Below are 72089 nucleotides of genomic sequence, written 5' to 3'. Positions count from 1 at the left end.
TGACTGTGAAACGGGTTGAAACAAAAATCTGTAGCAACAGGCGGCACCCCAGGACTGAACCTGAGAACCACTGCACAGCTTACAATTAGTTCTAAATCAAAACTCTGTTTCCCTTTAGCAAGCAATATTAGAGGAGGTGGTTCTAAGCAACAATATTGTTTTTTAATTATAGAAATTCGCCAGGCTAATACTATGAAACATTTTAAGAAACTGCTAAAGACTCATCATTTTAATTTGGCTTTTTCCTAGCTACTTTTCAATTGTATTGCTATTAGACTATATGGGCACATAATTATCATCTTCTTCAGGGATCTGCAATTTGTACTAATACTTCACTATTCTCTGCTGTTTTTTCAGTTCTTCCTGATCAAGGCACCATACAGCTCCTTGAAATGTTGGAATGAAAGTGGGTGTCTCAGCTGTTTTTAAGGCCAACTTCATCAAATCCTATCATGTAAAGTATGAAAACTAATAGGTTTGGTTTAGGAAAACTTAGGTTATGCGGAATTCCCTGGTACGGGCAGGGGGTCAGGGCTGAGTGGACTTTTGACCTTGGGACCCCTGAAGATTCTGGTTTTTCTCCAGCCTATCTGGATTTTTTTTTTTTTTTTTTTGTTTTTTCTGTCCCCTCAGCCATCTGAGTTTACCTTGTTTTGTTGTTATTTATTTCTTTAATACTGTATTATGGCTTAATCATGACTGTTTTGTCTTCTTGTACATTTCTTTTTGTCAGTTTGTAAAGCTCTTTGAGCTACATTGTTGTATGAAAATGTCCTATATAAATAAATGTTGTTGTTGTTTTTGTTTAATTAGATAAAAATGTGACTTTTAGGCTTGAACTCCCCTGCTGTGGAACAAATGGTGAACACTTTTATAGTCCTTATTTTTAGAGAGCAGCTGAGATCCCTTGTTGTGTCACCAGCTGTGTGTAAACAGAAGAGTACAAACTCACATTTCAGCCATTTAGGGTCATTGTCAAGGTCTGCCTCATGACAATTCAGACCATGGGACCATGGGCTACACATGGGAGTTTTATGGGTTCCTACTGCCTATTACACCATCTTCCAAATTTAAACATACATAATACAAGAAAATGTAGAGATGAGAAAAGTACCTGTCCTGAAGAAACACAATATTAAATGAACTAATACAAAGTTATCACTTCTCATATTCACTTCCCTGGTGTTGGTTTAATAGATAGATAGATAGATAGATGGAGTGGAGTACCTCTACATTCATTCCTTGAATAGTGATCGGACATAGAGGCTCTCTGGTGAGGCGAAAGTCAATAAGCAGTTCCTTGGTTTTGCTGGTGTAAAGATGCAGATAATTTTCTTTGCACCAATAGACAAACTTCTCCACCTGATTCCTATAATCTGTCTTATCCCCTTTATCAATACACCACATAAGTGCAGAATCATCTGAGAATTTGTGCAAGTGATGTGATGTTATATTTAAGTCTGTAATGTACAGAGTAAAGAGAAAAGCAGACGGGACTGTTCTTTGTGCTGCTCCAGTGTTGCTCACAACTGTATCAGAGACAGTCCTTGAGTCTCACAAACTGCAGTTTGTCCAACAGATAGTCCATTATCCAGGACACCATAGTCTCACCAACCTGCTTATCTCTGAATTTACCCCTTAACGGGGATGACTGGATAGTACTGAAGGCACTGGAGAGATCAAAAACATAATCCTAGGAGTGGGGGTTGATTTGTTTCAAACCTTTTTTTTTGTAAAACTTTAGTTATTTGTATGGAATGCTATTTGAATGTAATAAAATCAATAAAATTAAAAAAGCATAATCCTCACAGTGCTGCCAGTTTTCTCGAGTTTAGAATAAGCCTTTACTTTACTTTAGGCTCTCCACCTTCAAGATACTGGTGATTCGCTTGGTCATTCAGCCAAACACCAAAGTGGGACAGGCGTAAGTCCCCTTGCAGTGGTTGGAATACTCTAATTTACTACATTAATTACTCACCCCCTCTTCCTTTTTGCTTCTTCTTCCTCATTTTTCATTGGTTCCATTGATACAGGAGTTCATTTACACCCCTAGGTTCTCCTGAATGGTGGTCAAAGTTAAGAAACATAATGTCTCTTCTTGAGTATCCACTTACCACTCTAACTTTACAACTGGAAAAAATCATTTTCCACACAACACCTGTGTTCAGATCTGATCGGACTGTACTAAAAGGAGACCAGCTTGACCATTTTGTGGTCATTTATAGCTAATGGCCGTAAATAGGGATGGAATAAGAAGGACCTCATTCACACTCTCCTTCCTACTCACACAAAGCATACACCATTTCATGGTCAAAAGAGACATGACTACAAAAACAAAACAATTAGGGGACATACATTAACATTTCAATACCAAAGGGTAGGGTAGTTACCAGCAATCATGAAGCAAAGAGGGCATCTTAATGAAACATTTCAAGAGTTAAATGAGGTGTGGATATAGGTAATCAAGAAACAATGGAAGCTCCTACTTCGGTATTTCACAGATAAGAGGAATGTGGCTGTCAGTGGTTATAAGTGTCTTTCTCGAGTTTATCACACTCTAAACACTCATTGCTGTTTAGCCTGGTAATAATGGAGGGTTAGAAATCCCTGCCACATGACCCTCAGCAAATGTTCATTCACATTGGTGGCTTCTCCTTTATGGAACTTGTTCTGGAGCTCTCTGATGATAACATTCAGGCTCACCTCTTCCCTCTTTCACTTCTAAACTCCTCCCTGAATGTTTCTACTGTACTGATGCTCAGTCTGCTGTATGATCTATTAATTAATCAATTTCACTTTAAAATTAACTCCTTTGTGCCTGACTTTTTTTGTTTAATATGTTGATTTGAGGACATTACAAGTGCAGGCACTCTGCCATGTGTCAAAAAGTCCTTGGAGTTGATAATTTATTTATCTTGAAATTTTCCTTGCTAAAATGTGTTGCTTAATGATGTATCTTTGTGTCGTTTGTTTTGTAAATTGCACGGATTGTTACTGAGAATGACTTTATATAAAATGAAAGTTGAATGGGATATAACCAAGATAAAATTTCAGATACAGTAGTATGTTTTGCTTCATTAGATAAGTAAAGTCACTTTAATATAAAAACACTTGGGACCCCAAGGTTTCTTTTCAATGAGTATTGCTCCTTCAGTAACTGCTCACAGGACACATGTGCACAGGAAATCCTCACTGACTACTAGCATTGAACAGAGCAGACTTATTAAACATTAATTTAGTGTTTGATAAATACAAATGAAACAAAATGCATCTTCCACTACTGTAGCTTCTTGCAACAGCCAACAAACAGGACTCACATGAGAAGCTTTTCAGAACGCCTCTGTATCCAATCTAGCACAAGATCTTCTCAAAGTGTGGTCTTTTGTTTCATCCTGATGGTTAAAACTGAAATTAGAGTCAATGGAGGAACAATGTTGCTCATCTGATTACAGAAGCAAAAGACAAAATAACAAAGACACTAAGTTTGTATAACTACCACAGAGGACTGAGAAAGCCTCGGGGAGTTTCAGCACATCTTGCAAAGGAGGCAACTAAAATGTTAGACAGGTTTTGTGCACTTCAGTGTGGGAAATATCTGAAATTGAATGTGAAGTGTCTCACTGGTGGTAATGCCTGCAGCTAGGGCCCCAGAATCCATGTTGTATGTCAATGATGCTTACATAACAATATGATAACATGTGCAGTGAAAACCACAATGTCCTTTAATATCACAGCCTGGCACAGATTGCTTTTTCATTGTGGAAGAGAGTAAAATATGTAACACCATTAATAAGAAAAAGAACACTCTTTGAGATAATTATTGAGTGAATTATGAATAAAGAGCAGGAATGGATAGGATGACGATCTCTATGACAAATGGTCTTGATATAGTGAGTAAATTTAGGTTTTTCAACAGAGGTGTCTCCCAAGATTCTGCAGTCAAGTTATTAGAGTAAAATGGCAGCACTTGTACTTTTCAAATATATGCCATACAGATCTGATGAGTTAGATGTGTTTGTGTGGTACTTCAGTTTGCCAATCATATCTAAAACCAAGTGTGCTTCAGGTTAGTGGACGACTGTAAACTGACTCACTTATAGTACTTGAGTATGGAATGCATTGGTCTGATGAACTGTGCAGGGCTGGCTGGCACATTGTGACCAAAGCAGCCAAAACTGTCTGTGGCTCCCCATAACCATGAACCTGATAAGCAAGTAAGAATGTGGGATGAAAAATGGATATAAAAACAGCGGTTAGAGCATTTTACCTTCTTTCCTCAGATTATTCAGATCATAAATAAACTTACATAGTGTTACTCCTAACTGTTTTTGGAACATATAACTGGTAGCTGTGCAGTTTGCCAATTTGTAAATTCTTCATACTTGCTCATCTTGTATTATTTGATATCTAAATTATTTTGTTTAGTTTTTCTATTTATTTGAGTTAATTATTAAAGTTTGTAATTGTTTTGTTCAAGAATTTGATGTATTTCTATACTTGTTTGCACAGTGTCATTGTAATGGTGGGTTGAAATTGTGTTGTCTTGAGTTAGTAATGTCTTGTATCTCATGTTTTGCACCTAAACAAAGTCAATTCTGGTATGTTTCACATGCTAGCAATAAACTTATTCTAATTCTATTGGTTTCTTCCTTCTCCAGAACAGTCAATTATTATATTATTAGAAAAGAGTAGCGTGTGCACTTTCTAATTATTCCTAACTAGCCTGCTACGCCGCATAATCACGCTGCTTTTTTAATGATTTTTAAGCACAGGGGAGAAAATGAACATTTGAAAAATCGGTACTTTAATAAACCACCAAGAAAAGTAACATTGCAACAATGCACGCTATGAACCAACATACAATCATCGTTCAGTACGTACTGCCTGCTCATGTGCCCGCCCCCAACTCCTCACCTGAGTCGTTTTCGCCTGTGTACAGTCCACATGCACCTGTGAGTCACGTTGACTGTTCATTTTCCAAACACCGCCTCATTCGCTTTTGTCTCTGCTACAGTCCACATGCACCTCTGAGCCACGTTGTCTTTTCATTGTTCTTTGCGGTTCTGGCTGCTTATCTATATATAAACCACCAAGTCAACGGACCATGGTAGTAGCGAGGGGGGGTGTGTACAAAGGGCAGGGACGTAATCAGTGCGAGCGTATGACCCACACTTACTGGGAATTCCTCATTCGTGGGGAACAATTGCAAGCCTCAGTCTCCAGCACAAATGGGGTTCAACGGCTTACCCATGTATCTCGGCGCCGGGTAGACACACGTTGATCCATTCAGTGTAGTACGCGTGCAGTACCGGACATCCAAGGGCATCACAGACCTGTTAATGCTCAATCTCACGTGGCTGAAAGTCACTTGTCCCTCTAAGAAGTTGGACACTGACTGCTCTTGGGTCGCGTAACTATTTAGCAGGCAGGAGTCTCATTCGTTTTCTGAATTAACCAGACAAATCGCTCAACCAACTAAGAACGGCCATGCACCACCACCCACAGAATCGAGAAAGAGCTATCAATCTGTCAATCCTCTCCATGTCCGGGCCGAGTGAGGTTTCCCATGTTGAGTCAAATTACGTGAAAGGCTCCACACCTGGTGGTGCCCTTCCGTCAATTCCTTTAAGTTTCAGCTTTGCACCCTTACTCCCCCCGGAACCCAAAGACTTTGGTTACCCGGTTGGCTGCCCAGCGGGTCTTGGGAATAATGCCACCAGATCGCCTGTCGCCATCATTTATGGTCGGAACTATGACAGTATGTGACCATCTTCGAACCTCCGACTTTCGTTCTTGATTAATGAAAACATTCTTGGCAAATGCTTTCGCTCTCGCTCGAATTGTTGTCGGGCGTGTGCCATGGTCGGCTGCTTAGTGAATTGTTGGTGGGTGGGACTCTGTGAGTTGTCATCGTATCCCATGGTCTTAGCGTTGGTGGGCGGGTCTCTGTGAGTTGGAGGGCATGGCTATGCCGTGCGTATCCCATGGTTGTCTTGCTTGTTCTGTCGGCTATGCCGTGCGTATCCCATGGTTGTCTTGCTTGTTCTGTCGGCTTAGTGAATTATTATTCCTAATCCTGATCAGACAGTTCAGATACTATGGAAAGGTAGCAGCAGACCAGGTGCACTTCTCAGATATGCCTTCATCAGGCCAACCTGTTTGACAGTACAAGGAATTGCCATAATCAGAGTTTTTATTTTTTCCTCATCCAAAGGAATTAATGTAGCAGCAGTAATAGTGTTCTGTATATCTCAAATCCACCTTAACCAGGCAAGTTAACTTTGGTCCTTCAGGAAAACAGCCAGAGCCATGCACCCACTCCTTGGGAAGAGTGATCTACTTCATATTTTAAAGGAAGGCCGAGGGAAACACTGTCTTGTTATTCCTTGGCTAGAAGAGAGAACTCAGAAGCAAAGATGAATAAGCTCTTTAATTTAGTGCACATCAATTAGCTTGTTTTCAGAAGATGACGTACATTTACAGGCATTCCGCAACTTACTGTACAGGAGTGAATGAGTCCCTTTTATTATTCATGAGACACCAATTCATGCATTTTAAAGCAGAGCTAGAGAGCATATTGTGTATTCACAAGAGCTTGTGAACAATATTTTCAGATACATTTGCCAAGTGAACTTAATTTACACATTCATCATAGATATTTAAGGCATGATATGCATGATAATCCTATTTGAAACTTGTTGTTGCACACACTAAGGTTAAACAATTAAGTTTGCGGATTTTTTATATTTATTATAAAAATTACTACATGTATTGGACTAGTATCATCTTAATTTTGTCATCCATTTTCTGAATTTGCATACTCGACTACGTGAGTCTGTCCAAGTATAATGATGCTGAAATGGAATGAGAATGCTATGAAGAAGAGACACCCTCGCAGTCAGAAGCTCGGTTAGTCAGTTGAGCCAACTAAACTCTCTTTTGGTTCCACTGGCTAAAATGGTTGTTTACCATACTTCTTGTGTGATGGGGCACTAGTTTGCGCCCTAAGTAGTATAGGTACCTTGTGTAGGAAGTGGAGGACTCACTTACATAGTGGGCTGTTTTAGTGCCATCAATCAACCTAATCTGCACAATTTGCAGATATGGAGGAAAACCCAAATAAACACAGGGAAAACATATATAGACAGTGATCAGTCTGGCATCTGCACTCAGGAGTTTGGGGGAATCCTAAAGTTGCCCCCATTATAATGCTCCTAAATAATTAGAGCATATTAATCCATTGTTAAACCTAACTTGCTCCTGGATTGGCATTGCTAAAGCCTAATCCTGCAGCAATGGGTGGACGATAGGAGGAATCCTGGACAGGAACACACATACCCACCAGATTCACTCATACAGGCCAAATTTAGATTTAGCCAACACACTTTTATAATGGTTACAATTGTTTGTATACAGTACTGCAAGCTAATGTTGACTTAGGGCTCTATGATAGTGGGCATTGACAACTGTTTATACTACAGGGTCACGGGGGTCTGCTGGAGCCAATCCCAGCCAACACAGGGCACAAGGCAGGAACAAACCCAGGGCAGGGTGCCAGCCCACCACAGGGCACATACACACACACACACACACCAAGCACAATTTAGGATTCCCAATGCACCTAACCTGTATGTCTTTGGACTGTGGGAGGAAACCAGACCACCCAGGGAGAACATGCAAACTCTACGCAGGGAGGACCCGGGAAGCAAACCCAGGTCTCCTTACTGCGAGGCAGCAGCACTACCACTGCACCACCGTGCCGTCTAACAAAATTCATGTTTCTCAGTATTTCAGGCCATATTCCAGTGGAATTGATGCAAAGCTGACAAATGAAGACCCTTTTTAGCTATCAGGATGAGGCATTTTGTTCAGTGTTGAGTCATGACTTGTGAGAAGCTCTAACTAAATACAATAGCAATAAGTTATCACTTATTAACTTTATTTAAAATTTTAAATGGTCAAAAAATCCACAAATTTATATCATTTTATACTTTTTAATTATTCTTTGTAGTGCAGAATCTTAGGGAGCTAGTGCCTTTCTTGGCAGTAAGAGGCACAAAAGCAGGTAGATGCCAGCTCATCACAGGGCTCACTGACACACATTCTCTTGTATCAAAATTGCATATAATTGGGGCATAGAGAAGCAACTATGCAACACATCCTCAAAGGTACACAGTTAGCACTTGGAGGATTTCTGATTTTACCTTCAATTAAATTTATTTTTAAAGGACATTTTGCATTAGTGTGACACAAAGGTGAAGTAAGCAATGCTGCCACCTCACAGAGGCTGGGTCCTGTCTTATGTCCAGTGTTGCTAGTATAAGCTCCTGCCCCACAACCATGCATTGGATTACTGTAAGTGGGTTTGAAAATATTATGCTGTTTCATGTTACATTTATCATTGATGAATTCAAAGTGATGTACACTCTTGCAAATGAATTATAGTTAAATCAACACAAGGTAACATGCAATATGTACACACAAATAAACAAACATGCTATACACATAGTATACCTATTTGAATATATTTTCAAATTCGCTCTTAAGGATTCTGACATTAATTAATTATACATAAGTGGTATTGTATAAATATATAAAGCTATAGTCAACTGGTAGTCGAGGAGAAGAAAACAAAATACAAAGATCCCAAAGAAAACAATCCTCTGTGAGCCTAGGAAAGGGAAAGTCGACTTCTATCTGAGTGAGGTCAGCTGACTGATCATTTTACAAGAACAAAAGAAATTTGACAAACAAAACCAAAGGAGAACTTTCTGTCCATCAAGCCTATTTGTTTAGTTAATAGCTAAGCTGTCCTAATATCTCATCCAGATTCTTCTTAAAGGTTGTCAAGGTCTATGCTTCAACTACATGTCTGTAGTTTGTTCCCGAGTCCCACAACTCTTTGCATAAAGAAGTCCTTCCTGGCTTCAGTCCTAAAATATATAAGGCCCTATAAGTGCAGCCCATGATACACATTCTGATGTCAAGTAGGGGGCGATTCATGCTAAAGTCTCCCACTCACACAGAGTTAAATCTTGAGACAACTTGATCAGGGTTATCAATTAAGTTATTATACTACAGTTCCTATCAAAGTTATTGTCTCCACCCCATAATGCTTTTTATTTACATTGGAACTTTCTGATGCCACGTGTTTTCAAGTCAGTTACCACAGGAATTAGACCATACTACCTACTTATACAGATGGTCATGTCTTAAAGTAATATGTGCTGTACTGTAGTCTGCTGGGATGGCAATGTGGTGCAGCAGTTAGAGTTACACTCATTCCTTCCAGGATAGTCTCTAACACCGTGAAACACTACATTAGAAAAACAAGCATATAAAGTAGATTTAAAAATACATGTACAGCATATATTGGAGACAAAGTGATTCAGAGGGTAGCTGTCCCATTTCACAGCTGTTGGACCTCATGTTAAGTAAACACCTGATGTGCCATCTGTGGAATTTGTGGATCCTTCACCTTCATCTTGATTTCCTTTGACCATCCAAAGAAATGCACTGCAGTTAACTTGTGTCTCTAAAGTGTGTATGTTTGCAATACTTATTGTCACCTATTGTCAGTTACTTTGTGTCTACTTTATTGCTGCCAGGATAGCCTCCAGCTCCTTCTTGACCCTGTAATTGAAAACATGGTGGCAGGAAATAGATGGATGGACGGATGGATGGATGGATAGATAAACCTGATGCATCATACTGCTCCTGAAGCAGAAACATAAACACAACTTTAATTCCAGGTTTTAAAACTGCTTATTTATTATAGGCATTTTCCAATATACTGTAAATCTTTTTGAGAGGATTTGTATGATCAGATTTACCTAATAAGGATATCTGGGATAGATTTATATTGGGTTTCAATTCAGTATTTTTGGATCTATGGATCTGATACCATCATGCAGGTAAAAAGGGAATAAGACCTATATACATACAAATTCAATAAAAGTTTATTTCTTCATATGGTTTGCCATGCTATTTAATATGTATTGTTCACATATGTGTTTTTACTAAGAATGTATATGATTATAGAGGGCTTCCCTTCAATTTGTTATCATTTTTGGATAAATAACTTTAATAATTATATGTCATACCATACTTTCAGTAGGGATATTTATATTTTCCATTGCACTTTATGGAATCCCCTGTTTGGTATAAGCAACACACCTTTAGGAAGTATAATTTTTGATACTGTTTCTATACATTTTATTTTCCTTATTTAAAAGATTATAACTACTGACTTCTTTCTCTAAAATTGCATTACAGTAAATTATTTAGCAATGAACGCTGAAACATATTTTCACTTCAATTCTACTTTACATTTGAAGAATCTCGGATGGTTAAAAGAAGTGCATGTGTTTTGTATATGTGTTCCTTGAGTCTTAACATTTTTCAAAAGATCTGTAAACATTTTCTTGTGATCTTATCAATCCTTAAATGAACCACATGTAAATATCTTTCAAATGTTTGTTTCATCCTGAAATTGACTGGCGTCTTGTTCTGGGTTGATTTCTCATTTTGCACTGCCTTACCTTGAAAGGCTTCACTTTCAGACCCTGAATTTGATTAAGCAGGTTTGAAGATGACTGAATATATGGATTTTACATGTTAAAAGTAACTATCTTCTTCAACACTCTTCACAATGTGAGACTGCATTGGAGTTCTAAGCTAAATCATCAAATGCATAAAAAGTAATTAAATGCCCAGTCTTCAAATATTTAGTAGATAATACATTATATATATATATATATATATATATATATATATATATATATATATATATATATATATATATATATATATATATATATATATAGAATTAGTGAAGTGGAGAGCCTGGTCAGTATCAGTGTGAAGTTTTCATTTTGTCTGTGGGCCTTCCTCCCACTTCTTTAAGATGTACCGGTTCGGGCCGATTAGTGAATCAAGTTCAAGTTCCAAATTGTCCCTCTATTCTCATGAGTGGGCTCTGCAATGAATGGGCAGTCTGTCAAGTGCTGTTTCCTGCCTTGTGTCCAGTGAGGCCAAGATAGGCTTCAGCTCCAGTGACTGAATTGAATTAGCTGGGACTGAGAACATTATGTTTAATACTGTAGGTAAACAATAGGATTCAAGAATTTTATGTTATGCTGATGTGGGATGAACTGTTTTACGTATATATTTTAGTCCGTTTAATGGGGATGATTTTTTAAAAACGTACTTCGATAGGACTGGGCCGAGAATTCCTGAATAATTTTCTAGGAAAAATTTTGGGGACATTTGCTTTGTATTATGAAAAAGTGCATCATATGGTATGCATTTTAGTTTCTACGCATATGAACCCCGGCCCCCCCAACCAACCCCCTTTTTTGGACAGGTCACATCGGGGCGTGGAAGACGATGTGAGCACATGGGTTTGGGCCGAATTAAGTTCTGATTTGTTTCCTTATACTTACTGATAGGATGGCCGTTTTGATGTGTACTTCTGAAAGTTAACGACATGGTGTGATTTTAAAGTCTGATCGTATAAACTCAAACCAGATCCATCTCGCAGCTGGATACAAGCCTGCATTCTCAAACCAGGTTTTGGAGCAAAGCACAACTGGGAGGGAGCGGGGCTGACATGCAGCGTCGTCGATGCCAATGATGGGGGGGATACATTAAAATATGGATACAGGTAAATATGAATTTCTACTTTTTAAACCTATCCAAATTCATTGTTTTTTTGTAATTTATGTAATTTAAACAAAGTGGCTTTACAAACGATCATGTGGCGTGTTATTGCACGATCAGTTTCTTCCCCCGCTCCTTTGGAAAAGTGGTACAGTCGGCCCCATTCCACATGCGGAGAAAGGAGTACTCGAGCAGAGTGGAGTAGAACGAAACAGTGCGGGTGTGTCATTGGGATTTTTCTCTGGCGAATGTAAGGATTTAGGATTTCTTCTGGAAGGTAGGTTCAATAAAATCTGCGGTACAAGAGTTGCTTTAATTTCGTTTGTTGTATCTTGTGAGGTTCACTAGGTTTTGGGTTTTTCTAAACTTGGTATGAGTGTTAGAGTGGCGAGCCACTGCGGAGAAAAGGGGGTTACTTAAGTTTTAAGTTTGGATTGACGGAGTAGTTATTTTCAAGTTTTCGAACAGGCAACTGAATTGCGACTAAATTTTGTAATATCAGCCTCAAAATATTACAAATGACATCCGAATATGAAGCGCGAGCGCCGGGTCCTGGAATGGAATGTGGCATATTTTTGGTGGAGATCCTACGTCCTCGTTTCTGTGTTTTGCTGATAATGACGTTTGACAAGTTGCGGGCGACGTGGATCTACTCAGTGGCTAAAACCAAAGAAAAAGTCAAGTTTGAAATAGATCTGGCTTTAGCTTTTATCGAGATGAATTTCTCTTGCGATCTCTGCATTCTTTCCTCCACTTAAATACCGTCAAACTGGAAGGCAGTCTGGCCTAGTGGTTAAAGTTTTGGACTGTGTAGATCAAGGTCGCATATTCAAGCCCTATTATAAATTTAAATTGTGACGTATAGTGCAGCACTTACTTAAGTGACTTTGTGTTCATTCTTTAAGAACGCTATATGCGATAATGTACTTATCTGAACCGGCGTTTGCCTCGATTTCTTCCTTTGAGAGCAATGAGGCTGTTTGGAATAGTGTATGGAGACATTTCTGGAGCAGCACAGTTTGACAGTCGTGTTCTTTTTTCTGTATCCGTATGCAGAAAATATATACCTTAACACTTTTAACTTTCAGAATTTTAATCGTGTAACGTATCGGTCAGATTTAACTAAGCCTCACATAAAAAAATGAAAGTTTCTCGATAAGTACTCTTGAATAATGTTCAAAATGAAAAAGTACATTATCATATATATATATATGTGTGTGAAAAAAATATATATATGTAGTGTCTGTATAATTTCATGTAGCGCTTTGCAGTTCTCTCAGAGATGTACTAATCAGGTGAAAACACCGCACACCGATGTTTATAGCTGAACCACCCTGGGGAAATGTAAGACTTTTTTTAGGGGAGGAAAGACAACACTGTGCCTTTGTGCACAGTGGAAGGCGCTATGAAAATGGCCTACCGAACCCTAACGCAAAACAACGGCAAAGGAATTAAATATTAAGGTAAAGGCTGGATCCAAAGTGTCATTTCCCTCTCTTGGGCATATATGGTTTGAATAATTAGACATTTTCCTCACGCAATTTTTCTGTATAACGCTTTCAGGTGCATTATCCACGTGTCTTCAAGTATAAATTTATGGTAGAAATCAAACCGCTATTAATGTGGGGCATAGATGTGTGCCCAGCACCCGCCTTCTGACATTTTTAGGCCACTTTACGCCAGCTGCTGAAAAGAGGCGATAGTCGGGACGTTGCCTCTTTGGTATTTGGCAACGAGGGGCGGTTCGAAATAGTTGTGTATACAGACTGGCTCTCATTTCTGGAGCTGCACAATTTCCGCTCATGGGGAAGACTTTTTAAGTATCAGATTGTCGCTCCGGAAAAGCAGAACTGACCTCTTGGTATGAGGAGCCTACGCTCCGCTGCTGAAAGAATGCCATCAACTTGTAAAGAATAGTAAAGCCTGAAAATTCTTAATGATGCGAGACTGTGATGGAGTGGGCAAGAGGGGAATATCCCCCGTCCTCGCAGATCATCCTCTAAATGGAATGGGCATCCTAAATGGAATTGGATGAAACAAGCTGCAGTGTGCGCTAACTGACGTTCAAGGAGCAGATTCAAGTGCATCTGAGAATAACTATACAGTATTACTCTCTCTTACAAAAGGCACAATATAAAATATGGACTGAGTGAAATTCACTTTATTGAGAGATACAAGGATCCTATTTCAAAAACGCAATTCCAAGCGATGTTTGTGTGTTTTTCGTGCTTTGAAGGAGTCCAGAGGTGTCCAATATCTAAAAATGTTAAAATGCCACCTTGAGTGATATGTGGCTGTCAACTTGCAAAGAACATTAAAACCAAAAACACATCCAGTATAGACACACAAAATATCTTAAATAAATTAATCAATTCAATTTTAGTTTTGCTCTTAATCTTTTTTTTCCTCCCATAGTTTGAGAAAGAGACTTGACCAGAATGTAAAACTGAGGTGCATTTCTGGGACAAGCCAAATGAGGTGGATTTTTAGCTTCCAGTATGCTAGATATTATGGTAAATTAAATTGGCCCCTTACAGCATATCACAATTTGTGAATTTAGGATAAAAGTCAGTTAACAAATCCATTGTCAGTTTGGGGACCTGGAGCCTCCCCTATCGTAAACCAAAGTTGGAGGCTATGCCAGAGTGAACTTATACTGGATGACATTTGGGCAATTCAGAAGCAACCATTGGCCAGACTCGTCATCTTTGGCGCAGTGGTAGTGCTGCTGCTTTGCAGTAAGGAGACTGTGGAAAATTGTGGGTTCGCTTCCCGGTTCCTCCCTGTGTGGATAGCGCTTTGAGTACTGAGAAAAGCGCTATATAAATGTAATGAATTATTATTATTATTATTATTATTATTAACTTTCATGCAAGGAGCAAACACATGCAAATGGAGAAACTCCACTTTGTGAAATAGTGGCTTGAAAATGAAGTGAGGTCCTGGTGCTTACCTATACAGCTTACCATCCATATAACAAAGCACGGCATTCTGAAATCCAGGAGCACCAGGCTTGTAGGGCTTGTATGGGGCGCAAGGCCATCACAAGGCCCCCTCACATACACTCGCACCTCAATTTGGAATTGGCGGTCAACTTCATTAGCAGGGCTTTGGAAGAAATACTGGTGTGTATAAAGAAAAACCCACAGAGTCGGAGAGGGAAGGTGCAGATTCCATTCATACAACAATCGAGTGTTGGATTTGAACCCAGGATGCTATATCCATGAGGTGTCTGTGTTGTCCACTGCTCCACCATCTTTACATCTTTTCAGGAATTATTTATGGAGAAAATTAAAATTGAGAAGTTTCGAAGTTATTTAGGTCACATAAAAATGTTATTTTGCTTAATATTTACATTGTGAAATGCAGGATTGAATGATTTTTTAGGTGTTTAAAGTGTGTAAATAATCATGTACATGTGTATCAAGATGGCAGTTGCCCACTTGCCTTGCACAGGAGGGTACTATAAAATTGACAGGCCTTGTATGGATTGGCTACAAAAATTTTACATGTGCTTCATTGTCCATGTTGTGCATTTATGTTTGGGAAACTCGCATCCTCCTGGGTTTCACGAAAAGCAGCCTCGCTGTTTGGTACTCTGTTATTAGCATTGGGCTTCTGTAACTGGTAACTAGGTGAAGTACTTTTTATATTTATCTGTCTTTAAGTGTGCATGTTGGCACTTGCAGATTGACATTTATCAATGGTCTATCTCAATTTCAGTGCTTTCACTACAGTTCATGTAAATTTGTTTTGATGCAGTGGTTGACAAAAGTTCCATCACTCTGCTTCACCTAGTCATTCAGCTAAAGTCCATTTGAAATACACTAGAGTGAGGTTGCAGAGCTGCTCCATTTAAGTTCACCAGCCTGAGAGATGCTGTTGATCCATCAATGTCTGTCTCAATGCTGCCCCCTAGCGCTTATGTAAGATCCCTCTCACAAGTTGTCAGCAGTTTGCTGGATGTGACAATTTTCTAAAAGTATTGTTTTTTAACAATTTAGATTTTTGAAGAGCTCACCTAATAGTACAGTGTAAAATGTCAAACAACTCATAGTTTTCATCCTCTTTTGTTCTGCACTTTGGAGCTCAAAGGTGAAAATAAGGTTGACACTCTGAAAGTACAAATGTCTGCACATGTTTTTAACATGTGTGTTTGTGTGTATGCAGTTGCTGCACATGTGTTAGTTTTTTGCCTGTTTACATGTGCACAATTTTGGGGATGTAACATTTGTATACTCTGTGTCAATGCAAATGTGTTCTGGTTAGTGTGTCAGCAGCATGTGAATATTATTCATAGATGAGAGATGAGGATGAACTGTATTCTGTTGAATGTATTGGCTAACGTGTGTGACTTCTTGTGTCTGTAAATGTGTGTGTCTTTCATGATGGTACAATGCCTGTTTGTATGCTTATGCCTGCAAAACTATGTGTATTCTTGATTATTTGCCTGTGTTAGTGTGTATATGCATTTGCATCCGTGTATACTGTATGCATTAATAGATCTTTGTGAATGTTAATATTAGTATTCCTGTGTTCTACTTCATCCACCTTCACATTGGTTCACGTATACTAATTTCCTCTCATATTTTTCATATATCATCTTTATCCTTGACATGATATTCGCTTTTTATTACGTGCCTGCATTATTACTCACTCACTTTATAAAATGAAGTGTGCTTGATTTTTATGTTCATTGCTTCTCCACCATTCAATATTCATTTTGTCTTCTGTTTAGAGCTTATTTAGAGTACAAAACACAAACAGTTTAGACAAAATGCAGTCATACAAATAATATAATAATGTAGATAGTGTTCCAGAAAAATAAAATGAAACTGAAAATGCAACATTCTTCCCCCACCCTAGTCATATAGCTATATGATAAGAAAGCCACATTTATTGTGGTTCATGATATATATCAAGAAAAATGTTTGGCAAAGACTTGGCATATTTATTGTACAAGAGCTTTCATTAATTCTTGCCAAATTTTAGAATATTTTTGCAAGGAACATTTCAAGAATAATTTAATTCTTTCCTGTTTAAGGTAATATGAGCCCCCACTTTTGCTAGTGAGATTTGGTACATAGGTTAGGATTCTTCCAGTTGAGCAAGATGGGTCTTCTTGCAAGCAGTATATTATAGGATACCACAATAGGTTTTAATTGCATAATGTTGACCTTTAAGATTTTTAGTAGGTACGCATTGGCCTGCTTTGTTTGCCTCTTCCAGTCACCCAACCATTTCTGAACTCGCTTAATCCAAGTTCAAGGTTGCAGTAGCTAGAGAGTATTCAACAGCACAAAGCAGGCAAACATCCATGATTGAGGTTCAGGCCTTCCACTCATACATTGCCTATCAACCTAATTGGAATGTCATACCTGGTGGAAAAGTCACACAGACATGGGGAAAACCTGCAATGCCCATACACATACCAGATGGGCTCACGCCAGGACTCCAGAGTTGAGAGGCAACTGTACAAACTGCTGCACCAGTACTTTAATCTTCTAGCCATTCATTTTGTCTTAACTTTCTCAAATTATTTTTTTTTGTCTGTAGGAGTTGAGGTGTGCTTTGATCTCATTTTTTTAAGCAGGACATGTCTGATTTTTTTTTTTCTTTGATGTGCCCTCTGTCTCTTGAAATAGAAAATGGATGAGGGCAGTGTCTCTTCCATATAGCGCATACTTTACTACCTTGCCACATACAAGCGTCTCGTGTAACACATCAGGAGTGTCAGGTTTAAGCCATGTTCATGTTTCCTGGGTTTTTTGGTCATCCCATCTGAGGTGCACTTTGCGTCACCCAACCCCCACACAGCTTCTGTGTGCACAGGAAATCCTTTGAGCATCAATGGAATGGCAGGAGGGAGGAATGTGGGTTACTGCTGTTGTAGTCTGGCAGGCGGGAAGTTTCCAACATGTCTGGGCATTGTCTGCAGGTGTGTGAGGCACCAGGAAAATGCAGGTTTTTTTTTTTTTTTTTGCTCCTGCCATCCAAATATAGAAATGCATTTTTATGGAATTTTGGTCAGTGGAGTTGCATGGGAATAGTCTACAGACATGCAGGTTAGATGGTTTGGCGGTGCTGTGTGTGTTTGCCCTCTGGTGGTCCGGTGCGCTGTCCTGGGATTGTTCCTCCCTTGCACTATATGCATGCTGTGATAGGCTTCAGCTCTCCTGTGACCCTGATCAGGATACAGTGGGCTTAAAAAATGGATGGATAGATGTTTTTAAATTCTGTCTGGTTTAGAAGGCCACCTTATTCTTTTAGCTAACAAATTTCTGTTCTGCCACATTATTATCTGTTCTTGTGCAATAAATTGTCTTCCCTTCACATGAGAATAACCTTATTTGTTCTCAGAATGTGCAATATTAACTTAAGGTGCAACACTCTGCACTTACTTTATACTTGCTCTTAGTGTAACATGTCCCTTGTCTGTTGTTAAGTTGTAACATAAGTAATTTCCTTCGGGATTAATAAAGTTTTCTGATTTTGCTGTCAGGCCAGAGCAGCAGATGGACTACATGAATGCAACCTCATCACCTCAGTTGCTGCTTTCCACTCATATCACCCAGTACTCCTTCCTTGATACATATCAAATGATCAAAAAACTTTGTGGTCATTTACAAATAGTGTTTGAATGTCCTTACAGGTCTTAGAGTGAAACAGTGGCAGTCCTGAAAATCAAGACGCCTGTATTACTCATTAAATTAAACAAATTAATCTATCCATTCTCTAAAGCCAGTTATGCTGCAAGGGTAGACTTCGGTACCCCTCAAGCATAAATTGGATTAAGTGGTTTTGTTATGTTATGGTAGATGGTCACGAGAAGCCAGAGTCTGTCCTGGCAGCATCAGATTCAAGGCAGGACACTAGTCCACTATCAGGTACGCCCTGTGCACAACATTATTGGTTTAATGTCTGTCTCTATATATCATATACAATTAGGGGTCTTTAAGAAACTTTAGACCTCCAAAATGGAATTTCAAAAGTTGACATGCATGTTTTGAAAACAAGGCCACTTATGCCAATTGAAACACTGTTTATCCATCCATATTTCTTTTATGTATCCTCTAGGGATTCAATATTTGGGCTGATGTGTTAAGTTTGCTGCCTGCTTAAATCTTTAGCAATGGCTATAAGGATAGGCAGCCAACCACTCCACTGCTGGAGATATGATCTGGTGTCCTCTAGGGTAGTTTGCATTAGTCAGCTAATGTTGCTGCCTGTTTTGCAAAGTAAAGCACACACTGAAGGAGCTGAACTGAGGGACACAAAAGCTGTGTCCTTGTGTACGATAAGTATTCCAGCCATCACTTAGACACACCACGTTTACTTTCTATCATCTTGGCAATGTGGAAAAGAGCAATCCGCCCCTGAATCATGAGTCTTGCTTTGCTTGTCTACAATTTGTAATGCCAGCTGACTATACTGTCAACTAGTGTCTGGCTCTCTGTAGCCATGTACTAGAAAAAGCAGGCTCTGAAAGTAAATGAATGTTTAGGTCTTAGGAGATCATCACGCCAATGCATAAAACCAGGCTGGAGCAGTACTGTGGCACCATGGATGGACACTGCTGCCTCACAGCTTTATAGACCTTGGTTCGATTTTCAGCACAACTCATATCTGTTTGTATTTTGCACTTTTGTTTGTGAGATTTTTCTTTAGGGATTCAAGTTTTCTGTAGTGTCACAATACGATGAAGGCTGGCTGGTCGCAATCTCTAAATTGTCCCACTATGAGTCTGTGTTTATGATTTGCCCTTTTGTTATCCCCAGCATCTCTACTCCTCCATGTTTGGTCAAGCTTTAATGCTGGCAAATGGCCAGATCTCTTAAGTGTGCCAGGGGTGGTGAAGTACCGGGTTTACAAGGTGGGGGTCTATGAGTGTCCAGAGTGAGTCCTTGACGTGTCCCCAATTCTGTCATGTTAGGCACCATGTATTGAGTTAAATAGGTCAGCAAAATGAATGAAAGAGTAGATTGTGATGTAGAGTGTTTAAAAAAAATAAATAAAATAAAACAATACCCCCCCAGCCCCCCCACCCAAAGTCCTTATCACTTAGTGACCTCTAGGATCAGACGTAAAGTGAGTGAAGGTTCAGGAAAGAGTTAATAGGTAATGGACTCTTTTTACAATGCGGGGGTTATTGAATTGGTATTCATGTACATTGGGTGGGGGCCCTCTCTCTTACAGTTCATTGAAGTGTGTATGTAGAGTAGTGGGATGGAGGGGTAGTGTTTGGTGTTACGTTTGATCTGTCGCCTGCAGCCACACTCGCAGTAAGTGGTACGGTTTTTTTCTTTCTTTTAAAACATCATTAACCCTTGACCCTCTGGGGATAGAAGCAGGTGGAGGAGGAAGAGGAGGGCAATGGTGGAATATCAAAGAATGCAGATTTGAATGCTGGCACCTAGTCATGGCACTGGAGTGCCGCTCAAGCAGATAACATCCTGGATTAGTTGACACTCTAAACCAATCTCTCCCTTCGGGTCACAACCCCAGTTGTGAAGCTGGAAAGACTGGTTCTGTGAGCCTGCCTCTACTAGTTTAGGGTGAGACCTGAGGAAAGAGTAGGAAAGATATATGCCATTTTTGACATAAAGTTGGCACTGTTCTAAGTGGACCTTTTTACTAGTGAAATTTCCCCGGCATGTTTAGACACACGTCTGTGTTCTTATTTTGACTTTCATTGCCTCGCCAACATTTACTAACTTTGTGGTGTAGGGGCATGGCAGGCCACTCATCTCCTAACTGCCACTCTCACGATGTCTCACAGATAAATGAGATAATTTACTCATTAAGTGTGTCTCCTCAAGAAAGTGGTCCTATCAATGCTACCAGATGTCTGAATTCACTAAAAATGTATGTCCAAGACCCAGGAGATGCTGGCAATCCTCACCTCTCCAGGCGAAGCTGTGTTTAAATATGTACAGTATGTATGCATTCTGACTTGCTTCAAGGCACACAGGTGGTTCTGGTCATGACATTGTAGTGCTCATATCAGGGAAACTGTCTGGCAAGTAAATACAGTTTCGGCTTTATTTAATTAGTTTCTTTAAAAGAGAGTTGATATCTGCAAATGCTGACAGGGGTGTACTGCCTGTGCACTGTTATATCTCCCCACCAGCTGGTATTGAGGGTATTGATAGCTTGTGGTTGCCAGCACTTTGTACTTAAACAACACATTTGTGTGTATTTTATATTTTTATTTTTCTATTATAAACACTGCTCTGCCATATGAGATTGTTTTTAGTGCTTGTGATAGACTGGGATCAAATCCATTGACATTTCCTGCCAAAGTGCCCACTTTAGTCAGGAACAGACTCTGGCCCCTCCAGCGTAACTGGATTTTTCAGGTATGAAAGAGTATTCATTTAAAAAAAAAAAAAAACACAAAGAAACGTGATTCGTTTTGCCATTTAGCAAGCGTGTTTCTGCTTGTTCAAACTACTACAGAAGGATGTGTATGTTGTGTTTGTAAGTGGTGTGCAGAGAGAATAAGTCATCCAAGTCTCCTGACTCATGAGGGCCTTCGCACCCTGATTTGTCAGCAATGTCTATGTGAGGAGTCTTCGTACATAATGGGGGAGTGGGCTGTGATGCAATGATTATATTGGCTCGTGTGCCTTGTCACTGATTCATCTCCCGATAAATTAAAATAGTATGAAACTATGAATATTTTGGGTGGTGGTGTCGAAAGGTGTTTGGATGGGAAGCCTTATTTTTGGGATGTTGTGCCAAGTATTGTGAAGAAACTCTTATTGACTGAGTTATTTTGAATTTCACCCATTTTCAAGTAATATAGATAACCGCATCACAGGGTGCCCCTTTTAATTGTATAATATTCAGAGTGGATTGTGATTAGCTTACCCTGTACACTTATATGTAGGATGAAGAAAGGTAATTAAAGAGTGATCATTGGAACAGTCTAGATGAGAACAGGTCATTAAGCTTAACAAAGCTCACCAATCCTGTTCACTTACTTCTTCCAGAATAACATCAGGTTCTGAAAGTCCCTAAAGTCCTACTGTCTACCACACTGCTTGGTAGCTTATTCCATTTGTCTGTGGTTCTCTGTGTAAAGAAAAACATCCTGAGGTTTGTGCAAAATGTACCCTTAACAAGCTTCCAACTGTTTCTCTTTGTTCTTGTTGAGCTCATTTTAAATTAACAGTCTCGATCCACTGGACTAATTCCCTTCATAATTTTAAACACTTTAATCATGTCTCATCTTAATCTCCTTTTGCCCAAACCGAAAAGGCTCAGCTCTTTTAATCTTTCCTCATAACTCATCCCCTGTAGCACTGGAATCAGCCTAGTCGCTCTTCTCTGGACCTTTTCTAGTGCTGCTGTGTGTTTTTGTAGCCTGGAAACCAAAACTGCACACAGTATTCCATGTGAGGCCTCACCAGTACATTATAAAGTGTGAGCATTATTCCAACTATGATTAGTTTATCAGGTTGTGGGGAGTGTGTTGTGGTTTTTACTGAGCTTAAACTTATTTAGAGTTGTTGCCAGTTCAAAACCAGGAAAAACACAGACAAGACTCAAAAGTAGAATCTTGCATGGGGTCAGGTACCTATGAGGTAAAACAGGTAAATTTTTACAACTTATTTTCTTGCAGGCTTGGTCCAAAAAATCTAATGTGCATAGGTTGCATGCAAACACAATATATTAATATAACAACGTATTGCTTTCTGTAAAATGCCTTTCCTCTGTTTTCTCTCTGATTCAGCAGTAGCTGAGTTTTAGTCAGTGCTGGAAGATTTGTGCCGCTTTTATCAGTGCCTACCGAGTGCAGAGGGAAAGTATCCTCTGCTTTATCCTGTAATAGGAAGGGCACTTCCATATTTGGCCAGTTATTAGACTATATTTATAAAAACACATCACCCTGCTGTCAAAGAGGCAAAGAAATATGAAAAAGTTGAAAATCCATCTTCAGTTATGTTGAATCTGTGAGGACATTTATGGTTGGGGGGAAAAAAAAAGAGCTATCACAAAAAAGTGCTTGTTAATGAAAGCCATAAAATAGATACACAGTTAACAAAGTCTGGCTCAGCATCTGAATCATCATTTTTAACTTTGTTAATTTGTAATTAACTTTAATATATTTTTGTATTACTTTTACTATACCATTGTGGCTGGTATCACTCAGGTGTACTCCTTCAACAGAGAGAGCATTTATATGCACACACATAGCCGGATCAAGGTGAATAAGCCAGTTAAGGCAGAAACTTGTTACTTAAAAATACGCGTTTACATGGGCAAGTAATCTTCTGCAGTTCTCCTTTGTCAAAACGCACCAACGTCATTAAACTGGGCAAAAAAAGAGTTAAACATCATTGTTGGCCACCATGAATCTGAAAATAAGCATGACGTCTGTGGTAATTTTCTTGTGTTTTATAAATATGTTTAGTCAAATTGAAACTTTATTTATAGGCTTCTTTTACGAGATTGCTCACAGCACACTCTTTTCTGCCAGGCTGTGGGACTGAGCTTACGATACAGTACACATGCTTCTTCCCTTTTAACCAGTGCTGCTGGAAGAATAATAACGCAGGTATATTTACTTTAATAAGACAAGTATTTTGTTAGGTTACACATCACTTTTAACGTTTTGCCCTACTGCTCTCGAGATTGTGTTGCTGAGTTTAACACTGTATGTTCAACTTTTTAACATAAATTTAGCCATTTCTGAAATACTGAGATTATTTCAGACAGGAGAAGGAATAATGTGACATTTGCTTCAAGAAATTTATTTTGTGGACAGTCACGCTTGTACCCATAGCTGCTTTAAACGTGTGCAAAGCAAACACATGCACAGTCTAACGGAGTATATCAAACATTCTGCAGACTACAAAATCCTTAACAGTAACCTAGTTAAAGGTTTACATGGCCATATAATCGGGTTATTTGCGAAGAAATCTACCTCTGTTAACTAGTTTTCTCATAGGCCAATAATCTGGTTTATCTAACCAGAATAAGGGTTTACATAGCATTTTAGACTTCAGGTTTCTATGAATAACCAGTTATTGAAGTGCATACAGTGGTGTGAAAAACTATTTGCCCCCTTCCTGATTTCTTATTCTTTTGCATGTTTGTCACACAAAATGTTTCTGATCATCAAACACATTTAACCATTAGTCAAATATAACACAAGTAAACACAAAATGCAGTTTGTAAATGGTGGTTTTTATTATTTAGGGAGAAAAAAAAATCCAAACCTACATGGCCCTGTGTGAAAAAGTAATTGCCCCCTGAACCTAATAACTGGTTGGGCCACCCTTAGCAGCAATAACTGCAATCAAGCGTTTGCGATAACTTGCAATGAGTCTTTTACAGCGCTCTGGAGGAATTTTGGCCCACTCATCTTTGCAAAATTGTTGTAATTCAGCTTTATTTGAGGGTTTTCTAGCATGAACCGCCTTTTTAAGGTCATGCCATAGCATCTCAATTGGATTCAGGTCAGGACTTTGACTAGGCCACTCCAAAGTCTTCATTTTGTTTTTCTTCAGCCATTCAGAGGTGGATTTGCTGGTGTGTTTTGGGTCATTGTCCTGTTGCAGCACCCAAGATCGCTTCAGCTTGAGTTGACGAACAGATGGCCCGACATTCTCCTTCAGGATTTTTTGGTAGACAGTAGAATTCATGGTTCCATCTATCACAGCAAGCCTTCCAGGTCCTGAAGCAGCTAAACAACCCCAGACCATCACACTACCACCACCATATTTTACTGTTGGTATGATGTTCTTTTTCTGAAATGCTGTGTTCCTTTTACGCCAGATGTAACGGGACATTTGCCTTCCAAAAAGTTCAACTTTTGTCTCATCAGTCCACAAGGTATTTTCCCAAAAGTCTTGGCAATCATTGAGATGTTTCTTAGCAAAATTGAGATGAGCCCTAATGTTCTTTTTGCTTAACAGTGGTTTGCGTCTTGGACATCTGCCATGCAGGCCGTTTTTGCCCAGTCTCTTTCTTATGGTGGAGTTGTGAACACTGACCTTAATTGAGGCAAGTGAGGCCTGCAGTTCTTTAGACGTTGTCCTGGGGTCTTTTGTGACCTCTCGGATGAGTCGTCTCTGCGCTCTTGGGGTAATTTTGGTCGGCCGGCCACTCCTGGGAAGGTTCACCACTGTTCCATGTTTTTGCCATTTGTGGATAATGGCTCTCACTGTGGTTCGCTGGAGTCCCAAAGCTTTAGAAATGGCTTTATAACCTTTACCAGACTGATAGATCTCAATTACTTCTGTTCTCATTTGTTCCTGAATTTCTTTGGATCTTGGCATGATGTCTAGCTTTTGAGGTGCTTTTGGTCTACTTCTCTGTGTCAGGCAGCTCCTATTTAAGTGATTTCTTGATTGAAACAGGTGTGGCAGTAATCAGGCCTGGGGGTGGCTACGGAAATTGAACTCAGGTGTGATACACCACAGTTAGGTTATTTTTTAACAAGGGGGCAATTACTTTTTCACACAGGGCCATGTAGGTTTGGATTTTTTTTCTCCCTAAATAATAAAAACCATCATTTAAAAACTGCATTTTGTGTTTACTTGTGTTATATTTGACTAATGGTTAAATGTGTTTGATGATCAGAAACATTTTGTGTGACAAACATGCAAAAGAATAAGAAATCAGGAAGGGGGCAAATAGTTTTTCACACCACTGTATAAACAGTTTGAGGATGTCTTATAACCACTGAAAAACTGCATTCATGTCACCTGGCAAAAGCCATGTAGAATCTTACACTTAAAACTGTTAATAACTTTTGCATCCTAATGATAATGTGAAAAAAGCTATGATCATAATGTTTAGTGGATCATGGCAGGAAGGCATGTGCATGCGCAGAGGGAAAAGAATAAAAATTAGCTGAGAAAAGGAATGAGGCAAAAGTGCAGAGGGACAGCTGCGTTTTGTCCTAGTGGAAAGTTGGATTTATTTATTAATAGCCGATAGGATATTTCTAAAATAATTTTGATGCCCAGACTGCCAGTGCATGCCAGAAACAGGTAATGGCCCTCAATCTTGACCTTAAAGGAGCAGCAGGCAGTTTTTTGTTTTTTTCACCCTATGAACCCAATTACTTTCAACCATTTTGTGTGTGAATGCGAAGCAGATGTTTGGTTGGAATTCTATCGACGGCAGTACTCTTCTGTTTTATTCTAGCCTCAGTTGCACTATCTCTTTGTCTTCCTAACACTTTCCATGTGATAGGAGGCTGTCTCTCTCATCACAGATGCTAGATATGGTCATCAGAGGAACACGTTTTTTCCAGCAAGCTGCGCCACAGCCACAATTTAGTGATCAGTTCCATATTATTGAAGTTAATTTCTGGTGGGGTTAAGCAACTCATTAATTTGCACTTGAGTTGTACCTTTAGCTTTGGGTGTTTTTGTTTTTGACCCCATGAGGCTTGAGGTTACTTTGTATGGTTTTATATGCAGCTGAAATTGTGACATTAATTAAATACAGACATCTGATAAATAACCAAAACAAATCAAGGGGGATTTAAAGGTGTACAAATCTTAATGTAATAAAAAGTTGTGACCATCATGCCCTGTAACAGTCACTGTACTGTATACAGTGAATAAAGCCATACTAAAGGTGTCAGTTGTATGTTCAGAGTAATGTTTTTGCAGAGAATTTCATTAGGGAGCCTTTCATGTACTTGCATGTAATGATTTAAGAGGCAATAGGAGAAATACTGCCAGGTATCTAAGAAAGTACAGAAACTTAGCATGACGTGGTTTGGACATGTGATAAGGAGAGACGATAAATGTGTGGGCCAAAGAGTGACAAGAATGGAGTATAGGGGAAGAGAAAGCGAGGGAGGTAAAAGCAGAGGTAGACAGATAAAATAAAAGATCTGAAGGAAAAGGGCTTGACTAGTGAGGAATTGCAGGACGGACCTATTTGGAAAAGGTTGATCATGCACATCAACCCCACACAGAAGTGGGAAAGAATGAAGAGGAAAAAGTAGAAATACTGCTAGAACCGCATTAGCTAATAGGTAAAAACACTGACCAATTCTTTTGTGAACCCTCCGAGTCCAGTTCAAATGTGCGCGGCTCAGTGCCTTTCCTGGCAGAAACCGCGTGGCATTTATTTGAACAACATTTGCATTCAAATTCAGGGGCCTTATACCATGAAAATAAAACTAACTTTAAATGTAGCTACTGTTGAGTATATTTATGCTTTCATTTTTACAGTTTTCAAAACACACATGGATTGTCTTGCCATGTTCATATCCTGATAAAAATATGCAAAAAAATAATAATAATCAAAAGCATTTGTATAATAAATTTAACCCAAATAATGCTTGCTGCTCTTAACTTTGGGTTGCTCATCCTGTTTTTGCAAAAGTTGGCATGTTCGAAACATTTTAAATCAACTACATGAGTAAAGTGTGTAGCAGCCGTGATCTGTGATCCACAAGTCTATAAGTCTGTAATTTGAATGATTAGACAATTTTAGTTTACTTGACCTTCACTTTAATAGGCGAGATGTGCATCATAGTCTCCAGACAAGTTTGCCTGACTTTCTAACAAAATTCTGAGATTGTAAACCTCTGCTGTCTGTTTATTTATTAGTATTTTTTGATTCCTGCCCCAAAAGATGCTTTTTGGGGATGACATAGATCTGGCATGTTTATACAAATGTATTACAGTAATAATGAACTGTAACTGGAATTAAAACATTAAAGATGTATACAAAAATTGTGATAATTAAATACAGGTGGTGGTGTGAAGAGGGCTCTGTAGTACACCTAGTTTTGAATCACAGCCTGGGCATCATCTGTGTGGAATTTGCACATTCTCTTCATGTTAAAACTTGGACATCCTTTGGTGGTAACGTAAGGGTGATAACGTAAGGAAAAATAGCCGAGAAGTGCAAAGGTATAGGAATATTGCAAACCTACTTTAATAAAGAAAGAAAGAATGTTTAAAAATGTAGTAGTTAACATTTATTGTCATATTAACACAATACAATGAGATTCTTACTTGTAGGTTTCCCCTGGCCTAGTGATACCAGTATGGATCAAACAGAAGTGAAATACTTCTGAACAAATATGTAAGAATACATGCTGGGTATGTCATGCATTTGTCAGTATGAATGGCTGTGTAGTAAGCTTATGTCAAGGAGACGACAGCTATCCCTGAATGTCGTGATGCAAGTGGTAATGGTCTGGACATATGAGATCTGTTGTACAGTAATAGTGTATCTTTCTAAAGAAAAATTTTCACCCCCAAGTTTTTTGTCTTTTTGTCCCTGTTAAATCTGAAAATGTTACCACATTTACAAGTAAAATAATATTTTTCATTAAAGAACATTCACTTCTCTAGAATGACTTTCATTTCAAATTCACTAAAGTACCCCCAACCCCCGGTTGAGTCTATAATTTGTACATAGCCCTCTAGCAGCAATTACAGCAGTCAGACCATTCTGCGATGCCAATTCACTTCAGTTCTGCTAAGTTAAATGGAGAAGGTTGAAAGGCAGCACTGGTTAGGTTCATTGGGATTCAAGTCTGAGTGCTGGTTGGGCCATTCATGCCACTTAAAATTTTTATTTCTGTGTGATTTTTGCAGTTGTCCTGCTGGGAAATTAATCTTCGCCTAAAAATGCAGACTTTTTTTTTTGGCTGAATAAAACGGGCCTTCCTTAAGGATCTGTCAGTCTTTTGCTCCATCCGTGATGCCTTTAATGGGTGTATCCGGTTTGTGCCAAACATAGCACTTTGTTTTCAGGCCAGAGAGCTCCACTATAGTCTCATCAGACTATAACATTTTGTTCCAAAAGGTTTCAGATTTTGTCACATGGCTTACTGCAACTCCATGTTGGCCTTTTTTCAGAAGGGGCTTCCTTCTAGCTACTCTCTCAAAGAGGCCTAATCTGTGAAATGTTGAAGAGACTGTTGATGTCTGAACACCTTCTCCCATTTCAGCCAAAGAAGTCGGTACCACCGTCTGTATTATAGCTGGCCTCATGGTTGCTTGTTCAATTTGGTGGATGTCTTGATCTTGGTAGTGTCACGGTTAAGCCCTGTTTTATTTTCCCATTTTTTTACTGTGGACTACAAAGTGTTCCAAGAAAGGTCTCAAACCTTGGCAGTCTTTGTATAGCCTTCTCCTGCTTTTTTCCCTGCTTAACAGCATCACCTTAAAGTTCCATGGGAGTTCCATGGCCTTTATGACAGCAGGACTGATCTGATCTCCAGTTTTAATTATGAGACCTCACAAAGTCAGTGGTATTTATTGTGCAATCATGCAGCTAAACACAGGTGTTACATATTTACTGTGGTCAAGTAAAAAATTGAATGCTTCACATAATTTAGGATGTTACAACAAAAGGAGTAAATACTTCAAGTGATTTTATAATTTTCTATACAACTGTGAAGACATCTAATAAACTTATTTAATTTTAACATGATCAACCAATACTCCCACTTTAAGTAATTAACATTTTTATTCTGACTTTGTAACACAGCAGAATGAGAAATAATCATTGGACAGTGAATACTTTCTGAAGGCACTGAATAGAAGGAAGCTTTGTACCAGAATATTCAGTGCCAAATTCACTGCCGTCTGTAGTGCTTTGTAGTCCTGAGATGAGCAGGTGTCATACCAGGATGTGAGGCCGCTTGAGAGGATGGACTCCACTGTGTACCTGTAGAAGTTGAGGTACATACAGTAGATTGGGACTTGCATGCTTTCTTCAGATATTAGAGTAAATGAAAATATTGCTGAGCCTTCTTGATAATAACCCAAGATGTGTTGTTGCTACTTTAAGTGATCAGTGATGGTGACTCAAACATTTGATACTATTGACTCTGGGCTCCCTCTTTCCTAGAGACTATGACCAGCAGTTCAGTTTGGTGTCGTTTAGGGAGATGGTACGACTGTGGCAGAAGGCCATTGTTTTTCTTGTACACCATTTATCATTATTGGTTATCAGACCTATCAGCAAATTTAATCACGTCTCTGGCCATACAGGCATAAGTGAATAAGGACTAATGAGGGAAAAGTGATGCTGCCTTTCCACACGTGCTTGGTTATGCCGATTCATTAACAGTGAATGTAAACATGTAGTTGTCACTGTTTGTCTGTTCAGCTTGGAGGACACTTATATATGAATGTCAGTCCGAAATATATGGTGGTCGGAGTTAAAAAAAAAAATAACAGAACAAATCAGATAAGATGTACTGTCCTATCCTTTTTGGATATAGCAGCATGACAGTAAGTAGATGCACAGGACTATCACATCTACCACTTTAAAGTACCTGATCTCCAGTATACTACAGCAGTATCAGGTAAACCTAATTGTTGATGTCTAAAGGCTGTACAGGTTAAGAACAGGTTTACATTTTTCATCCCGTTGCTGCCATGAATAGATTCTAATCTGTCTACTTTCATAACCATTACCAACCACCTTTTTTTTTTTTTTTTATGATGTCAGTCTTTAAAGTGAGTACTTAGGTATGGTATTTCCTTAGAAATTCATTAAATATTTTGGCTTGAAATAAAGGCCCCTGGCAAACTGCATTTCTTTCCAATGATAAAAGTAAAAACATTAGGCATGAAGTATGACTCCACCCAGTGGACAAGGATCTTAATCCTTCACATTGTGTCTAATAAAGTCATATCCCTGATTTTGTAATGAAACTAAGCATCAGTGGTTTAGTTCATGGATGACTCATCAAGGAAAATAAATTTCATTTTTGAAACAAATCCATCTTAATTACTGGCTTTTGGTATTAAATTAGCTGTTACGTTTTTGAACTACTTTTCAGATTTATGATAGCTGTATGATGGTGCACTAGGTTCAGATAGTGGTCTGTTGCGATTTTCCCAAGGTATTCTGGGTTTCCTTCTACACCTGGAAACTTTTTATTGAGTATGAGTGGTTGTGGCTGTGTGTAAGAGTGTGCAATGGCAGTCTATATTTATTAGTCCTTGTGCCCAGTGCTATAACCAACAGTTCTCCTCCACCCTTTACTGGATAAGCAGATTAGGAGATAGATGGATGGTTAGATTTATTAAGCTTCAAAGTGCAGTCACCCTATCTAGGTGGTACATTTTACATTTGTTATATTTGCTTTAGTTTCATATATAGGGTAATTTTTCCAAAAGAATAAACATTTCAAAGAGTGTGTGTTTTTCAGTTTCATTGCTATAATATTTCTTATTTCAGTATATATATTCTTCATACATAGGCACCAAAGCCACAAACTAGAGAAGTAAAACTGCTTTTATTATATATTTATGTGGCTTTACATTTTAATGACAAAAGCAGATATCCTAGAGAGACATTTGTTTAACACTTCTGTAGCTCACTTATTTTGACTCTAAAGAAAGATTTTTATGGTTTGGTGAGGGCATGAAGGGAGAGTTTGAGCATCAGAAAATCAAATGAACCACACCAGCCAAAAAAAAAAAATGAAACAAGATCTGTCAAGACTTACTGTGGTGTTTTGATGGTAGACTTTACAGTTGGACGGTCCTATTGGTCTTGAATGCTTTGACAAACTCTGCTTCAGTCTAAACTCTGTACAAGGAAGAGCAATAATTTTACATTTCGACCAAACACCTAAGACAACAGTTTTAAATTTCACATCAGCCTGGGTTTTTGTCTGTTTGTTTACCCCAACCTCTGAAAAGGAGTCTGGGGTCAACTCTGGATGGTTGTGCATCGCAGGGTTCACACATGCCTACACCCACATTGATGCACGCTACCATGCCATTTAACCTGATTTGTACATTCAGAATTAGTTACAGCTCACACAAGATTGTCCTTTTAACTCGGGCACATTTATTGATTATAACGGTTTAATGGCTCAAAGGAAAAGGCCTACTAGTCATTGAGCATTGAGTGCTTCAGTGTAATATCATCTCATGGTTCAGTAAAATTGTTCCTTTGATACCCCTAAGATTATTTCACTTGCACAACTTGCCATGATTATGAACCTTAGAAACACCATAGGACTGACATACTTAGTAGGTGCCCAAGCGTTTCCTGGGGTGGATTTTGTTAGATTGTTGGCTGTTGACCTAGTTATTGATTTATATTGTTTTTATGTCTTTTAAGGAGGTGTGAAGGTATGTATGGAAGTTTTGTTTGCAGTGTAAATTCTAAATTTCCCCCTGGGATTAATAAAGTTTATCTAATCTAATATATACACACAGCTACAGTACACAACTTTCTCTAGACGTATTTAGACAAGTGCTTCTCTGTAATGCAATGGGTTTTTACATCTAAATTGTCTTGTGTGTTGTTGGCTGTAAAAGTACAAGTTAGAAAAATAAGGCAAAATCTAGCAGTGCATTTTGTTGTCTTGATTTGTACTTTTAATCATCCAGGGAGTTGAGGAGGAGTTACTAATCGTTTTTGTGATACATAGCATGTGGTGCAGTCTTGTTGGCCTGGGCGTGTTTCTCCTTTAATGAGACCGTGACTAATGTCTGGCTAGATACGTCATCTTGAAGTCACTTTTCCAGTTGCAGTTTCTCATTTATTTTTGACCACTCTATGAACAAACAAGGCAGACAGACTTCCATAATGGGGTCTGTCACACTGAACAATTTTCTTGTAAACTGTTGCTGGTTCAAGCACTTTGTTCGCTTGAGAAGCCCTCGAATAAACTGCTAACGTTCAAAGGTTGGTTGCTGTGAATTACCAGTAAGTTGTCTGACTTCTTTATGAAAGGATAAGTGTCTGGTCTGTTCAGTTTAGTTTTTAGGGATTGTAAGTGTCTTGCCAGATCTGCTTGGGTTCATTATTTAAATTTGCAAGTAATCAATTTTGTGTAGAAGGCTTCAAGAACATTGTAAATTGATTTAAGGAGCTATTTAACAAACTCATTTGTGTAATGGTGACCTTGCACCTGGATCTTTTGGGTGATTGCCTGCTTTATGGATATAATGCCAGTCATTGGAACTGTCAGTGACTATGTGTTGATGAAAGTAATTTCTGAAGTCTTCAGGAATTGTCACGGCACAAAAATGGCAGAGTAAGACTGAGACAAGTATAGGACTTTTTCTGTTGCATGGGATTAAGTGAGATAGGGAGAGTGTAGAAAATCCATTCAAGAGTAGTAATTGGGGTTGAAATGTTTAAAATCTGAGCTGGTCTGCCTGTAGACAGAAGTAACGTGAATCCACAATGATTTTTTTTCTTTCTATTCTGTTTTTGTCTGAGGATAGAGCGGTAAATGAAAATTTCAGAAGTAAAATAGATTTAGTTTGATGTGTACTATATTTCTTTCTAGTTGTCTTTCCTCTTACTTTCCAAAGATGTTATGGGTAGAAGTAGTGCTAGGCTGAAAGTCCTTTAACTGAGAGCGTATCATACATGGGCTTTGTGGGTTACAGCCTTGATATAGAGTTTAAATTTAAATTCATTCAAAATTGGCTTAATTTGGATGACAGCAACATTTTTGTGTTTCCAAAGCATTTATAATAGGATAGATAAATAACACTGCCGTAAATATACATTTTAAAAAGAAAGAAAACAAGCAACAAGGTTACTGTTGTTTATAGTTTTGATAAACTTTTGACTGCAAGTTCTGTAATGGACCAGCAACCACATTCTTCCCAAGTCCCAAACACTTAATTGGCAACTCTAAATTGACCCTTTAGGATGGAGTGTGCCTTACGATGTGCTGGCACCTCATCCATGCCTGGTTCTTGTCTTGCTGCCAACACTTCTAACTTGGAATAAGTAGGCTTTTGAATGGATATACTTTTTTATGTTATTTTTATTCTTATTTCAGTTACCTGATTATTTTATTTTCATTTTAGAATTCTGCTTTTCTGTGTTAGTTACATTGAAGAATTATCAATTTGTATTTTTAAATTTGATAAAGTATTTATCCTTGGCTGTCTTGCTGTGCTGTAGATAGCATTAACCATCAGGCTGATATGAGTCCTTTTCAAACTTAGGTTTTGGTCTGATTGGTAAGGGCTGGACCCCAGTGCAGTCTTGTCCATCATTACATATGAGATGTAGCTAGACGAAATGCAACACATTGTAAACTTGTGCGCAGTGAGTGTCAGGCTAAGTACATGGTTGGCAAATTCAAGGACCAGTTCATGTTATACAGTAATCCCTCCTCCATCGCGGGGGTTGCGTTCCAGAGCCACCCACGAAATAAGAAAATCCGCGAAGTAGAAACCATATGTTTATATGGTTATTTTTATATTGTCATGCTTGGGTCACAGATTTGCGCAGAAACACAGGAGGTTGTAGAGAGACAGGAACGTTATTCAAACACTGCAAACAAACATTTGTCTCTTTTTCAAAAGTTTAAACTGTGCTCCATGACAAGACAGAGATGACAGTTCTGTCTCACAATTAAAAGAATGCAAACATATCTTCCTCTTCAAAGGAGTGTGCGTCAGGAGCAGATCATGTCACAGAGAGAGAGAGAAAAGCAAACAAATCAATAGGGCTGTTTGGCTTTTAAGTATGCGGAGCACCGCGGCACAAAGCTGTTGAAGGCGGCAGCTCACACCCCCTCCGTCAGGAGCAGGGAGAGAGAGAGAGAGAGAGTTTGTTTTTCGATCAAAAATCAATACGTGCCCTTCGAGCTTTTAAGTATGCGAAGCACCGTGTAGCATGTCATTTCAGGAAGCAGCTGCACAAAAGATAGCAACGTGAAGATAATCTTTCAGCATTTTTAGACGAGCGTCCGTATCGTCTAGGTGTGCGAACAGCCCCCCTGCTCAATCCCCCTACGTCAGGATCAGAGAAAGTCAGCTCAAGACAGAGAGAAAAGTAAGCTGGGTAGCCTCTCAGCCATCTGCCAATAGCGTCCCTTGTATGAAATCAACTGGGCAAACCAACTGAGGAAGCATGTACCAGAAATGAAAAGACCCATTGTCTGCAGAAATCCGCGAACCAGCAAAAAATCTGCGATATATATTTAAATATGCTTACATATAAAATCCGCGATGGAGTGAAGCCGCGAAAGGCGAAGCGCGATATAGCGAGGGATTACTGTAGTCTAAATTTCATATACATAGTGAAGCATATCAGCATCTTCACAATGGTAAATTAGTCTAGGTTCTTCTCCAAAAGCAGCTATATTACATTAGGAGTGGAGCAAGACTGTGCCCTACCCATCCATCCTTCCATCCATCCTTCCATTTTCTGCAGCTTATCCAGGTCTGGGATGCATTCAGACGTTCCTTTTCCCCGGTCTCTCCTCAGAATTTTCCAGGGGGCTACCAAGGGGTTCCCGGACCATCCGAGAGGTATAATTTCATCAGCATATCATAGCTCTGCCCTGAGGTCTCCTTCTGGTTGGACATGCTTGAAACATCTCCACAGGGAGGTGTCCAGGAAACATCCTAATCAGACACCTGAACCATCACAACTGGTTCCTTTCAATGTGGAGGAGCCGTGGCTCTGCTTTGAGCTCCTCATGAATGTCTGAACCCTTCACCCTGTCTCTAAGTCTGAGCCCAGATACCCTGAGAAGGTAGTCATTTCTGCCATTTGTATTGCAGTCTAGTTATTTTTTTGGTCACTACCCACCGATCATGACCATGGGTGAGGATAGAAATGTAGATCGATTGGTAAATTGAAAACTTTACCTTTTGGATCAACTCTCTGTTCACCATGACTGACCAGTACAACATCCACGGTCTGATCTGCCTGTTGATCTCCAGCTCCCTTCTTCATTCACTCGTAAACAAGACTCTGAGATACTTAAACGCCTGTACTTGAGGCAGCACCCCATTCCCAGCTCAGAGAGGACACACTACCCTTTTTAGGCTAAGAACCACTAACTCGGACTTAGGGGTGTTGATCCTCATCCTGGCCTCTTCAGACTCAGTTGCAAACCACCCCAATGCGTGTCTGAGGTAATAACCTGATGAAACCAGAAAGACCACATATTCTGCAAAAACCAGAGTTGTGATCCTGAGAACACCTGAATTGGACACCCTTCACCCCTTGGCTGCGCCTAGAAATTCTGCCCATAAAAATTATTAAAAGATTTGGTGGCAAAGGGCAGCCTTGGTGGATTCCCACACCCACTGGAACCAAGCTACAGTCATGGCCGAAATTATCGGCACCCCTGGAATTTTCCCAGATAATGCACCATTTCTCCCAGAAAATTATTGCAATTACAAATGTTTTTGTATATACACGTTTATTTCTTTTATGTGCATTGGAACAACACAAAAAAACAGAAAAAAAGCCAAATCTGACACCATGTCACACAGAACTCCAAAAATGGGCCGGACAAAATTATTGGCACCCTTTCAAAATTGTGGGTAAATCGTTTTATTTCAAGCATATGATGCTCGTTTGAACTCACCTGTGGCAAGGAACAGATGCTGGCAATATAGCAATCACACCTGAAGTCAGTTAAAATGGAGAAAAGTTGACTCAACCTTTCTATTGTGTGTCCGAGTGTGCCACACTAAGCATGGAGAACAGAAAGAAGAGCAGAGAATTGTCTGAGGACTTGAGAACAAAAATTATGGAAAAATATCAACAATCTCAAGGCTACAAGTTCATCTCCAGAGATCTTCATGTTCCTTTGTCCACTGTGCGCAACATAATCAAGACGTTCACAACACATGGCACTGTAGCTAATCTCCCTGGACATGGATGGAAGAGAAAAATTGATAAAAGACTGCAACGAAGGATAGTCCGAATGGTGGATAAACAACCCCAATCAACTTCAAAACATATTCAAGCTGTTCTGCAGACTCAGGGTGCAACAGTGTCGGCTCGACCCATCCGTCGACATCTGAACGAAATGAAACGCTATGGCAGGAGAGCCAGGAGGACCCCACCGCTGACACAGAAACATAAAAAAGCCAGACTGGAGTTTGCCAAAATGTACTCGAGGAAGCGAAAATCCTTCTGGGCGAACGTCTTGTGGACAGATGAGACCAAGGTAGAGCTTTTTTGTAAAGCTCATCATTCTACTGTTTACAGAAAACGGAGTGAGGCCTACGAAGAAAAGAACACAGTACCTACAGTCAAACATGGTGGAGATTCTAAGATGTTTTGGGGATGTTTTGCTGCCTCTGGCACTGGATGCCTTGACTGTGTGCAAGGCATCATGAAATCTGAAGACTACCAAAAGATATTGGGGCGCAATGTAGGGCCCAGTGTCAGAAAGCTGGGTCTGCGTCAGAGGTCATGGGTGTTCCAGCAGGACAATGACCCCAAACATACCTGTAAAAGAACTCAGAAATGGTTGAAGACAAAGCGCTGGAGAGTTCTGAAGTGGCCAGCAATGAGTCCGGATCTAAATCCGATTGAACACTTATGGAGAGATCTCAAAATTGCTGTTCGGAGAAGGCGCCCTTCAAATCTGAGAGACGTTGAGTAGTTTGCAAAAGAAGAGTGGTCGGAAATTCCATTTGAGAGGTGTAACAAGCTTGTTGATGGTTATAGGAAGCGCTTGATTTCAGTTATTTTTTCCAAAGGGCGTGCAACCAAATATTAAGTAGAGGGTGCCAATAATTTTGTCCAGCCCAGTTTTTGAGTTGTGTGTGAAATTATGTCAGATTTGGCGTTTTTTCTCTGTTTTTTGTGTTGTTCCAATGCACATAAAGGAAATAAACGTGTGTATACCAAAACATTTGTAATTGCAACAATTTTCTGGGAGAAATGGTGCATTTTCAAGGAAAATTCCAGGGGTGCCGATAATTTCAGCCATGACTGTATGTCTTACTACTGGCAATGCAAATCTAGCTTTCACTCTGGTTGTACAGGGACACAATAACCTGCAACAGCTGTCCCAGTACCCCATATTCCCGAAGCACTCCCACAGGACACCCCAAGTGACGTGATTGTATGCCTTTTCCACTCCACAAACCAAATGTAGACTGTTGGCTGCGCATACTCCCAAGAACCCTCTAAAACTCGGGAATATTTAACCATGAAGTCAGTTCATGAAGTGATTATTGATGATTTTGATAGTGTCTGTACGTACTTCTTGCAAAGGAGCTGTACTTCTTCAAGCAGCCATCTAATGTGTCTTTTACATCAGCAGAACCTATTTACTAGTGGCTAGGATTAGAAGGTATGGAATATTTACCTCCAACATCACCTTCTGAAATCAAGGAAAATGATTGTTCACTTTTTCAAGATTTATATGTAATTTGTGTATAAAAAAGAGTTAAACCCTGCATTTAATTTGTCTGAAGCAGATATATAGCACAACACAGTCTTTCTACCAAACAAATGGCTAACACATTCCTAATATCAGGGAAATGGAAAAACAAATGTATAGGCCCGCCACTATTGAAATAAAGTTCTGTTTACTGTGTCTTGAAAGATGTAAATTAATTTTATTTCTTTGTAAAAATCTGTTTAAATGTTCCTTTATTTCAGGTGGGAAATAATTTTTTTTTTTGGTAAGGTTTTTTTTTTTTTTTTTAATTTCTCTGCTGTTCTCTCCAGGATAATTGTACGGTAATTTGTTGTATAAGTTCTTCAATTTTTATCTGCTTGATTTTATATTATGCTACTTTCTTGGAAAAAATAAAGTGTTGCTGCAAAGGAAGGAGGACTTGTGTAATAGTGGGAGTGTGCTGTTTTACTCAATACAAGATGCAACGATTGGAACTGCAAAAAAATTTTCAAGGATTTCTTTTCAGATTTAAGAGAATGACAAAAATAGCATTCTCTCACACATCACAGAGCATTCCAGTATGCACATTAAAGTACTATATATGTAAACAGTACCCCAAACAGTTAAATATGATCAATTATTATTATATAAATCATAAAGTAAAAGTGGGTGTGCATGTCTAGTAATCTGTGTATTGTCTATGTTTAATGTTAGCTATGGACATGTCTACTTAATCATCCAGGATATGTTTACCTCTGTCCCTTGTACTTTTTGTTTTGCAATAAAAATGTGTTTATTCTGAACATTTTACTCAAATCTGTGTAAGGGTAGACATGGCCTTTAGTTAACTCCTTTACCTATAAAGTTAAAGGAAAAAAACGCTACTTCTTCGGTGACTTTGTTTAACTTAAGCTCCATCAGACTGACTTGAGAGAGATCCTAACTTTTTTTTCTTATACTTGTGACATCTGCTAATGGAATAAATAATGCTGGGGTTTTAGTAGCTTATTTCTCATTTACACCATCTAACCTTGACTTACCAAAAACAGATTCAAACTGTAATTACTCTAAAATTGGAAAAAAAGAAATGGTGCTCCCCTTTAAACTTGTTGGAAGGTACATTGTTATCTCTGGGGTCAGATGATGTTCTAAAAATCATTGTAAGGACTGAAGCCAGTCACAAAGGGTTACACAATCATGAGTGAGCCAATCGCATTATTCTGTAAATCTGTTGTACTGTGCGTGGGTGGAAACAGACAACATCCTGCCTGTTTTTAGCATTCTTTCCTTCTTGACAAACAAATCATGTGGTGTCAGGTAGTCTCCTGTAGATAATTATCTTGACCCTTGTGAGAGGTTCAGCCCGGACACAACCAAACGCACACCTACTGTTCATAAAAACACACGCTTTTATTATTTCAAGTGCCCCAAAACACCTGTCCGCACACTCGCAGTGCTTCCCGCACCAAACACCCTTACTTGGGCCTTCAGCTGTCCATGGGCCTCCTTTCCTCTCCTCACGGGAGCTTTGACCTGCTTCTGCTCCTGACTCTAGCACCCCGACTGTAGGAAGGCGGCCCCCTTTATAGTCACCCGGACGTGCTCCAGGTGCTCGCTGATGTTCTTCCGGCGGCACTTTTTGGTGTGGCGGAAGTGCCGCACTAGCACCCGGAAGCACTCCGGGCGACCCTGGAAGGTCCATCCCAGGTGTCCACCCCAGCTCCACGACGCTCGGGGTGCCCCCTGCCGGGGGCCACGGGCCTCAATGGGTTTGAGCCTTCTTGCTCCGTCCCCGTGGTCCCCTCATCATCCAGGGCGGTTGCCCTCTCATGGCCCGGGGGATGTATAAACCACCTTCTGGTCCTTCCAGGCGTCCCGGCTGGGTCTAGCCCCCAGCCTCTTGCGACACCCTCTTGTGTGCTGCTGTTGGAAGCATTTGGTGAATTTATATCTGTGAGCTTTGTGATTACTTAGTAGCCCTAACAAAAGAAGCCACCAAAGTGGTTACTAGTTGACTTTTTTAGCTTTATCTCGTAGCATAAAGCAGCAGGCTGAGACAGTGTCTCCATTTACATGTGTGAACTTAGACTTGACATTTAGTCCAGTTAGGGCAAAATTGAGCACATTTACATACCATACCATACCATACCATATTTATTTGTTGAGCGCTTAAAACACAGCATTACAACCGACCAAAGCGCTGTACAGTTAAAACAAACGGGACTAAAAACAAAATATTAAAGCAAACATTAAGAGAGAATTTGAACTAAAAACTAAAAACAGGTCAGAGGATCCAATAAAATAGAGAAAATAGCGAAAAACAAGTAGAAAATGAAACAAGTTAAGAATTAAAAGCCAATGTGAAGAAGTGCGTTTTTAAGCGTAATTTGAATGTGGCAACTGAAGTGGCTTGCCTAACCACTAAGGGTAGGGAGTTCCAGAGCCTGGGTGCACCGATGGAGAAAGCCCTTTCACCACGAGCTTTGAAACGTGCCTTGGGAACGGTTAGAAGGAGCTGATCTGCGGATCTAAGAGCGCGAGGGGGATTGTATACACAGATAAAAAGACTGAGCCAGAAAAATGCTTAGCTTTAGTTAGAGCCATACAGGTTTCCAGCAGAGCTTTAATTCTGTCACTCTGCAAGATGGTATGAAGTCAGACTATTTCCTATACCCTGTCAGCTTTCTGTGTTTCAAGGAGGAGGCCGCATTGTGCTGCAGTCCACTGGCTTTCTTCCTCTGGTGTATTAAAACACAAGCAAGAGTCCTGTTTTTAAATTACTGAATACAAAGCACATTCCTTCCTAGCCCAACCCGCCTGGAGCAAATTAGTAACAACATATATGCCAAATAGGCTGCAAGAATAAGAAGAGTCAGGAATTGATTCCCAGGAAAATGTGAACACACAGAGCTGCTCCTAGGAAGGGGACACTGGCTCACCCAACAGTCACTTGGCACTGGTTTATAGCAATTTTCTGGGATTAATGGGCCATTATCCAAAGTGAACATCTTACAGGGCAGCCTTTAACACTCAACAGAGCCTGTCAATGACAACTACAGTTGGTTGTCTGAGACAGATGGGTCATACTTTGAGTTTTCGTTTGCTTCATAAACCTCTCAATGGTGACTTGTCACAAATATGATATTTGGGGAGGAGACAAGGAGGGCGTGAAGTACAAAGGTTTGTAATCATTCAAAAAAATGACAAAGTGGAGCACTGTGTTTTTTCTTTCCTGGCATGATAAAATGAAGTGCACCATCCTAACAGTTGCTGGCTAATATGGCTAAATTAATGAAAGTAAGGAAAAAAAACTTGGGTGGGGCTGTAATTTATTTATGTATTTATTTTGTTTAAGGAAACAAAATTTTGAGAAAGTTTTATCTTACCTATTTTGTTTTTCTTTATTATTCCTTAGCCTGTCAACGTATCCATGCCTGTGTCTGTGCACCCACCCTGGTGTGATGATTTAAGGGACACGCTGGAGCTACTTGGCTCTGTCGGCGGGTACAGCTGAGTAAGCCGTGACAAAAAATGAACAAACTGAACTTTCACAACAATAAAACGATGCAGGACCGCCGTTGTGTGTGTGTATTTCTCCCCAATGATGACACACTGAACATTGTTGTCAATGTGAGTATGAAACCTTGTCATTACAGTTGTGTCAATTTGGAGTTTCTTCAACCTAAAAGAGTGCATAAAGGAGAGAGTGCTTCATTAGTCACTGCTAAGACCAGCAGTCAGTAATTTCAGTGCTGAATATATCCAGTTCTTCACTTTCTGGGATTCAACATGAAAATTTAGGAGTTGGTATTAAATTAAAAGCTAAATGTTTCATATATGGAAAGAAGACAAAACTCCTCCTAATCTTTTTAGACCATACCAGCGCACTGTAGTCTCATTTCTAATTTTACAAGGCTGCGGGTTCAATCCGTAACATTTACATATTGTGAATTTGCCGGATTTTCATGGTAAAACAAACAGACATATAACTATGTTGTTCTACCTTGATATGATAGTCACTAGAGAAGGGCACTCCATAGATGCAAAAATATTGTCCAGTTTAATGTCATAAAACCAATTTAACAGACTGCTTTTTATTCCAAAATGAGATTGGAATATTATAAAGTGAAGCAGTCATATCATGGATGAAGACTTTTACAGCTTGTTATGAGAATCCGGCCCAGTAAATCTGCTAGACAACAAAACAAATGAGCCAATCCCCGAGCCAAACACCTAATGTGAGAAAGGGGAACGGAATTCATGAGCCGTTAGAAGACTGGAAGGAATTTATTAATAAGTAACGGAAAAGGAGCAATTGCAAAGTAACAAACAACTGAAAATAAGCCAATTTCAAGTCTGTGAGCTCCAGATGAACAGGGAACTACTACTGGAATATTCTGAAATGATCAAAAAAATTCTGAGGGAAATGTCAGATTAGTCATCCCTCAAAGAGTAAAAGAACTAGAATGGTGGATCTTCCAGCCAGGACATTAGCACACAGTCGAGAAATGCTTTGCCTTACCTTTTCTCTGTGTATTTTAGAGCAGACAATGAGAGTGATGGAGCAGAACATGTTTGTTCGTGCCATATAATGTAGCAGAACATCTTTTATTGTTTAAGAGTATAATCCAGAGCTGCATGTTTAGGCTTTTTAGAAATGACAGTCACCTTGTCAACTTCTTGTCTATCCAGGTGAAGGTACTATGTCAGGAACTGCTTATACAGGTGTGCGATCTTCTCCGCCTCAAAGACTGCCATCTTTTTGGACTCAGTGTCATCCAGAGTAAGTATGGTGGAAAAAGGCATGGCATGGTAGTGAGACACTGGTGAGATACAATAACTGCCATGGAAAAGTTTTGATGTCTTTTATATAACTATCATATATCACATGCACACAAGCATTGTGACTTTGGAGATTTGCTTATAGGGTGACCTGGGTGACTCAAGCCTTTGGATATTTGCAAAGAGTTACCTGAACCTATTAAAAGAATGCTTAAGCATGCACTAATTCAGTTCAAAAGAGTGCGTATATGTTTGGCTTTGCATCTACCAAAGGTGCTGAAGTTGACCAGTGGCTAATAAATTCATTAGTGAGACCAAAAAAGTCTAAGCAAATAGATATGTCCTTAGGTTAGCCTGTAAATGTTTTGGTGTCTTCATATTTTCCCCAAACCGTTAGGGTGGTGCAGTCATATTTCTATGAAACTGTGTAGAATATCCTTCCAAAATATTTTTTGTGATAGGCTTTTACATGAAAGATATTGATGATTAATGTTTATGGAATCTGTTTTGCTCTTTTTCTTTTAGATAATGAACACATTTACATGGAGCTAGGCCAAAAATTGTCTAAGTACTGTCCTAAGGAATGGAAAAGAGAATCCAGCAAGGTGAGTGAGGTGTGTTAAATGTAACTAAAATAAATAGAAAAATTTTCTTCATCCTGACCCATAACTCATTTGCCATTTCATTGACAGGGCATTGACCAATTTGGACCTCCAATGATTGTTCACTTCAGGGTCCAGTATTATGTAGAAAATGGCCGGTTAATAAGGTGAGTACCTTGATTCTCTATGGCTAGAATTTGTCTCAGAATCAGTCTATCAGACTAAATTTAATATAGCACCCTTTAGAGAGTACACCTTTATTATACATGTTACAAAGCAAACTGAGTAAAAGTGAAAGAAGCAGACTGAAATCAGATGGTTCAATTCATGACAGAAAACAAGGAAACAAACTGTACAGACTATATACTCTGTGAGTGAAAATAGGACTATATTGACAGAATGAAGACAGTAAGGTGTGGTTTTCTCAGTAAAATCTAGCTTGTAGCTATATTCATAGACCACATTGGGCGCAACAAAGAGTGGAGCTGAGGTTGGATACTTTGGCTTGTTGAAAATGTCAATAGTGTTAGCATATCTGGTGTTTTGAGGTGAAGTGCAAGCATCAGGCAGGTTCTACAAGAGTGTGTGTGTTACTGGCAAAGGAACATTAAGAGGTAAAGCTGCAAAATGACACTTCATGTGCTTGCACAAAATGGCATACAAGGGTGCCAATTCACAGAGAGTTTAGGGGAAGGACTTTTCTAGTGTGCAGTATTGCAGCAACATAGAGTTTGTATGAAATTGGGCAAAATGCTACATCTGCCTTAGCCTTGGCCAGTAGCATCATGTGCTATTGCAGCACAACTCTGTATGCACCATAGACCTGACAGGCACTAAACTGCATTTGATAGCATTGTGATCTTCTCCACCACTGTGCTTCTGCAAGTATGTGAATAGGCACATTAAGAAATCACCAATGGTGCTTTGGCTACGACAAGGATGTTGACACAGTTTTAACTAAGAAACCCTCCCATTTTTCATTATTGCAAGATACAACATTCAAAAATTACCACAGAGGTAACTTTGCCCAACCTGTCATTGTAAACCTGACATTGCACAGACAAGCTTTGCAATGGACATACATATACCTTCATGGTAAGGGTACAATCAGGTAGTGCATCAGTATAGAAACCTCCCTCTAAGGCGATGTGATTGTCACAGTACCACTGAGACTCTCTTGGGAGCATGCTGGATCTGCAGCTACTTAGACTGACCACACCAATTGAGAAGCCTGCCATTTCACTCACCAGAATAATTAGTAAAGTAAATTGCTCATTTTAACTGAGAAAACTTTTCAGATTGTAAATGTGTCATTGCAATGAAACATAGCTACAGAAGCGTGGAAATTGGACCTGAGTTTGTAACACTTATTTATCGATTTTTAAATTAATATTGTAAGTGGGTAAAAAACAAAGCTGATTTTTAAAAATTGGGCACTGGCTGGTGTGTTTTAGAGTTGGCATGCAGCCATTATACCCCCATCTTAAATCATAGTGGAGCAGAAACAGCATGCAAGGCTGGCACTGACAATGTTTAGATTTTTAATAATAGTTGTTCACCTGCTGCTGAGTAGTTAAGGAAGCCCTGCATTTTTTCCAGTTAAGTTGCTCCACATTGTTACAAAATCAACTCTATTCATTTGTCGTTGTCGCAGTGGTGGAACATTAAAAAGGCTTGAAGCTACTAAGAGCTGTGCCAACATGTATCCATGTAAAAAAAAAATACCTGCTGGTATGGTATCATAGTGGGGGATAAAAGTTTAGTGAGAGGTAGGTGAGGCCAAAGGAAGAGGCGAGTGTGTTGCTGTGCATTGTAGCCCTGTCTTGTGTGTTAAGCAGTTTGGAAATTCATGATCTCTTCTCTCCTGTTGTATAGTGACCGAACTGCTCGCTACTATTACTACTGGCACCTAAGAAAACAAGTCCTACTGTCCCAATGTGTCCAGCGTGAAGAAGCCTACTTTCTGCTGGCAGCTTTTGCTCTGCAGGCTGACCTAGGAAACTTCAAACGAAACAAACACTTTTGGAAGTACTTCGAACCAGAGGCCTACTTCCCCCCCTGGGTGAGTGCCTTATTCCTAAATTTTTGTATATATATATATATATATATCAGGTTTACCCTGTATTTCAATGTCAGGCTATAATTTTGAAAATTCTGCAAGTCAACACGCATATTGGACATTTTCATTTTCTGAAAGATCTTCCTATCTTGCAGTACCCTGCAGGTAGGCCAATTTTACAAATACTGTAAGTTTCACAGTGCTATAAAAATATATTTACTTTGTTAAAGTGTAAGAGTAAAGAATCCACAGAACTACATATGTCATGGTACATTCCACAAGTGTTGATAATGAACTTAAGCATGTGTCCACATTCATCGCTAGACATTTTATTTCAATATAAGTATAGATTGTCTATCCTATACTTAATTCTTTCTCAGGTTATTGCCAAAAGGGGACGAGATTACATTCTGCGCCATATCCCCAACATGCACAAGGATCAGTATGCAATGACGGCTTCAGAAGCGCACCTGAAGTACATCAAGGAGTCTGCCCAGCTTGATGATGTGGCCGTGCATTACTACCGTCTTTATAAGGTGAGCCCAGGATTGTCTGCTACAGGCTTTGTGAACCCTTTGGGAAGTGTTTCCAAGCTTGAAAATAAAACTGATCTTAATGCCTCTGCTTTGCAGGATAAAAAAGAAGCAGATGCATCTTTGACGCTTGGCCTGACACTGCGTGGCATCCAGATCTTTCAGGTTAAACTGCATATTTGCATATGATTCCTGCATTTTTGTAGGTTTGTGTGTAGGCCATTTTGACCAAGCAATGATATTTTTATGAAAAAAAGTCTCCACTAAAATTGTACCAGTTAAATGAGCGCGTAGCAAATGTAAAGTCAACAATAATATAATGTATTGTTAATACATTAAGCACCTTATATGATGTGTGACGTAACAGTGAATGTGACCATCGTATTTAATCATTTCTTTTGGAAAATGTTTGGACATAAGGTATATTTTTTTAAATACATATATATCATTTTATTCAACAAAATGCTTAAAGTGAATGCTTTACTTGAATGGATGTAGTAATCCAAACTAGCACTCGAGTCACTGAGACACAGTTGCAGATCTAGATATGTGAGTGTTTTCTAGTGGTTTTGACCTTGTCTCTGTATTTGGTGATTACATGTTGTTTCTGTGAGCACAGACATTTTTTACAGTATAATGCAATGGTAAACATTTTCAAAAGATGATTTGTTCACACAAAGCACCCAGGTAGTTTTAGTGGCTCTCTTACAGTAAAGTGAAGCCTGAGCCTGGAACGTTGCAGTTGCCAGTAAACTACTGAGCCATCAGATGACATTATAATAATTTCATAATGCTCATTTTTGCTTGACCCAGCAGAATACCACTGATGTGAGACAGCTGCTTTATGACTTCCCTTGGACCAATGTGGGAAAACTGGTGTTTGTGGTGAGTATCCTTAGCTGGTATTCAAACTGTCTAAGACCCATAATTTATGTTTAGGTTCATTTATCACCTTTTCCTCTCTGTCCATGTTTATATTTCTCTCAACCCAATCAGCAACTTGTTTCTACCTGTTATCCCAAATATGTACTCTGCGGATTAATAAACCATTGCCCATACTGCTGCCAGCAGGTTTGAACACCTTTGGTCTTCTGCATGTTGAAACTGTGATCTGCTTTTCTGATTAGCATCTTGGTATAAACCAATTTTTCCCCATTGCAGTAACTTGAGCTACTCTGAATTTCCAACTTTTGTCCAGGGAAGATGATACAGTGGTTAGTTCTGCTACCTCACAGTTTGAGTCTGCCTTACCTCAGTTCAAGTCTAGGCCTGGGCATCTTCCTGTGCCCATGTGGGTTTTTCTCCCCTGTCCAAAGATGTCCATGTTAGGTTAAGTTGATAATTTGGCTTTGTGAGTGTCCCCTGTGATGGACTGGTGCTTTTTCTAGGTTTTGGGATTGCCTTGAACCTAATATGACAAAGAATTTGACCCACCACAGCCTTGAATTGTACTAAGTGGGTTTGAAAATGGAAGGTTGGTTGGGCACTTGCCTGTTCACGACTCTCACTCAATCCCCATCTTCTTAGAGGGCTATGGCACCAGTTACCACAACAGACCCCAAGCTTCAATTTGCTTTATTCTTGGTTTGTCATTGGAAAGACTTGGAGTAGTGTTTGGTGGCAAAATCAGATTTTGGAACTTCCCAATTATAATGTTTTCTCGTTGACTATTGTTATTTCAACATGGAGTTGTGTCTCTCCTTACTTGCATTACTGGTGCATTGAGTACCTGTTGTTTTGCTTTGCCACATACAGGGAAAGAAGTTTGAAATCCTTCCAGATGGACTGCCTTCGGCCCGTAAGCTCATGTACTACACAGGCTGCCCACTTCGTTCTCGTCACCTTTTACAGCTCCTGAGCAATAGTCATCGTTTGTTTATGAACTTACAGCCTGTCCTGAGACAAGTGCGCAAGCTGGAGCAGAGTGAAGGTAAGACTGAGTGTGCCTGTTATTCTTGGCTGTCTTTCTGTGTGATAAGCCTGTTTGCAGCAATGCAAAGATGTTTGTATCTGGATCTGCCTACATGCCAGCCATCTGACTCTCTAGCTTTTTTGGTCATTCTATGGCCGTTACTTCAGTTTACTTACTGATGAAAGCCTATCCACTGTCAATTAATAATTATTATGTAAGCAAACTAGCCTCCTAGTGTATTTGCTAAACTTGTTCTTCTGATCCTCCTTTGACAGAGAAGAAGCAGTATCGTGAGTCGTATATTACAGATGCTCTGGAACTGGACATGGAGCACCTGGAGAAGCACTCCCGGGCGAGTGGCAGTAGCGCTGGCAGTGGCTCCCGCCATAAGCGTCTTTCTCGTAATTCCACGACCAGCCACAGCAGCTCTCACACTTCTGGCATAGAAACAGATAGCTTTCGCACGGCTAGCCAAGCCCCACATCTCCCACTGCGCACCTGCTCCAGTTCCACAGCCAGCCATGGTAGCTCTCACACTTCGGGTGTTGAGAGTGGAGACAAGGAGCGACTGGATGATGATGAAGGTAAAACAAATGATTGCTTCTTCAACTTGTAAACCGTATACTAAAAAAAATCAGAGATATCTACTGTTCTCACTTCTGGCATTCCCTGTAATTCAAAGTGGAAAGTACACTTACTCTGTGCTGCTAATTAATAAGGCTACGTGTCTTTCGACTTCTCCCTTGCTCTGTTACATGAGACAACCAGTCCCCCTCTCCCATTTTATATTTTGGTAGAGGAGCTTTCAAATATGTGGCATCCACACCTCCCAGTCCAAACTGTTAACTAATAATGTAGTCAACCTCTCCCAATTCTTGCTTCTTTGCAAATTAATTTACCTTGTTGCTCTAAACTGACTTCAAATGGGAGGCCTTCACCCCTTGTTGTCATTTAATATGGAGACTCAATACCTTTCATTTCACAGTCACACCTCCTTCCTGACTGTGCTGCCAGTTAATTTTGAGGATTTGCTTACTTGTCGACACTCGGACCTAATCTATAGAGTCCTTCTTTTGACTCTTGTGTATGTTAGGGATTCTAGAGCTGCACATTTTGAGTGTCTGGCTCCCATTCGTTTGAACCATCTCATTTACTCTTTTGTAATAAAGCAATACAATGCACTCTTGAGAGCTTTCATTTCTCAGGTGTCTGCTTGCAGGTTCCAGTCAAGCCATGAAACCAAGAAATAGTCAGAGAACTACAAAACCAATGTCACCCCCTTATAGTCTGTAATGCATCCTAATTATTATCCTTAAAACATAAGAGGTAAAATTCAGCTTTTTGACTCTCTTATCTGGCCTTTAGAGATCGAGATGTTGGTTGATGACCCAAAGGATTATGAAGTACTCCATGAACTTGCCCTGGAAGTTAGTCCTGATTTGTGCATTCATATCACTGAGGACATGCTGACTTCTGACCAAGTCAATGGCTACTCAGGTGAGAGGATCAAGCCCCTTGTATTACTCAATTCATGTTATGTTCCACTTCTGAGATGCAGCCAGTTTTGTTAATACTTCAGACAAAGTACCTTTTTTTTGTCAAAAATGAGGTAAATGCTTTTTCTTATTGTGGAAAAGAGCCAGCACATTCTTTTATAATGAGTCCCAAACGATGTGATCAGCATGGTCTCTCTGGATCAAGGCTATTAAATAAAAACATTATCTAAGACAGCTAAAAGATATTTTGATAAACAAATAAAAATGAAACTGAGGAGTGAGTGAAAAATGAAAATTTAAATTAAACCAAACTAACTGAAAAAAATAAAAATGGATGAAAACAACAATCTGTTATTTTAATTTTTTTAATAAACCTAATTCTTGTAGCTTACTGTTCACTAATGTTCCCTCTGAGGTGCACGCATGTGTGGACACACACAACTTTTAATTCAGGTTAGATTAAGTAGACTATTATCCCAGAGGAAAATGTGTTGCCAGGAGGATGGTACCAAAACATAAGATACTGATAGATAGATAGATAGATAGATAGATAGATAGATAGATAGATAGATAGATAGATAGATAGATAGATAGATAGATAGATAGATAGATAGATAGATAGATAGATAGATACAAGAAAATAAACCAAGGTACAACAGCTGATAACTACTGTTATCATAAGTACACATACTCAAGATTAGTACAAAGATGATGCAAGAACATACAGAAGATCACAATAAAGATTTGGGGTACCACCCTGATAAGCCTTTTAAAGGAAAGGAAAACATGCAAAAATTGCACAAACGCCTTCACAGACGTGAGTTCATAACAGAACTAAACTAAGATGGCGGATCTTCCAGCTTTGAGGACTTCCATCAGGAAGAGGCAGGTCCAGATGGCTGGACATGAAGTGACATTGGTGGTGGTAAAGCTGTGAATCCTCAGGTCTGCAGAGGGAGGAAGAAAAGGGACATTATTACACAGCACCAACCTCTGGAGCTGGGTTATTACCATTACCAGTGCCCTTTAAGCTGTCCCCTATGTGCACATGCGTGAAAATGAATAATTACCTTTAATGCCGCACATAATAATTCAGAATTAAGCATTTAGAAGCATCCCTGTAAGTAACAGAGTTCAAAATGCTTTTAGCTCTGAGAATAAGAGTTCTGTTGCTGTTTACCTTTAGAAACCTAATCCTGTTGGCAATAGGAAAATTTAGAGAAATGAGAAAGGCTACTGCCTGACAGAATTAAGTCAGCCTTCTTTCTAACCTGTTTGTGGTACATTTCATTGACAGAGCTCTACTGTAAACCAATTATTTTACTGCATGGTTTTTACAATGTTGTTAAGATGGTTTATATTATTAATACTGAGGTTACTAAACCAACAAATAAAAACAAATGTGACAGAAGATCCAATAAAGGAGTTAGTAAAACTTGGCATGAAAATTCCATAATCGAGTGACCCAATTAAATTGATTTATGCTTTCCCATCGCAAAGAGTTTTGGCAGTTATTCGTTTGGAGGTAACTGGTTTGTAAAAATGGCAAAGCTACCCTCAGTGGCCAAATCTTTCAAAAAGCAGTCCTGGTTTGAAGAAGAAAGCCCTAAGATCTGAGTCTAGTCTTTTTTAAGAACTATTAAGAACTCCAGAGCCAACAGTTTAGAATAGAATACATTAGGTCCATTATCAAGTCGAAAATCACGCTGTTTTTAATTCCCACTGATATGCAAACTGTGTAAGTACTTTGAAGACTGCATAGCAAGAAAACCTGCTTTCTTGAAACTATACAAACACACTGTCATTGCCTTTTTGTTGAAGGTGGCTAAATGTTTTTGATCACTGGTGCAGTATTTTAATTGTGTTCTTAATTTCTGGTATCATTTTAGTCTTTTTTGAGAAATAACTTTTTGTGACTAATTTTGATTTCTGCTTTGTACCTCATGCTCAGGTTAGGCTCTGGGCAATTAGGTAGATTCAATGATGAATAAATGGATGGATGGATAGATGAAAAATATTTGTTACAAAAATAAAATAGGTTTCTGACCAGTAATCATTTCTGTAAATTACATTTAGACTCTGATGCCAGTACTGTGTACTCTGTATCAATTTTAAATCCCATTTGAGTGATTTAAAATAAAATAGTTGGTTGTAATATTCTATTAAAAACATATGCAGTTAAAGTCATGAGCAACATACAATTTATTATTTCATTCATCACTCTAGAGTACTCTGTGCCCGAGTAGTTTGAATAAACCTTTTTAAGTAAGTTGTATAATGCATTAAAATTTAAGATTACAATGTGTCAATAGATATATTGCATAACAGTAAGTTGTGCTCATGCCACAGAAGTCTGTAGACGGAGCATTGGCTTATGGGCTATATACATGACCGTTTTCAGCTGCCCAGACAGAAAAGGTTTTTGAACGTGGACACTCGGTAAAGAATTGGTAGTAACTGGGAAGGCTCCTTCTGGGAGTGCTTCAAGTGTGATGTGAGCAGTAACAAAACAAAGTGTGTACGCAATGAAAGGTGACAGGTTTGTAGAACTCAATTAATGGGAAAGAGCCGGACAAATTTCAAAGCACTCCTAATCTGTTTTCATAAATAAGTCTACATAGAGGTTGAGGACCATGATAGGCTGAAAAAACGCATGCCTACCAAAGAAGGTAAAATAATAAGGTACATTATTCAACAAACATAATTTTTATTTCATCAGAAAGTTTGCCGTATAGTCACCTTAGAAAGAATATCTAGTTATTGAATGTCTAGCATGTTGTTTGAATTACCTGCTTTCACAAGGTACTATGAATTCAGTCAGTCATTGTCGAACCCACTTATTCCTGGACAGGGTTGTGGGGGGTGATGGAGCCTATCCCAGCTAGCATAGGGCACAAAGCAGGAACAAACCCAGGACAGGGTGCCAGTACTTGATCCAAAGTTTATAATGCCCACTTCTGCCAACATAAACAGCCTGCTTCAATGCAGAAGGCAACTCTGTATAGATGGTTGTAGTAAAAAGAACTTCACCGAGTTGTTTAAAAACATTTTCTACATGTCTACAACCTCTATGCTATATTAACATTCATCTGAGATATATATATTTTAAGCTGAAATGAAAACAAAAGTTATTCTTTCAAAGCAAAAACTAATTTAAAAATGGTCAATTGAGCTGGAAATTTAAATGTCAGGTGAAAATAGTAATGAAATAAAAACTAATTTTAAAAATGGAAGTAAAATAATGTTGCTCCAGATATGGATGTAGTAGAGTGTCTCCTGATGCTTAAGTGTTGTATCATTGGCTCAGTATTTTGTTGTGCTACCTGTCCTTTTCTGTATAGGTCTGATTGTCAAGGAGGTCAGTTCTTCCACATCCAGTTCCTCAGAGACTGTTGTGAAACTGCGTGGGCAGAGCATTGATTCTCTGCCACAGGTAAATGCTGCTTTTCAGTGTGTATGTGGTCATATTTCAAATAATAGCTTCAAATGTAATTTGTCTGATCCTTACCGTTTTTGTATGAAGACAAGATTCTTAATAATATTTTTTTTCTTTTAAATAATAAAAACAGACAGTATCCCGGAAGCCTCGATCATCAACAGACCGGCACAGCCAGAGTCTAGACGACATTCGACTGTATCAGAAAGAGTGTCTTCACTGGACTGAACTCTGCCAAGAAACTGCACAGAGCTACACATTTGGATGTGTCCAGGACCTTAGTGATGTGGGCTACCACAGTCTGGCAGAGCAGTGTGTGGGCATCAAGGATGCCACTAACTTCCCAATCAAGAGGACCAGCAAGTACTTCTCTCTGGATCTGACAGACGAGGTCCCAGAGTTTGTTGTCTGATCTGGTTGTGGATACCATGACGTTTTCCTATCGGCAAACTGCTCTTCCAGGAGCTATGAGGTCAGGAGGCTGGATAGACTGCTTGACTTCTTGGATACTGGACACTAGGAATTCTGAGCTAGAGTGGAGAAAGACAAGATTTCTTTTCAGTTAAGCTCTAAGTCTCTTTTGGACGAGACGTCTCCTAAATGGCAGAAACGTGTGAACAGATGCAGAAGGTTAATGGAAATTAAGCCATTCAAAGTTTCATCAGAGCAAGCCATATTCCCAATATGACCAAGCATTGTGGGTAATTTTCTACTGAGGTCACTTTTAGGTCAATTATTGGCAGTGCAGTTTCAATTTCCAGGGGGGAAAAAAAATAATTTTAGGAGGACAATGAAGGCCATATTCAATGCTCATTATCACTCCTTTTGGCAAACCCTGTCTAGATGGCTTTCCAGTCTGTTCACTATAGAGGACACATACATGAATGTGGCTTCATGATGCATCTAGCAACACTTATACAATTCGGGTGAAGATGGCAATTGATTGGAAATGCATGGATTCAGCCATTGGTCCTGTCACCTGTAAGCCATCTGCCTCTCGTCTTCTGAAGTCGCTCCTTAATCAGCTGTATATTGGCTCCAGTTGCTTTTTTATTTTATTTTAAATATATCTCAACACTTCTTAATTGGCTGTCAACCTCACATACATCATGATCATGTTCACACGCTAAAAGATGAAACCAAAGATTTAGCAGTTTCAAACTAAACCCACAGATGCACTCACGAGCTGAAACTTCTCCTGGTCTTCTGGGACACTCGGAGCAAGCGCTATTTGATTTTTTTTTTTATTTTATTGATTCTCTTTCCCATCTGCTAAGTGCCCACCAGTTACCAGACTCTCCCCTCATGCCCTTGTACATGAAGCACTTTTAATGGCTTTGAAAGAGAGGGGGAGACATCTTTATTCAGGACATGCACAGTGCCAATCACTCTCCCTCCGTGAACTCCCATGGAACAAAAAAAGTCCTTAACACCCCGTGCCTTTTTTACGTTGTAGCTCCCTGTACACGTGTTCATGTAATGACAATCGCCCCCTTGTGCATTCAAATACAATAAAAAAAAAAAAAAAGCAAGCTCCCCATGATAGAAAGGACTGCTGGAGTTTTCAGCTTCCTGCAGGACCTCCTATTTCTAAAATGCTGCTAATTATGCATACAGATGAGCATTTTCACTGTAATTGGTGGGATTCCCTTATAGGACACAGTGAACTTTTCTTCCCTGCCTTGGCAGGATAGGCTTTTGAAATATATCGTTGCTGGTATGTTCATGCTTTTTTTTCTTCTTTAATAACGTGTTATGCATCTTTTTTTGTAGAAGATCTGCTCCAAAATCCCACTTTTCTCCCTTCATTCACTTAGAACACTCACGCCACTCTGTGTTTCTCCCACAGTGTCCCCGAGGCCTTCTTAAGTGCCTTTTTTGATTTTTAGAATTATTTTGCCACTATCCCAAATGTTTTACCCCTCATATTCCCAATCATTGGACCTCCCATAATAGGAATAACCCTTCTCGTTCATTCTTGTCCCGAAATCTCGGAGGTAGGAAAACTTTGTAGTATTTGCATTTTGGTAAGTTAAACTTTTTTTTTTTTTCTTTTCTTTAACTGGAAAAATTTTATACAGTTTTCCTTTTTTATGACTATAACTAAGAACATATCTTTGTATTTTTGTATAAATGTTGTTTTTTCTGTGATGAAGTGTGTCGGAGTCAGAGCGGGTCAGTCTATCAGTATTAGTCAGTTGTTAGCCAGGCAGTTGTGGGGTCGAGTGGCACTTGCTTTACTGGAGCCCTGGACAGGAGAAATTTGCACAATTTACAATTCGGAGATCGGGCTGTGTAAGCATAACTCCCCATTGTGAGGGATCAATGATGAAGCTGCTCTTCTCCGTGCCTTTAAATGATATTCCTTTTGTCTTCCTGAACAATTAGCTCTCAATCGCCTGGATCATCATGCTAATAATTAGTTAGATTGATAGTCTGTCTTGGCAAGAATTAAGTACTTTTTCAGGCTTCACTCCTACCTACGTTCCCACCCCACCACCTTAGGTGTTCGAAACTAAACCTCATCTCTGATGCAGATTATCCAGGTTATCACTAGAAAACAAGACCTTCTTACATGGGGGTTCATCTGATGTGCGGTAGACAAGAAGGCAGTGGAGAGTCCTCTGATCAGCAGGACCAATTTCTGCTAATAAATCGACTCAAGCAAGGAAAAATCTTCGAGCTGGCACACCTGCTGATTAGTTTTAAAAAGTAAGGTTCTCGTAACGCTGAGAACATAAGCTGTATGCTCTGCAGAGATTTTGTGAATGTCCCACTTGAGAAAGAAAGTTAAAATCTCCAGATGATCACCTCTAGGATGGTGGGCCTTTATCAATGGAGGATATTCTTGTGTTCAGGAACACATCTGAACAGCAGAGGTTGTCGTAATATTGATTTATACAGTAGTTATATTCTTCTAGTGAGGGAGGTTTCTTTAAAAAAAAAAAAAATCAACAGCTCAGTATATCAGTTAATTTTGAAAATAATTAGGCATTCGCAATAATTTTGAAATGTCCTTCTGTGAAAGGCATGGCATTCCATTAAAGACAGCCGCTGCCATCAGACAAAATAGTGGCATTTCCCTACAGTATGGTGAATTGTTTCAAACCAAGTTACAAAATGCAGTTTTCCTATCCAGTGGGCTCCAGTAAGCGCCGTCTTGGTCACAGCATAATGCTAGCCGCTGGCCAATGGATTTTGGTCTTTGGGTCAAAATAACCTTTTTTTGTTTTTGTTTTTAATGGTCACTATGGTCCTTCAAACAGAAGGGCATATTTGGGTTGTAAATTAAAAAAAAAAAAAAAAATAGTTACTCCAGAATTCTGGACTTTTTTTCTGGATGTTTAAAATCAAAAAAGAGAAATGTGTTCTGTGCATTGTTTTTATTTTTAAAGACCCAAAGTGGTCCTCTGGCCACTGCAAGAATTTGAAGAAGGAAAAAAAAAAAAACCTTGGTCTGTCTTAATTCCTTATTTACCCCCCTCCCCCCCAATATGTTATAAAAAATAACTAATGCTAATGTTAAAAAAATATACATTTGGTTTGTGAAGCCATTCAAAAATCCCAGTGACCCACAGCCGGACAAAACATCCCTAGCATCATTTGGTTTGTGGTGCTGGAAAATCGGCTCGGATTATAAATGTCCCTTTCTGTGAAAGGAGTCGCCATTACAAGTCTTAATGGTGCATACATTGTGAACCCTTGTTACTGCAGAAGCAATGAAGTCTGATGTGCCTTTGGGGCACCGCTTTATAAAAGAAAGAAAAAATAAAGGTGCATTTGCCCAACTTCTGGTGTATGTGTGGTTGTCTTTTTCGTGAAAAATTCAAGGACCAGTGACATCTTGTCTCATGTTGATCCATTTTCTGTTTCTTTATGTAAATTAAGGGATTGAAGAAGCTGAAGCCTGTGGCCCTGGGTGGAAGGCCATTGCACACAATCTTACTCCTACTGCACTCTTCAAACTAAAAGTGTCAGAGTGGTTCTTCAGGGTGCTGCCATAGGGGAACCAGTTTTGGTTCCCAAAAGACCTCCTCCTCATGAAGGTTCCAGAAAGACCCTTTGTGTTTAGATCTGTGACAGGCTCCATTCAGTGAATAACCATGACGAGATGGTAATAGATTTGAGAAATAATGACGGGTTCTTCATTTTAAAAGGACTCTTGCCGCCTACAATCGCACAGGCTAAGTTCAGAGTTTCTAAATCAGTTAGTGTCCTGTGAGCTAGCCTACCATACATTAAAAATTTCTGGGATTTTTTTTTTTCAACATAATACAGTTTTTCAAAGCACAACCTCCCCAGAATTAAATGGTACGCTGTCCAGCAATGGAGCGTCAAGGAACCACACAATCCAGTGAAGAACCATTAGAGAACCAGGATTTTTAAGAGTGCTGGCCAGTTAACAATCCCCAATTAACTTCATTTGCACCATCTTTTAGATGCGGCAAAAAACCTGCTCAGATATGTGGGGAAGCATACAAACTTAACAGGGACTGGAACCTTTGGGGCTGCAGCACCTCTTATTTAGTACTTGCTGAAATATCGTTGCCCGGGAGGAAAATAAAGTATTTTTTTTAATTGTTTGAGAAAAATATAATTAAAAAAAAACTTTAAAAATAAATTAACAAACAATCAAGACTCACTAATGTGCTTGTCTTGCGGTCTTGTATGTATGTTATCATCCAGTTGATGCTCGGAACTGGCCAACTCTCTTTGATTGGTGCTCAAACATAAAGAATGCTGGCAGTCACCTCCAGTTCACCCTCTGGTGGTCGTTGTGAGTGTCAACTGGATGATAACATGCATACAAGACCACAAGGTCACACCCACCCTACCCAGAAGGGGGTGGGTTAGGGTTGATTTCACCCTACAGTATTTTAGTCGACCAATGAGAAACGTGTACCAGGTTTCATGAAAATCACTCCAGCCATTTGGAAGTGATGCTGGAACATACATATATACACACACATACATTAACCTTTTATCCTCTTTAATAAAATCCCTGTGTGCGTCCAGGTGTCTGTGTGTGTATGTCTTCTGGTGAAGTGCACATGCGCGGGGCACGGTGCGATGCCCGTTATTACTGTCAGAGAAAGTTACAGGCGTTTTACGGAATTACAAACCAGTATTACTGCGAGAGGAATTTAAAGGTACACAATACAGTGACGCATATTACAGCCACATACGAGCCAGTATTACTGTCAGAGAAAATTAAAGGCATATTACCAACGCGCACGCCTGTATTACCGCCAGAGAAAATTAAAGGTATATTACGGACGTACAAGACAGTATTACTGTCACAGAAAATTAAAGACACACAATACATGGCGGCAGCCCACGAGGAACGGTCAGCTCAGCAAGTAAACATCAACAAAAGAAAGGCTGAAAGACAAAGAAAAATACGACCAACAAAAAGAATGAGGTCAAAGTCCCTTGCCATTTAATATAGACTGTTCCTACTAATGTTTATGCACTACTGTTCTAGCGCCCGTTATTGTAACGGCTTAATGACTAGTATACTACGGAAGCTCTGAACCGCACAGTGAAAAAAAATTATGGGATAACTTTAATCTCGTACGTGAAAATATATTGTACGTACGAGATAAGGGTTGTCTCAAATTTTTTTTCACTGTGCGGTTTAGAGCTTCCGTAGTACACACATATATAGAGAGAGCATTCGTGTGTACGCCTGATGAGCCCAAATAAGGGCGAAATACATGTTGCGTACTCTGCATTATTTGACAGTAAACTATGTAATATATATATATATATATAGACTAGGCGGCTTCGATCCCTGCTCTCTTAGCTTGCAAACCACCCCCCATGCCTGTGCTACGTGCCGTTGTGAAGACAGGATGCTCGCTCCTCCAAAACCCCTCTTAAACAGTAATAGAATGACAGTGTTTTTTTTACCTCCTCTTTGCTCGATCAGAGGCTGCCGCCGTGCCACGTGATCTGCATCTCACGCGGCCCTTCAAATATTTAAAAGCCTTTACAGCAGCTGTCCTTTTGTCTCACTGCCTTGTCTCTCTTCTCAAACACTACTCGATCTCTTTTCGCTGTTACGTTATTTCACCAAGTAATATTTTCCGTTTGTTTGCGCTAATGCGAACTTTATTATCATTTTTTGGGATTTTCAAATTTTCCTACTTCCATTATCTCTAACCTGGGGGGTATATTCCGTACATCGCTTAAATCTTCCGAGATCATATGCCTCATCTTGGAGCTGGATCTAATCATCCAAGATGAATGCGTGCGCCCACGCTGAGTGAAAAGCCCATATATATTGAGTCTAGAAAACATGATCAGCAAGTCTTTGATAGGCTGTGACAAAATGACAAAAGAACGGGCGCATTTTTTTTCACACAAGCGGAGCAAGACCTTTTATTCAAAGGATATGAAGAATTTCAAGATTTAATATGCACAAGGGGTAACACTGCAAAAGCAGCCCAGACCAGAAAAGACGGCTGGCAAAAAGTGTCCGACAAATTAAACGCCTGTGCATTGTACTTACTGAAAGCAGCGTCTCATTTCCTATGTGTCAGATTAATTATTATTTAATATGTCATAATTCCAGATCAAACGTGAGCACAAGGAGAACACGGGAACAGGTTAAAGTGAAGTACAAGAATATACTTCAAACTGGTAAATACTGGTATATAACTATTTAAAGAATTGTTGACATAAAGAATCATATATCATGTAAAGAACATTAATTTTAAAGCTAATAAGAAGGCAGACAAGCAAAAAACAGGTGGAGGTCCACTCGGTCCAGACCTAACCCCTGCAGAACTGTTGGCTCTCCAGCAAAATGCCCATCTGAGGGCATTTCAGGGGGAAACTCCTCCTCAGAACCAGTGGCAGGATGCAGTGGTCACTTCATTTCAGGTAAAGGATTGTCATTGCATATATTTGTCCTCAATGTGTGCCATAGGTAGGTTCCATATAGCCCTCTTTTTTGTTGGGTCAGTTGCAGGGAATGTCATATCCCTTGAACCTGTGTCTGACCAACGAGATATTGACAAAGGTCAAATATTTGATGAAGACACTGTGTCTGATTATTCATCAGGAGGAGAGGTACATTTTCCAAATAATGTTTGATCAAACTCCACTCTGATCAATCCGATCAAGGCTGTTCCCATGTGCAAAGCAAATTCGACACAAAATGGGACTTCATCAGCACCTGAAGTCCATCTCCTGGAAAAGAGAGGAACCAGCGCTGGTTTTGAAACAATGCCGAGTTTGAATTTGTATTTTAAGAGTCATCCAAAAACCCGAATGCATATTAGAATTTGAAAGCACGCAAACGCAAGGCAGTAATACAACATGAATGTATTTGTTTTAAAAAGTGCATCTTTGCAGCATTTTAATAAACGTACAGAGGGAGCTACTTACAAAAACGATTTCAGGGAAACTCGACTGATTTTACATGGTTAGTCACCAGTGGAGCAATGCTTTACATCTTGGGAACTGACTGAACACTCGTTAAGTTTATTTTGAAATTGTATTTATTTATTTATTTATTTACATATCGATTGATTACATGCCCTGTGAATCCGTATCCTTGTTTTTATGTTTCTGTTGCTGTATGCATGTGAAATCACCCATGGAATTAATAAAATTGATTTAATCTAAATGCATCAAATGACAATATTCATCAAAAAAATGTATAACTACCTGGACACATCACATTTTACCGGCCAAACTCATGGTTATCTGCTGGCACTGATCATTTCCTCCAAACGATTTTGTCTGCTATGGAAAATCCACGCCCTGGACTGACGGAAGTCTCGGGTCTTGTTAAATCTTTCTAACGATGTGTGAATGTCGTCTCTATCCAGCAGGTTTCTGCCATATGAATGTGTTTGTGTCAGCCTCTCTTTTATATGATGCCATTACCTTCTGCAAGTACTTGGCCTTTGGTTCACCTCCTCTGACCTTGGTGTAATCATACAGTAAGTAAAGGGGTTGCCCATTGCGCTTGTAGTTTTTCTTCTCCCCGGATTGTCCATGTAACTTTGATTCAGTGCTCTCTCCTCCTGATCCTTTCACTCCAGCCTTCATCTCTGATCCACCATTCGACTTGTCTTAATGTGTAATTATGTTAGACGTCGTACTTTGGGGGTTTCCCCCTGTTTTTGGCACTCTAGACCCAGAAATCCCTACTTGTTCGGCCATTTTAGGACCATATTTTGGGCAGGAAATTACATCCTTATGATAAAAAGTAAATCAATACTTGTCTTCAGCGAAAATTATCGAAAGGACTTGGAGGTTCTGCACGCCACGTCATCCGACCCCAGGGGATTCACCCCATAATGGGGTACGAGGGGTCAAAGTCGCTCATTTTTCATAAAACTTCAAAAAAAAAGGGGCTCGGTAACATTGACAGGTGGGGTGTCGTTTTCTGCTATTGCAAGGTTGCTCATCGCGGTTATGACAAAATATTTTATATTTGCTTCTTTACCGGTGACCCCAGCACCCCATGACCAACTCCCTGAGAGTTAAAAATGACAAATTTCAAACGTAAACCCGTGGTTGTACCGTTGTAGAGTATGTCAAGGTCAGTGTTTGCAAATATGATGTTGGTTTTGACTTTTGATTCTTTACTAGAGCTCCAGTCCTCAATGGACCTCAATCAGAGCGTGAAAAATGACACATTTCTATTATAATTAAGAGTATTTAGACTTTAAACTTTTAAACTGAAGAACGCATTTTAGTATTTCAAATATATGACGCAATTAGTTTTATTTATCATGCACTTCCGCCTTAAATCGTCAAATTTCTTATGAATACCCCGAATTAGTGTTTTTAACGCTAATTTGGGCATTTTTATACAATTGAAAAAGAGCAACCATAAATAATAATAACAGGCTAATTTTTCCCTGTGACCTTAAATTGGATTAAGTGGGTCTGAGAATGTTCAGTATAATCGTTTGCGCACGAGTAGATGGAGGTAGAAAATGAGCAGAACCTAGTCCGGGCCCCTCATATGGCGGAGCTCTGCATGCTGTGCTGCCCTCTAGTGGCAGGTACTGGGATAAGATCTGCCACGTTGCGCTGTCTAGATGAGTGGGATGCTAGTACAGATTATGTTTTTTAACAAGCGATGCTAAAGTTCCTTTTCGTTTCAGAAATATAGCACAAGCTCCCTGCTTCACTGCTTTATGCAGAAAGCGTACGTTTGTATACTTTAGCTAGCTTGAAATTCTGAAACGTCAATGTCCATTTCAGCAGAATTCCAGATTCTCAAATTCAGTCCTCTTCTGTTGCTACATGTTTTTATTCCAAAAACTTTTTCAATCACTGGTTCATTTTCCCTATACATGATCTCACTGTTTAACTAGCAGCTCTTCTTCTTTTTCTTCTTCTTGTGCATTGAGAATTGTGCAGTAGGTTGACATTTACAGTTATAAGAAACTTAAAATATTTGTATTTTACCACAAGTGTAAATTATTTTTCTGTGGATTTTTCTCATTTAATTGTACCCTAATAATGACAGTTAACGACAAGCGTAGTACAAACACCAAGACAAAAGATACTGAATGCTGGAATGCTACACTTACCTTAGTGTCATAAGCTGGACCGGTTCTAGACAGGCATATATGAGGGGGCACATGGAGGCGGGAAAGGGGTGGGGGTGCTCTGGATAACTGTTTTTGTCATGTAATTGGATTGCACTTTGTCAGGCCTCTACCCTAAGACCTGTCCAACTTGGGTGTCCCACCTGAAGGCTAAGCTTCTACTGGTGTAGCTCTTAGGGTCATGAGGCACACAAACCCCCTGACCACGATAAGGTGGCAATCCCTCAGGAGGAAAACTGAAAAATAAAACAACAAAAAATAAAATAAAATATTCCTCATCAGATTATAACAACTAAAAATATGACATTTACCTTAATTGGATGGCCTATATCAAATATATTCGAACCCAACAATAACCCTTCCCACTATTGCCAATATTAACAAAAATAAAAATAAGTAGGCCAAGTTATAAAAAAAAAAAAAAACTTCACCAAGTCTTGAAAAATAAAACTGAAAAATAGAATAAAAAAAATAAAATAAAATAAAGAATAAAATAAAATATCCATCCAGATCTTTACAACCAACAACATAAAATTTATCTTAATTGGATGGCCTAATTTTCAAATAAATTTGCACAATAAATTAAGAATAAAATAAGGCCTCTCAATATTTACAAAACTAAAAAGGGTTGGCATAGTAATTAAAAAAAAAAAACAATTCCCCATGTCTTTTCCTACAATTCTCAAACTAATTTGTAGAACACAACAGATTTAGAACAGAACATTTGAACGTTTTTCTTCTTTTTTTGTCTTGTTTTAAGCCTGTTTGTTTTGCCAGCAACTGAACTCTCTGTTAGCAACTGAACAGCTCCACTCTCCTTTCTCCTCAATCCACTCTACAACAACAGTCTCCTGTTTCCCTTTGCAAAAACTCTTACAAATTCATCCATATCCAAGTTATTTGTTATGGACTTCTCATGGGCCAAGATCACCAAATTCCTCTTTCTTTTATGTAACATGGTGCGACGATAGGGGGTTAGGACCCATGACAAAATGGAGAAGGAACTCTCACACGATGCTGAAGACACACCAATCACCAGGGCGGTTACATACAATTTATACAACTCAGGAAAGGCTTCCTTGTACTCCTGCAGGAGTTTACACACAGTGGACAGGTCTGTTTCCTTTGAACATTTTTTGAGCAGCATCTGTTTTGCCACAAGAACTTCATTTTTCAGACTTACAACATCTGCTACAGTGCCAGCCATCACAGCCAGAGGGTGCAACAGGGCGGAATCTAGAAATGTGCTAGATTTGGGTGAAAGACTAGATATGGCTCTCATCAGGTCAATATTCTTGTGTGAAAATCTAGTTTCCATTTCAGAAATGGCCTTGTCAAGGATGTTGAGCAGGGATCTTTTCAGAGACTGATGGGGGGAAATGGTGTGAAGAACAATGGACTAGTCCCCCATTGACTGTACAAATATAGATGTATTTTTTAGTTGTTGTTAATTACCTCACGAGTCGCTGTGATTTTGACGACAGAGATCTGCTGCTTCCTCAAAGCCTCCCGCCTCATTTTGCTCTGCCCTGCTACTGAGAAACCTGACACCGGGTCATTTGCATACTAACAGTGATTGGATGTTTAGCTGGGGGGAGGGTGAGTGGGGGATCTCTGCCGAGTGCTGTGTGAGCCTGCGCACAAACAGAACACGGAGGGAAAGCGCGAACAAGAGGTGAAACCGATCATCTCATTTGTGCCTTTTCCAGTGGATGTTTCAGCTACTGTAGTAAATCTTGTCCATATTCTTTCTCAACTTCTAAAAGTTTGATTTAAGGGGGCAGGACGTTTGTTTAAGGGGGCATTGCCCCCTCTTGCCCCAGCATAGAGCCGGCCCCGGTCATGAGTCACTTTTGCGTCCATTAGTAAATACTGGCATAAATAACTGGAACACCTGGGTAACAACATGAAAATTGTGTTGATGATGATTACAACGATCTCAAAAACCAAAATCAAGACATTTTCTTATGCCCATGTAACATTCAGTACATAAATACTTGCTACATCCCAATCAAAACCTTGCAAACCCATTAATGTAATATCTGGAATAACATCAAAACACAGGAACTGGGAAATTACCACTTGGTTAATTAAAATGGGAGTTCAATTACAAGAAAGTGTTAATTGGGTTGAAGACCTGCAGCCACAGGGGTCCTCAGATCTGAACTTGGGAATCGTCTCTCTAATACAGCATTCTGAAACCCATCTAATCCAGATTAAGGTGCAAGGTAGGATCTGGCCACAGACACAGCACCAGTCTATTGAAGTCTAGCTGAGTCCTTGGTTCAAAAATTCACTTCAGCTGTAGGTATTGGGTTCAAGTAGTTACTAGGAACTGATTTTAAATTAGAACAGGCTTTGTTTTTCTTTACTGTTTTAACTGTGAATAAAAAGCTTCTGCATAATGTCGACTAGAATATAGTGGTAGGACAGATTTAATTTCATCTCCTTGACTTTCTATCCCACATCCTAAACTTCCTAATGTTCAGCTAATTGGCATCTGTCATGACTGTCACCACCCTGGTGGAGTAAACAGATGGAGAAAATGGATGCTGGATACCATCTTTTTTTCATAGTACAATTTTTCCAGGCTGTGTGGTGATCCAACAAGTTAGTGTCGTCACATTGCATCACTTGGACTTTCACTTGATTTGTGTGGAGAGCGTTTTTTATGTTTCATTTGCCTGAATTTCCATTGTGTTTTGTGCTTTCCTCCAAAAGTATTAAAACATGTTGACAAGTTGACTGGCATCCAAACTGGTATAGTATGTGTACCCTGCAATGGTATGGCATCATATAAATGGTGGGTTCCTGGCTTCAGCTTGTTGCTTCAGACATAATATACTGGCAATTCATTTATGTAAAGTAAAATGAGCAGTAGTAATGACTCCTACAGAGCACCATTTGCACAGAGTTCAAATACGTTCCTGAGGTATAATGGGGTAATAATATATATGTGTGTATATATATATGGAAGCAAAGTTTGCATATTTGTAGCTAGAGATCCAAACAAGGGACAAAATGAGTCACATCTTAGCTTTTTATTCATAAGCTTCACCCTCCCAAACCCCCCCCACCCCCCCCCCCCCCCCCCACTTGCTATATATTCCCTTTGATTCCTGTATGTCTAATCATTTTCCTCTGATAATAACACCTGATAAGTTGCCAATATATATATACTAGTGGGCTCTGCCCCCTGCTCACTTCGCTCACCAACCCCCAGGCTGGCGCTACACGCTAGCCACTTCAGGGCTCTGCCGCTCGCGTATGGGGAAGCGGATGTACAATTTAAACAGATTGCTATTTTCATGGGACTTGTTACATATGCATAATAGACCTAACTATTTTACATTACAGCTAGTAATTAACCATCATAAAAAATAGTATAATGTAATAAATTGAAATAAAATTATGTTTCATGTTGCATTAGAGGTATTTGTTGCGTTATGCATTTTTGTTCTGTTTGACTTTGAAATTAACAAGCAAATACTTTTTAAACTTACACTTTTACTGTAAAACTTTAGTAAAAATTATTTTTTGAATTACAGTAACTTTTCAACAATATCGCATTGAATTTTGATTCGTGTTTGGACTTACATTGTGACAATGCAATGTATAACTGCCTGTGAGTGAATATTGTTTCTTTTTCTGTAATAAATAAATCGACTTTTTCGAATGATTGTCCCTGTGATTTGTTAATTGCCATAGCAAAAGCTATTCTAATGGGAAACTTTAAGCGTTTTAATACAAATGGCATGTCAAGATCTCCTTTGGTGTCTAATGTTATCCACCGAAGATGTATTACATTAACTTTCTTATCGGCTGTTAAAATTTTACATGTCATTGCCATGTAACCGATCAACAATTTTCGCGTTCATTTGTTTGACTTCATCGTTTCTCAGTGCTAGGATTGCCTGTGTACTCATTTCTTCTGTTAATAACCCTTTGGGGTGAAAATCATCAATAAGATTTGGAAATAATAAGTCTTCTTTTATTGGGAACTTAAAGTGAGGAAAATGCAAACATTTATAAGAGCTGAGAGCGCTGGAACTGTGTCTGACAAAAGCAATCACACGAATGAGAGGTGAGAGGACTGTGGGCATGTTTGTAAATGGTTGCGCGGAGAGTGGGACTTGACAAAATCTCTTGGCAAAAGTCTCATCTGAAGATTTTCTTTTATAATAGAGATATATATAGAGAGAGAGAGTATGAAACAAACTGTAAATAAAGTCAAGGCTAAAAACCGATCCTGTTGGGGCTCAGACCGTGATGCCTGCTGACTGGACGTTAGACATGCTACTGTCAGTACTGTGCTCTGCGATGGCTTACACCAACATGAAGATCCCCCTTTTCAACTAACAAATGCAGAACGTCATTGCTGTTATGTTTCACACAGGGTCGTTGCCCTGGCTTAAGTTTATTTTTGGCTTATTTGATGTTTTGTTGTTGTTTTTAAATATAATTGTGTTTGTTGTTGTGTATTATTATGATTTTCTTTGGTGTTGTGTTTATTAATTATTTTGTATACTTGTATTATACTTCTGCGGCGGGTTGGCACCCTGCCCAGGATTGGTTCCCTGCCTTGTGCCCTGTGTTGGCTGGGATTAGCTCCAGCAGACCCCCGTGACCCTGTGTTCGGATTCAGCGGGTTGGAAAATGGTTGGATGGATGGATGTATTATACTTTTAATACAGGTTGAGTCAAAATTATGTTAACACCAATGGTACTGCTATGTACAGTATATACTTATATACAATTTTTGTGGACAATTTATGTGCCACATATGGTATACATGTGTTGAACATGATGGAACAGGTTGAGACATTGCTATAAATCATCTTGCACATATGAAGTATGTTTTCTGAATAAATTGTTTCTGCCATTCAATTGTTAACATAATTTTGACTCACCCTGTATATGTAGTTTTGCCAGTTATCTGCCCTTACTCCTTTGTTAGTATTTAGAAGAAAACTCCATTTAAATTGGTGCTTTGGCATTACATTTTGTAGCTTTTGATTTTTTTTAAATATTTGGATTTACTGGCTTCGACCCCTGCTTCATTTTAAGTTACTGTTTATTTGGTTTTGTAGTTTGATTTGTTTGCTGTAGGATTTTGCCTTTTAGACAAAACCTAATTTTAATCTTTTTTCAGCCTTGCCTTTTTCTTAATCCTTTTGTGAATTATATTTAATAAATTCTTTAAATAATAAGTTTTACTTCATTGCATTTTCTGTATTCTTATGATTTAACCGTTGGGTTTTTCTGGGCTTCAGGGCCATGAGATTGATCCATTAGTGAAGAAAATTGTTTTGTGTATGGGCTTTGCAAATCTAAATTTGCTTTATGTTCTCATCCACAGTTATCTTTAGGTTTGGAGGAAATAGCCAGGCCTCTTGTGAGGCCTACAGGTCTCTGTCATGAATTAACAACTCCAGGGGCTGACTGTATAAATCCTAACCACACATGAGATACATATACTGTGTACTTTTATTTCTGACAGAGGGATGCTTCCAAAGCCCCCCAAGCTCTGTACCCCACCCTTCTGGAGGCTCACCTGTCTTACATTGAGGGAGGCAGCCAAGGCTCTCAGCTTCCACAGGGTCCTGCCTACATCGTCAGTAAGCTGTGTGCACAGGTACTAGATTGCTTTTCCTCTGAAATGTCACTTAAATTCAATATTTTTTTCCTTTTTTAATGTTCAAGCAGCTCGCCTACACAACCTATGTCACACTTTCTTTGGAAGGATACTGCTGTTGTTTCCAGTCAGTGACGCTTGAAGTAGAAACAGCCTGAGCTACAGGGTCATCACTAAATGAGAGATGCCAGGACAACATTTAGACCCAGTGAAGATGGACAGGTCTGGTCACATTTAGTTCATCTCACTGAAAGAAGCACTGTATGTCATCAGTTGTTTGTTTTCCTTATTTTAGCTATTCACCAGGAAGAATTTATGATTTTAAATCTCATATTCAGTGATGACCTGGCCACAAATGCAGTAGCCTAAAAGAAAACTGCCTAATTATATAACACTAGCATTAAAAACCGAGCACATGCCATAATTTTGTATATTTTTACTTATAATAATTTTAAAACCCTTAGTGGGGCAAGTAACTGTAAAGTTATGACTATTTCTTTTGAAACCCTCCCAGCACAGAAAAAGGAAAATGTCAAACTAAAATCCACACAGATTCTAGTAACTCAATTGAACATCGTTGTATTTCCAGCCTGATCTCTTCATCTCGACCATTAAAATTGACTCACGAACCTCAGGACCAGAAACACACTCAATCTCACCCTTGCTAGCTGCTGAAAGCCATATAACACTATCCGAAACTGCATTACACTCTGTAACCAATCTATGCTCCTGGCATCTGCCCATCAAAAGTACTATGGTTTAGCCTTCTTTGACTGGCCAAGTGGTTCATGGCTTCAGGTAGTTTCTCTAGCCACCAACACAGCAACTGTTTTTCTAACCTGCTGGCTGGTAGGCCTCCATCAGATATGGATACATGCCTGCTAGTCTTCCTTATGTCATGTGACCTCTGATGAGTGACATGTCATAACGTTGCTGGCATGACTTGTAGAGGATGGTTAGGATCACACACTGACACAGCACATTGCCGCACCCACCACATGACAAATCAACTCAGGATCCCAGATTAGGACCTGAGTGCAGCCATGCGATGGGTGACACCTCAGCACCACAGTAGTTCAGGTGGAATAGAACAGTGTGAGGTTTTTAATGGTGGCTGGAGTGTCAATTCTGCCACCAGCTCCCAGGTTTTTCCCTGCAGGTTGGAGGGCCAACATGCAGGGCTGGATGCAGATTGACGTCATACCCAGGACGGAGCAATTGCAGGTTAAGGCCCTTGCTCAAGGGCCAAACAAAGTAGAATCACTTCTGGCCTTTACGGGATTTGAACTGGCAACCTTCCGATTACCAGTGCACATCTCTAGCCTCAGAGCCACCACTCCGCTCTGACCAGAAAATCTTGTTAGAGGCGCCTCCACTTTCATAGACTTCAGCAGGTGTTATTTAGAATCCGTGTCTAAAGAAGCCGTTATAAATGCCAGAATTAAACTCACTATGAACAAAAACATCTGCTGGTTGTCCCTATCTGTCTAGTTGAGATCCTAGTCAGATGATTGCAGGGTTTGTGGCCTACAATCAGGTTACGTTATCATGGACTTCTGGTCCAAAGTACTCTAGCAGCAGGTAAAGCCAAGCACTAGAATACAGCATGCAGTTTATTATGAACAATCTATTGCTACCACTGGACTTCAGATCAGACAGACCACTACTCTCAGGTGGAATCATTGTTGGTTTCAAATTTTCTCAGCAGTCTTCTTATAGGCTTGTCATTCTCAATGTTGCCTTTACTTGCAGGAGATCCACAAGACATGTTGAACAGTGTATGTCAGTACCAGGATGTGCCTAGTCTCCAAAATCCAGTTGTCATCCCATCCGTTTTAGTAACAAAAGGCTATGTTTCAAATGCTAGAAACAATTATATAGCATTTCAAGACTCAGTAAGTCAGCCATCATCTTATCAAAAAACAATAGACAGCATTCTGCCTTCATTTGCATGGCATCAGGAGAAGAATGAAGGACTTGTGATGGAGTAAGTCACATGGAGTGATATAGAGGTACCACAGTGTAGTCATGAAAATGGCACAAGGGAGCTTAGAGATACATCTGATTAAACTAAAAATATAAAAAACAGCAAGTGTTCGGGAGCGGCCCATGAGGAGTTGGAAATCATTTAATTGCAGCTTGCCGTGACGTACAAAACACCATTCAGGCACTTGTGTGGGAGTAGAGCAGGTCTGAGTAACAAGGCGAAGGTCTGTGCTTCACCAGATGTGAATATGAATCTTTCTGGAGCTATTTGGCTTCTAAAGTATTTATGAAAGAATTTCTGATCTTTTTATACATTAACCTGCATCTAGCCATGCAAGCAGGTCCTCCAACTTGCAGAGAAAAACTTGGGGTAGGTGGCAGGACTGGCACTCCAGCCACCATAAAAAAAACCTCACACTGTTCCAGTGTGGTGCTGAGGTGTCACCCGCTGCACGACTGCACTCGGGTCCCAATCCAGGGGGTTTGTTGTGTGGTGGGTGTGGCTATAATCTGTGCAGGCTCTCTCTCTATTGGAGGACAAAAACATCAGCTCAGATGGATGATGAAGCCAGTCTACTTGACCTGATTTGAAGTAGAAGCTTATGACTGAGTTTAAGCATCAATAAGAAGCTGAGTCTAAAGTGCTGTGCAGTGTTTGGGTGTCAGAACCTGAGCTATGGCCAATTGCACACCAGAAGAGCCACCCGGCTTTATTCTACATTTATTTCAAGCACTTTTGAAATGTTAGCAGGAATTCTATGTATTAGTTACAGGTCCTGTGGTGGGCTGGTGCCCTGCCCGGGGTTTGTTTCCTGCCTTGCGCCCTGTGCTGGCTGGGATTGGCTCCAGCAGACCCCTGTGACCCTGTAGTTAGGATATAGCGGGTTGGATGATGGATGGATCGATGGATATTTACAGGCCCCTTTTTGTTTTTTGCTTTCATAATTCCTCTGCTATTTTAATTATTTGCTATGTTTTATTTTTTGTATAATGTTTAATTATTACTATTATTATCATTACTGTATTTTTATTATTATAAGTAGTCTGTCAAAAGTAGCTGTTTTTTTTTATTATTTTGTTGTGTCACGCATGCGCGTCAAAATGTCTCAGTTCAATTGTGCTTTACTCACTCAGAATATGGAACCAACTTAGAAAGCATTTTAAGATGGAAAATCTTTTATCTCTGGCACCTCTGCAAGAGAACCACCTCTTTCAACCCTTGCAAACATATCCAGTTTTTAATACCTGGAAAAGATTTGGGATTAAATTGCTCAGAGATCTTTATATAGACAATATCTTTTCATCCTTTGAACAATTACTTTCCAAATTCAACCTCTCAGCTACACATTTCTTTCACTATCTTCAAATTAGAAACTTTGTTAAACAGAAATTGCCCGATTTTCCTCATCTCGTACCCTCCACCATGCTGGAAAAAATACTGCTCAATTTCGAGGAATTAGACACCATTTCCACATTATATAAAATGGTATTAGAGTCCCTTCCTTTCAAAGATCCAAGAGGACATTGGGAAAAAGATCTCTTAATCAATATATCAGAAAAGGAGTGGAAGGTAGCATTGCAGAGAATTCACTTGAGCTCCATATGCGCAAAGCATAGAATTATTGAACTAAAAATTATATATCGAGCTCATCTGTCTCGCTTAAAACTGTCCAAAATGTTTCCAGGGCAAGATCCAACCTGTGAACGCTGCAACCAAGCTCCTGCCTCACTGGGTCACATGTTTTGGGCCTGCACCAAATTAACATAATTCTGGACCAAAATTTTTAAGTGCCTTTCAGACAGCCTTGGTATCACAATTCCTCCTAACCCATTAACAGCTGTGTTCGGTGTTCTTCCAGACGGACTTGAAGTGGAGAAGGACAAGCAAACGGTGATTGCATTCACTACACTTTTGGCACGCAGACTTATTTAGTTAAATTGGAAGAATCCTAACTCTCCTCTGATAAGTCAGTGGGAAACCAATGTTTTATATTATTTGAAATTGGAAAAAATCAAATTCTCAGTTAGAGGATCTGTACAGAATTTTTTCAAAACCTGGCGAGATCTAATCAATAATATTTTAGAATAAGAAGAAATAATTATTTCCGCATTTCTTTCCCTTCTCCATTTTTTATTTACCAATGTATATTTTTTCCTTTCTTTTGTTTATTTTTGCCCTATTAAAAAGCCCTAAGCAATTCTCCTTTGGCCATGCTCTCCTTCTCAAGGGTGGGGTTTGATTTGTCTTCAATTCTTTATTGTATAAATTTATCTATTTATATGGAATGATTACAATAAAATTAATAAATAA

General features: G+C 39.3%; 1 protein-coding gene across 4 annotated transcripts; it reads left to right on the top strand.

The window, feature by feature from the left end:
- The first annotated feature begins 11819 nt into the window (after positions 1-11819).
- Positions 11820-53339, top strand: frmd6 (FERM domain containing 6). Of its 4 annotated transcripts, none has more exons than XM_028821206.2 (14): positions 11820-11938; positions 41172-41386; positions 42449-42539; positions 43064-43143; positions 43231-43307; positions 45016-45202; positions 45580-45735; positions 45832-45897; positions 46549-46617; positions 47488-47662; positions 47920-48228; positions 49010-49141; positions 52482-52573; positions 52710-53339. In XM_028821206.2, exons 2-14 carry the CDS (start codon positions 41288-41290, stop codon positions 52986-52988), a joined length of 1812 nt encoding a protein of 603 aa, XP_028677039.1. In that variant the 5' UTR covers positions 11820-11938; positions 41172-41287; the 3' UTR covers positions 52989-53339. The 4 variants fall into 4 exon arrangements, with proteins under 4 accessions (XP_028677039.1, XP_051775919.1, XP_028677038.1 ...); XM_051919959.1 differs by having other exon boundaries at positions 46546-46617; XM_028821205.2 differs by having other exon boundaries at positions 43064-43152.
- The last annotated feature ends 18750 nt before the right edge of the window (positions 53340-72089 follow it).

Source organism: Erpetoichthys calabaricus, chromosome 16, assembly GCF_900747795.2.
Source record: "Erpetoichthys calabaricus chromosome 16, fErpCal1.3, whole genome shotgun sequence".
Classification (NCBI taxonomy): domain Eukaryota; kingdom Metazoa; phylum Chordata; class Cladistia; order Polypteriformes; family Polypteridae; genus Erpetoichthys; species Erpetoichthys calabaricus.
Note: the sequence above shows the minus strand (reverse complement) of the source record. Positions and strands in the feature narration are given on the sequence as shown.

Coding starts and splice junctions, on each gene's coding strand:
- frmd6 (XM_051919958.1), top strand. CDS start 41,288: ATGAACAAACTGAACTTTCACAACAATAAAACGATGCAGGACCGCCGT. Junction 43,153..43,230: donor AATCCAGCAAGGTGAGTGAG/GTGTGTTAAATG, acceptor TTTCATTGACAG/GGCATTGACCAATTTGGACC. Junction 52,574..52,709: donor GCATTGATTCTCTGCCACAG/GTAAATGCTGCT, acceptor TAATAAAAACAG/ACAGTATCCCGGAAGCCTCG.